Consider the following 56,581-nt stretch of genomic DNA (forward strand, 5'->3'; position numbering starts at 1 on the left):
ATTTAAGAATATTTAGCAGTGTAATATATTACACTATTATAAAAAATAATATGGTAAATATTATAGGAATTATAGGAATAAAAAATAATAATATTTATTAGTGCATATGAAGCTTTAAATAGGTGCATGTTCATATGTATGTGTTTTTTTTATATAATAAAAAAATTATATCATAAATGTACATTGAGCCTTGAGGAGACACAAAGGGATAATTGTAACAAACTGGCATAACTAAGAAACCTATAAGTGCTTGATAAGCAAAGTGAACATGCAAAAAAGTGCTCCCTGTCAGGGGCTTAAATGGGCATAACGTGGGAGTATACCCCCTTATTTATGGAAATTCAAGCTACTACATTTTTTGGTGAGGTACCAATGACATAACCAATATACAGCCCTACTCTTCACCCTTTATTGTGATGCTTTGTTAACAGAATTTCATAATACAGAGGGATTATCAGTTTACTGGGAATCTAATTATATATGTATGGTATGGCCACCTTAAAGGACAAGGAATCCCTGATCTATTAAGGAGTGCTGATTTTACTGTACTGTGCATGTGCAAGTGTAATTGTTTGGAAAAGGCAAATAAAATGGCTGCACTTTTTCCCCCCAGTGTTTCTTTTAAGAAAAAAATGCATCAGGACCTATGGCCAATATTAGATCAGCCTGATATAGCCCAGCATGCGGGGTGACCAAACTGGGCACAGACCTTCTGGTTTGTATGCTGTTATAGATAATTTGTTAAAAAAATGATTTCTTAAAAAATGATTCCCTGTTCATCTGTTTGAATGTGGTATTCTTCCCCTGTAGTCAGATGTATTGCACAGGGGGTTATTTATCAAAGGGTATTGCACAGGGGGTTATTTATCAAAGGTCGAGTTTTAGAGGTGTATGGGTTTTTTTTTTTTTTTTTATATACCTCGAATAAACTCGAATGGTTTCTGATTTATGAAAATACTTGAATCGTGTAGTCGGGGGAGGGGAACTCGAAATGATCGAGTTTTATGGAAAAAAAAACTCAAATCACAATAATCTTTATTGGTGGGAAAAATATCCCACTGGGTTTATTTAATGTCTAAATGATTTTTCACAGACTTAAAGTATGTAGACCTAAATTACGCAAACACCCCTTACCCAGAAAACCCCAGGTCCTGAGCATTGTGGATAACAGGTCCCATACTTGTCGTGGCAATTTTGATTGTACAGGTATGGGGATCTGTTATTTGGAAACCCATTAGACAGAAAGCTCCGAATTATAGAAAGGCTGTCTCCCATAGACTCTATTTTATCAAAATAATCAAAATTTTTTAAAAATGATTTCCTATTACCCTGTAGTAATAAAACAGTACATTGTACTGTACTTGATCCAAACTAAGATATAATTAATTCTTATTGGAAGCAAAACCAACCTATTGGTTTTATTTAATGTTACATGATTTTCTAGTAGACTTATGGTATGAAGATCCAAATTATTGAAAGCTCCGTTGTCCGGAAAACCCCAGGCTCCGAAGATACAGATTTACGTACAGGACAACCAATAACCAATACAATAGTTAAAGATGGTCCTGATGCTCCATTTTCATAAAACAAAGGCTGGTCCTGTGTGCTTTTCATTTATGTCACTGGGAATTTTATGCAGAAAAAGCAGATATATTAAATGCCTCCATTATAAATTCTCCTTGTGCCATAACCATTATACCGATTGCATATTTCTGGTGCTCAAAATCAGCCTCCCATTCAATTGCTGATACTGATGCTCTTTAGCAGAATGCTCCAGTTATGTTTTAGGGATGAAAACCCCCAGTTTCAGAATTGTCAGGCTCTTTCCTTTTAATTGAATGTAAGGCAGAAGTAGTGTTAAGGCTAATGTCACAAGGGGCTGATTCTCGGCTCCTGTGTGGCATTTATTAAGCACAGCAGGACATTGTTGCAAGTGCCTGTAAAGTTGGTAAATGACTGAACAAGAGCCATTGTTCTTTGCACAGCTGTGTCTTTTGGTCTTTATACACCACAAAACCTCAGTGCTAATTAAGTAGCTTTTTAGTCTCCTGTACTGGGAAAAATTTAAGACCAGTGCCACACAAACGGAATTTCTGTGAAATATGTTGAACCCCATATATTAACCCACATATTAGGAATGCATATTCAGGTATGGGACCTGTTATCAAGAATGCTCGGGTTTTCCGGATAACAGATATTTCTGTAATCTGGCTCTTCATACCTTAAATCTACAAGAAAATCATGTAAACATTAAATAAACCCAATAGGCTGGTTTTGCTTTCACTAAGGATTAATTACATCTTATTAAAATTTGGATAAAATGAAATCTATGGGAGAAGACCTTTTCATAATTTGGAGCTTTCTGGATAATGGATCCCATACCTGTACTGAATCTGGTTGCATATAGTATATTAAGCCAGTTTGGTCAAAAAGCTAAATGTAATAAAGAATAATAGGCCTGGCTAAACAGAACATCCACATTTTTCTTAGGCTGTTTTTTCTTCCCGATAACCCCACTGAGAATGAGGAAAGGAGATGTTAAATAGGGTCACAAACAAACAACTTTCATTTGTTCTTTTTATAAATTGCATTCACAGAATCCAAACTGTTATGGAACTGTCACAGGGGTCTTTTCAGCTTAATCTCCTGAATTCTTGGGTTTAATTACAGGTCTGGGGAAATACTGAATTCCATGTTTTCAAAAAAACGATTACCTGTGGTTGCGAGTGCGTCTAAATCCTGATAATTTGTGTTGAATTAAATATGTAGCAATTCCACTCTGTTTGTCACTTACCTATTGAGCTGGAAATGTCTTGGTGACCAAATGCCTAGAGATGCCTTATATACTGTGGTCCTAACGGTGACCATACATGCACAAATAAAATCTGTTCATATATATACTGGTTAGCTATCTTGGCTGATATATGTGTACTATGGATGTTGGTTGGTTTGGAGTTAAGTATGTATGTTTAAAAATGTGCCAAAGGGGGTTGTTAACCTTTAAATGAACTTTTAAGTATGCTGTCGTTAGTAATATTTGGAATCAATTTGCAACTGGTTTAATTTTTTTATTATTTGTGGTATTTGGGTTATTTAGCTTTTTATTCAACAGCTCAGCAGCCTGGTGGCTAGGGTCCAAATTACCCTAGAAAGCATGTATTGATTAGAATAAGATACTGGAATATGAATAGGAAAATAAGCAAGTAAAAGTAGCTATAACAATATATTTGTAGCTTTACAGAACACTTGTTTTTTTAGATGGGGTCAGTGACCCCCATTTGAAAGCTGGACAGAGTTAGAAGAAGAAGGCAAGTAATTAAAAAACTACAAAATGATGTGTAACATAATTTTTATAGAAAGCTGACATTTATTTAAGAGCTCAAACACTGCTCTCCACTGTCTTCTGCTTATAACAAACTGCTGCTTAGCTTTCAGTTGTTTTGAGAAAACACATAAGAAAAATAACGCCCAGAGAAAGTCCGTTTTGGTAGCTTTCTGGCTTGTATGCTCAGCTGTTCTGAAAGTCAGGTGAAAAAGCTAATATTGCTTAATAGACAAATAAAGTCACTGCTTTTAGTATAAGTGAGTAAAGCAAACAATTGCTAGCTGTCACAGGATTCCTAGAAAGAATGAACTGGGAAGGCATGACATGCACTTATTTTTCCATCTTCTGAGTAGTTACAATCTTAGTAAACACTTCTCCAATTTGCAGCAATGTAGACATGCTTGCATTTATTGCAGTCCTCAGTATAAATATGTATATATCTATATACATACAAGTTGATCCAGGGACTGGTTCGATGTTTTTAGACGTAGGTGTTGCAATCGACTGCACTTTTCAGTATTACAAAGCAGTCTGTAGTAATCTATCTATTTAAACGGCAAGTCTACCCCAAAATAAAAATGTGCCTAGTCAAAAAGAAAACGTAATTCTAAGCAGCTTTCCAATATACATTTATTAAAAATGATCAGTGCTTTTAGTTATTTGTAAAAACAATTGCTCTTGTGAGCAGCATTTTCCCAACTCCTGCTGGTTACTTTTTAAATCATTTTGCAAAAGTGTTAGTTCCCCTGTTTCTTTTTTGTTTGACAAAAAAGAAGTAAATAAATAAATATTTTTTTGGGGTTGACATTCCCTTTAACATTGTCATTAGCCTAACAAGGCATGCTGGCACCATAATACTCCTCCTGGGACAATTGAGTACTATTGTGGGGGGGGGGGGCTGCACTGAAAGGCTATTGTCTCAGCTGGCTCATGTAGATTTAGCCACATTGAAAAACTGCTCCCCACCTGCTTGGATTCGCGATTTCTGCTGAATTCTTTGAATTTGAACATAGAATATGTGACCAATAAAATCTGGTACTTGCTGATATTTTGTGCTTAGATTTAAGTGTTTCCATTTTACCTTGCTAATTATTTTAATATTTTGATTAAATCCACAGAAATTGGTATTATTGCAAAATCTTATATTGACCAAGGCCAGCTTGTTCCAGATGATGTCATCACCCGACTTATAATGCAAGGGCTTCTCAAGATCAACGAAACCAGTTGGCTACTTGATGGTAAGTGTATAGGACCTGTGTTATCTGTAACAATGTCATCTGCAAGGCAAAACTGTATTCATTGGCTCTGTTTTTTTTATTTATATAGGGGATAATGTACCACCCATTGTACCTTTAATAATGTTATATGTCAAGGAGGAGTTCCATGACTCTATGGAGGCTGAGTGCTTTGATATAGGTCATGGTACTCTGAGTTGAATTTTATACTGTGGGTACATTATTTGTTATAATACACAAGTTTCAGTGAGATCCTGTTAAACCAGCAAACTTGGGAGGACTGAGCTTTTTGTATTCTCTGTGAGAAAAATACTACATATGTTAGGAGTGGCAGGTGGAGATTTAACAGGAGGCAGATAAGAAGAAAGCAGAATTCAATTCCTACAACAGTCCTACAGTTATGTTTCTTTTGTCCATGACTGACTATCTGCCCTTTGAACTGATCTGCAACTGCACCCTGCCTTCTCTGGCTACTGTTCAATGAAAACAAAAACTACACAAACAGTTAAGACTGGCCTGATTATGGTCTCCTGAACAGATGTATATTTTTTTACTCAAATTGTTCCTTTTCCATTGTGGCTGCCATCTTGGCTAGTGATTGCATCGCTTCCCTCTGCCTAAAGTTCTTTCTGAACTATGTGCTATGTTGGTATTGGAGATGCTGGGCCTTGGAGGGTTTTGTAACAGAATAAAAAGAGGTTTTTGTGAATACACTACTATTACATTTGTTAAGTTGTTACATAAATTGTAGTCACAGATTTATAAAATGCAATATAAAGTTTATAGGGAAGAGCCCCAAAGCTACACATGGCTCATTAATAAAAACTACTATGAAAAAGCGAAATTATATATTATTTTGCCTCTTTTTCCTCCTCCTGTTCCGTACATATTATAAAATGCCCCCCTCCCACGCCTTCTTTTTTGCATTTATGCACCTGTGTGTTCCCGTAAAAAAATCCACCTTTTATCTTACTAAACTTACGGTCACCTGCATGAGCCAATCACAGTTTGTGTCTGCTGTTAGACCATTTAGGGCTCTTACTCACGAGCGGTTGAAGCTGCGCTCCCCTGGGTTCCGATGTTCTGCGTTCAGCCGCAGGGGAGCGCAGGAACAGACGCATTACAATTTTTCTAATGGGGCTGTACTCACACAGGCGCGTGTAGGCGCCAAATGCAGGAAAAATGCAGCATGTTGCGTCTCAACCTGCGTTCGGCGCCTACACACACCTGTGTGAGTACAGCCCCATTGGAAAAAATGTAATGCGTCTATTCCTGCGCAGCTACAACCGCTCGTGAGTAAGAGCCCTTATATCTCTTTACTGCTCACTAAATTCCAAGAAAATAAGGTTACATTTGCTAGAGCTATATATTAATGATCCACAGCTGTTGTACTAGAGCTGCAGAGTGGGAAGACACGACACACAGATTTTGTAACGTATAGACACCATAACACAATGCCTTTAATTGATCTACAATTTACTGATTTTTTCTGTTAGGTTTTCCCCGGACAGTACCACAAGCAATGGCTTTAGATAAAGCTTATCACATAAACTCTGTGATTGACCTGAATGTACCATTTCAAACCATTAAGGACCGCCTTACCGCAAGATGGATCCATCCTGCTAGCGGCAGAGTGTACAACACGGAATTCAACCCTCCCAAAGTCCCGGTAATGATTGATTGACTATGAAATGGTGCCTGTGCTATAACCATGCATTGTATGTACATTATGGTTAGGTTGTATGGATATCAACTCAAAACATATTATAGAAGAAAGGTAAGTAGATCTACATCTTTAAAGGGGAAGGAAACCTAGTCGGCAAGTTTTAGGCGGTGAATTGTCGAAGTCGAATTTTTAAAGAGAAAGTATATGATAAATTTACGAAATTCTAATTTTCAAATTTGAATCGAATTTGGACTATTCCCCAGTCGAAGTACACAAAAATTAGCTTGAAATTCAAATTTTTTAAATTCTAATTTTCACTTCGACCTTTGATAAATCTGCCCTTAAGTGTTTAAATATTTTTTAAAATGTGTTACAGGGTACAATATATTAATTCACAGTTTTCAGCATATTTCTGTTTTTATTTTGGGGTGGTTCATCTTTCAGTTAACTTTTAGTATGTTATAGAATGGCCAATTGTTAGCAACTTTTCAATTGGTCTTCATCATTCATTATTTTTAGTAGTTTTTTGATTATTTGCCTTGTTCTAAAACTTTCCAGCTTTCAAATGGGGAATCACTCACCCCATCTAAAAAAAACAAATGCTCTATAAGGCTACAAATGTATTGTTACTGCTACTTTTTTATTACTTATCTTTCTTTTCAGGCCCTCTCCTATTCATATTCCAATCTCTTATTCAAATCAGTGCACAATGCATAGTAGCTAGTAGTGATGTGCGGGTCGACAAAAAATCAACCCGCACCTGACCCTAACCCAGCAGTTCAGCACCAGTGCCAGTCCCTCTCTGATGTCATGGAATGGGCGGTTCGCGCAGGTGCAAAACATTAAAACGCCATACCTGGCGGGTGGAAGCAGGGCATAGTAAGGTTGCGGTGGGTGGGCGCATGGAGAAGTTCAGCCCGAACCCGCCCACAAAGCTTGTGCGTAAGTTGGTCCAAACTATGGGCCTGCACATATCTAATTGCTATGGTAATTTGTGTAATTAGCTACCAGGTTGCTGAAATTGCAAACTGGAGAGCTGCTGAATAAAAAGTGAAATAACCACAGATGATAAAACATGAAAAACAATTGCAAATTGTCTCAGAATATCACTCTATACATCATACTAAAAATGTATTTAAAGGTGAACAACCCTTTAACCATGTGTGACTGTCTTTCTGATGAAACTAGCCATTATGTATAGCAACAAGTTAATACTGTGTTTATTGCTTTAAGGGAGTTGATGACCTCACAGGAGAACCTCTGATACAGCGGGAAGATGACAAGCCAGAAACAGTTACCAAGAGACTGAATGGATATGAAGCTCTTACAAGGCCTGTGTTGGAGTACTATCAGTGAGTTGGAATTGCCTTCATATAGCCATACTCATCGACAAGTTAATTGTCGGAAGAAATTAATCCTTACAGCATTACCCATTACAGCATTACCCATTGGTGTGTGTTTTGTTTTTTTTTAAAGGAGAAACAAACCCCTTATTAAAAAAAAATCCCTACCCCACATAGACCCCACTCCCTCCCCCCCCCAGCCTAGCTGCTACCCCGGGTAAATGCTTCTAACTTTTTATTTACCCCTTGGTGCATATTAAGGGATCGGAGTTTACGGTAGCCATCTTCCGGGTCTTCGGTAATCTGAGAATGAGACTGGTGCATGCACAGTTGGAGCAATTTCCCGGTTTGCGACAACTGCACATGTGCCGAAATTTACAAAAATTGCTGAAGTGCCAGAAGAAGACACAAAAAACCCGGAAGATGGCTGTCGTGAACTCCGATCCCTGAATCTGCACCAAGGGGTAAGTAAAACGTTGTGGGCATTTGCCCAGGGTAGCAGCTAGGCTGGGGGGAGGAGGGAGCGGGGTCTATGTGGGGTAAGGGCGTAGGTTTTTTTTTAAATAAGGGGTTTGTTTCTCCTTTTAAGGATACTAATCGTGATCACAGTCCTAGAAAACAGCAGTTAGGTCTCCCAAAACTGTAACTTCATGGTGACAGAGCTGTCAACTTTTAAAATATATCGGAGGGGGGGTATGCAAAAAATTTTCCGGGACGGAAGTGATGTCAGCAGAAGTGAAGTCACATAATCTCTCTCTCTCTCTCTCTCTCTCTCTCTCTCTCTCTCTCTCTCTCTCTCTCTCTCTCTCTCTCATATACATACATACAGTGCATAGGTTTTTCAATACAAGTGGGGTGGGATACATTCCTAATATTTGTTGTTCTCTCCTTAGAAACAAGGGAGTGTTGGAAACTTTCTCCGGGACAGAGACAAACAAGATCTGGCCACATGTCTATGAGTTCCTGCAGACTAAACTGTCTGATATAAACCAGAAGTGAGGAGACTTCAAGAACCATTCATAGTGAACACCTTTTTACTGCAAAGCCTATCTTGTGCCATACCATATGAATGTAAACTTTATATCACTTTAAGTGACAAACTGTTTTAATGTTTATGTACAAAATCAATTTGTATGTCTGCTCACTTTAGCGTTTTAATATTCTTACAACTGAATTTTATTTTTTTAATATAGGTTTCTAGGAAAGGAAAACTGATTACTTGAAAAAAAAAAAAAAAAAAAAAAGTCGTGTGATTTTAAGAACATATAATCTATTTAGTTTGGTTTCAGCCAACCAATTTTGGAATATCATGTTCATACTAGGGATGCACCGAATCCAGCATTCGGTTCGGGAATCCGAATCCAACATTTGCATATGCAAATTAGGGGCGGGAGGGAAATTGTGTGACTTTGTCACAAAACAAGGAAGTAAAAAATGTTTTCCCCTTCCCACTCCTAACTTGTATAAGCAAATAAGGATTCGGTTCGGTATTAGGCCGCATCTTTCGCAAATGATTCGGGCCAAATCCAAAATAGTGGATTTGGTGCATCCCTAGATTATATAAAAGATTGTAAGTTAATTTGCCAAACTCTAATCAAATATAACTTGCAACTAAGAAATGAAAACTATATTTGTACTTGGTTTTGTAACCTCATGCAAAAACAGTTATTTATTAAATACGTTGGTTGGCTCATATGAATAATATGTGAGCTAATTTTATGGTAAATAAAAATAAATGCACAGAATAATTATATTTGAACTGTATTTGTCCCCATGTTTCAGAACTACAGATTTAAAATCAAGCAAAAGAAGCTTCCAGGCCCTTCTCCTCTGAGTTAGTCGGTGGGTTTATAATTTGGTTTAGACATCTAGGGTTTTCATTAAAGAGGTGGTTAATTTTAAGTATGTTATAGAATGTCCTATGCCTAGCAACCTTGCAATTGGTCTTCATATTTATTTTTTACAATTTTTGTGTTATTTGCCGTCTTTTTCTACCATTTTCTGGGTTTCAAATGGGGGGGGGGGGTCACTAACCTCTGCAGGAAAAAAAACTATTGTTCTTTCAAGCTTAGATGCTAGGGAAAATAAGACCAGCTGCTAAAAAAAAACTGTAGAGCTGCTAAATAGCTGAAAAACCATAAAAAATAAAATAGGAAGACTAAATGGAAATTGTCTTAGAATATCACTCTGAACATACTAAAAGTTAAAGGACTATTAACATCAAGATATTTTTAAAAAAATTAGTTTGTTTACTACGAAAAAATGACAGTAACACATATTAAAATTTAAAATCACAAAAGTCTTTATTTAAAATAACTTACCGAATCTCAGCTTGTGCTCCTTTTCAGAAAAGGCAACAGGGCGACGATCCATTGTGTGGCGCTCAATTTCTCCTCCTTGGCTATCTCCTATAAGGAAGGCAGGGAGGAGAAATGTTGGCACCCCAACTATAAAATGTTTTTCCTTCTCCTTTAAGAAAAATGCATTAGAAAAAAGGAAGCCTTACGAGTTTTGTGACTAAAGGGGCACTTAATTATAGGCTATGAGCCTATGATTAAGTGCCCCTTAAGCATAAATTTACATTAAAAAAATGATAAAATGTAGGTATTTATGCTGAACTCAGATTTGATTTCAAAGAGTCTTCTTCCATGCATTTTCACATGTGCTGTGGCACAACTATAGTTCAGCACTGCAAGTGAAAACAACCTCCACAATTCCACTGAACTTCTGTAAACATTTATTTATTATATCTCTCTGGGTGCCCTTGAGAATCTTATATCACAAGAACCTGAGTGTGATGTGATTCGCCTAGTTGGTGTAAGTTTTATTCTGCTGCAGTAACCCCCAATGACCAATCAGAATTTGCGATTTCAATCACTGCTGAGTAGGGCTTGTCCAAATTCTTACTGGATGTGTGTTGTTCTTTCTCGAAATCATGTGAATGCCAGAAATATATGTGGTATTTATCTATTAACTAACCGCTGTTGCATTTTATGTTCAGAAAAGGTCCAAGCAGAAAAAATACCTCTGAATAAGGGAAACAAAATAATGCTTCTAATTATGTAAGCATACTGTACATGCATATTTAACTTGTCTTGTAATGACTGGTACTGCATTATTTGTCATTTACAAAATGTCTGTAATTCTTTGTTTTCTTTCAATTTTAAATATGCACTTAAGGAAATTTCTGGTACTTTTTAAAGTAAAACTTCTTAGGATACACCCAGATTACCATTTGTGCTAATAAATACTTTGTTTGTTTATTTTGTAAAGCCTGAGGGTGCATGCTTTTGATTACCAAAGACATACAAACAAATATTAAACAAGGGTATAGGTTTTTCAGGTTCTTCTTTAAAGAGGAAATGCCCCTTTATTCAGATTCTCTGGCAAAAAGGCAACGATGCAGTAAGGTCCTTCTTTGCTGGATGGTATGTAAGGATCCTGTTCACCCTTAAATTGGGTTGAAAAACCCCTCCAAATTACGCCAAGTACACATACATAAACACACTCATACTGACCTATCTATATCTCATATAAACTATATATAAACCAATCTATATTAAATGTAGATTTTCGTATCACAATAGCCTTGGATATTATGCTTGTCCAAGACATTACCCAAGCCCCTCTTAAAGTGGACCCGTCACCCAGACGTAAAAATCTATATAATAAAAGTCCTTTTCAAATTAAACATGAAATACAAATTCTTTTTTTTATTAAAGTATTCATAGCTGTTGAAAATTCTTTTAAAAATCTCTGCGGTCAATCAAATATTGCCTGTCCCTCCTCTATACCTTAGGCATAGAGGCGGGGGAAGGCAATTACTTTCACTTTCCATTCACATACTAGATGTCCCTGCTCTCCCCACATTCCCCCGTTCTCTTTACCATGTAATTATGTAGCCAGGGCATGGGGATGGACATAAGTTCCTCCATTCTGGTGCACAAACAAGATTTTGAGATGATGCAAGGCTTGCCTTAATAACAGTGTCCACAAAATGGCTCCTGCCTGCTTGTTATAATTATGAATTTCCAGATTGAAGGAAACAAGATTCAAATAATTTATACCATGTAATTAAAGCTTATTTTGCTTGACAAACATGATAAAATAGAATTTGAATTTTTTTTTCGGGTGACAGGTCCCCTTTAAAAGTATTAATGTTCTGCCATTACAGCATCACCACGCAGTACATTGCACAACCTTATTTAAATCACCATAGCTCTCCAATGGAGAACCACCAAAGGGAAGGGGGGGCAGAGCCAAAAGGCTATACATCCCTCCCTAGCTCTTTGGGGGCTAAGTTCAAGTGAAAAAAAGAATAAGCAAATAAATAATAATCAAAGTGTTGTGAGATATGGCCCCAGCCCTCTGGTTGGAATTAAAAATGTTTCCTTCCACACAGAAGGCCGGAGTAAAAGAAGATGAATGCTGCTAAAGTGCTATGCAAAGTGCCTTTACTCTATAACATTTACTTTACAGCGCCGTGAAATATGCTGGCGCTATATAAATAAATGTTAATAATAATAATAAATAAGCCACCACCTCAGTGTATTCTTTCAGGTACCCTGCATTGCTACTCTTGAACCTTGGGCTTCCAATTGGCTTGCCCTATGGCCAGTGAGTCAAGTGAGAGGCTCTCTTGATCTTAACCAAAAGTACAAATATATTTATAGCTTCTCCCTGCTTTAGGTTCATAGATCCTATATACATACCATCCAGTATATGTGTGTATGCAAAACAGAAGGAATTCTGAGAACAGTTTTATTCCTAAAATTTAAACATTCATAGAATACTGGGTGTTAAAGGGATTTTGTTACTGGAAAACTCCCCCCCCCCAATGCATCGGTTAATAGTGATGCTTCAGCAGAATTCTGCACTGAAATCCTCTCAAAAGAACAAACAGATTTTTTTAGATTTAATTTTGAAATCTGACACCGGGATAGACATGTTTTTGGTTTCCCAGGTGCCTCCAGTCATGTGACTCATGTGCTCTGATAAACTTTAGTCACTCTCTTTAAAGTGGCACTGCAAGTTGAAGTGATGTCATCCCCACCTTTCCCTCCAGCAGCCCATAAGCAGAAAAATGGGAAAGTAACAAGATAACTGCTCCCTGGTAGATATGAGAATAGCACTGAATAGTAAAAATCCAAGTCCCACTGCAACTGCTCCAGGGTTACATTCCTTTATCTGAAAGAATTTGCATTGTGAAGTGTTGGCTCTGAAAGCACAGGATCAAGCACAATAACCTGAGACTACTAAAAAAAAATACACTTGTTAGTTCAGGAATTAGTGAATTATTTGTAATGTAAACAGTGTAATTTAAATAGAAAAACCACAACAAAATCCCTTTAAAGCACAACCAGCGAGTGTGGAGACCATTTTCACAATTATACAAAATGACAAGAAATCCTGAAAAAAAAATTTCAGCTCCTAATTGGTTGTGAACAAACCAAATGCAACAACAGCACAGTCTAGTGTAGGTTTGCAAGACCAGGGTGTATTCCTTACACCTCATACCTGGCAGTAGGTGCTACTTTCTCGTCAGTCTTTATTCCTTCTACACTGAAGCAGGGCTCTTAAAATTCTGAGATGTTATAAACAAGGTGTTATTTCCCTTTACATACACATGAGAAATCATTCACCTTGCCTGCCAAGAATGTATTCAACTGTATTTTATTGTGACATGATTAACATTTAGTATAAGCTGTAGTAAACATCAGCAATTATTCAGTACTGTGTAAACTTCTAACTAAAGGAAGGAAATGTGAAATGATAGAACTGTGCTGTAATGCTTGATCAGCAAATAAAAGTATTCTGATCTTAAAACTAGTCTCTGCTCTTTTTTATTTCAAGTTAACAGGATAATAACCCTCTCTCTAACTCAGGGGTCCCCAACCTTTTTTTACCCGTGAGCCACATTCAAATGTAAAAAGAGTTGGAGAGCAACACAAGCATAAAATAGTCCCTTGGGGGTGCCAAATAAGGGCTGTGATTGGCTCTTTGGTTGCCCCTATGTGGACTGGCAGCCTACAAGAGGCTCTACTTGGCACTATACTTAGTTTTTATGCAATTAAAACTTGCTTCCAAGCCTGGAATTCAAAAATAAGCTTCTGCTTTGAGGACACAGAGAGCAACATCCAAGGGGTTGGAGAGCAACATGTTGCTCGCGAGCTACTGGTTGGGGATCACTGCTCTAACTGATGGAGTAGCTCAGACTTCACCTTTCATTCTGGAGGGAGAATAAACATTTCTTGAAAAGTGCATGTAACTGAACTGCAGGTTTGCAAGCCACTTTCCCTTACTATTTTTCTAACATTTAAGTTGTTTTTATGAAGATTTCATATGAAGATTTAATTTCCTCCCTTGTGTTTGCCAGTAGCTAGATCATGGTCTTTCTGTGTTGCTATTATGAAATATGTGTGCAAACATTGCTCAGAAGCTGCAGATTTTAGCCTAAAATGAGCATGCAATTTTAGCGCTAAATTAGCATCAATAGCATTTTAGAAGGAGGGAAATTAAACAAAACATGATAAAGAGAAAGCAAGTGGCAGTCTTAAAGGGGAACTCCACACAAACATGACTTAAGGTTTTTGAAAAGTTAACAATTTCAAGCAACTTTGAGATATATATATATCTATATATCAACTAAAAATATGCAGACTTTTCATGATTTTTTATTGGTTTAGAACAGTTCCCTTAGCGCCTATTGGTATATTAGGGGTTTCTGTGTTATGTGCACCTCTATCAAATTTTGGTTTGGAAGCCGGAGTTCCCCTTTAATTATAAGTGTCTTGTGCTGTCTGGGTCACTGACCTCCACAAAAGAATCTTAAATTTCATTGTTATTTTTTATTGTGTATCTTTACCTTTCTCTTCTAATTTTCATCTTCTATTTGATTTCAAAACTGTCCCCTGGTTAATTAACCCATAGCAACCAGATACCATTTTAAATTCTAAGCCTAAGAGCTGTAGTCCAAAAAAAAAAATATTTACAAATAATATTAGGTCTACTTGTAGTAGCCCTTCTGCCTGCTTTATTATATAGACACATTTTAAGGGTTGTTCACCTTTCATACACACTTCAGTTCAGTTGTTTTCAGATTGTTCACCAAAAATAGATTTTTTTTTCAATTGCTTTAAATGCTTTCATTTTTACAGTTTGAAGTTTACTGTTCCTGTCAGCTCAGTAATTCAGGGGCAGATTCCAAACTACTACAATTTTGCAACAATTAGTTGATGCATTTTTGAGCAGCATCTGTGGGAATATTAGCAACTATTGTATCAGTTATAACAGCTGCCTTTAATGAAACTCCGGGATTCAGCTCAGCAGGGCCAAACATAGGAAATGTATATCAGTTTAGAACAGTTTACAGATTTGGAGACCCTCACCCTCCCAGAGTGGCTTCAGAAAGACATAATGTGAATAACTAAACTTCAATATTAGAAAATGGTCACAAATAGAAGGTAATTGAATAGTGTGTTTAAGTCTGGTGAACTGTCTGAAAACAACTAAAAAAATGTGTTGGAAGGTGAACAATCCATTGTTAGGAACCCAATTCATTATAGCTAACCTCATACCAGCTCATTTTTTCCCCAATGTCTTGCCTCTGTCCCTGCCCTGGGCCATGTGCATATGCAATAGAGTAAAAGTTAATATTTTCCCATGTACATTCTAATATTACTAATATTATTACTGCACACAGGCCAAATCAGCTGGGATAAGAGGCAACATGTCTCAACTCTAGCGAGCAGACCTTTAATAGTATCCCAGGCCAGTGCATTTTTTCATCAAAAAGAAGGACCAATCCAGGGCCTGAGCATTTATAATGATTGGGAGGGACAACAAATTTTAAAGGAGGCTATATAGCCAGCGTGCTGATGCAGCTCTCATCCGACAGGTCTACATAGTCTCTTCTGTATGATCCTATTGTTGGCCCATGCACAGGTAGCCAAATCAGGCCAAGATCCACTATTTGGCCTGCTCACTAAACAAGCCCATCTCAACATATATGACCAGCTTAAGAGAAAATTCAGAGTATACATCACTGACAAGTCAAGCCTTTGAACTACCTCTATTACTAGCATTGCTTGAACTGCCTTTAAGCACATCTTTACATAGTTCCCTCCGGTGTGCTAGTGGTCCTCTATGAGGTTATTATTATTATTATATTTAGCATCCTTTTATTGAATAACCATCAACATATTATGCAGCACTTTACAGATATTTATCATTCCCATCAGATCTTACAGTATAAAGCAAAACACACATGCACTGTGCTCCACTTTGTCAGGAGTCCGTTCATCTTTATATGTTTTTGAAGGAAACTGGAGTGTTCAGAGCAAACCTACATGCACAGATGGAGAGCAAACCTGTTGCAGAGTCAAACAAAGGACCCCACTACTACAAGGCAGCAGTGATAACCCTAATGCAACGTGGAAGAGTCGTTCACAACTGTATCATCAGCGGGGTCAGCCAGGACTAAGGACAGGTACTGAAGCTGTGCACATGCATTGGTTGTCCTAACGAAAATAAGCACAACTGGTATTTATATATCTTTCTTATACTTCGTTATCAGCTGTTTTTACAATTTTTTTATCTTGTAGACCAATGTATTAATAAAGCAGTTTAACAAACGTTTATAATTCCTGTGTTGTCAAAACTGAAAAAAAAAATGACATTTCTCCACAACCCTGCTGTTCTCAGGCACAACTAGTAATGCTTTTTTTTAAGGGATAAGAGGTTGAGGTTAAGGCATTACAGTTCTCAAATGGACTAAAAAAAAAAAATCAGTCAGATTGTAATATTGTAGGTAGGATCTTTATTTCTTTCCAGGGATTCATTTCTGCATTTAAGTCATGTAATGATCATCCAGCATCAACAAGACTTGGCATAACATCACTTGTTATTCTCACCAATAACTTTGTATTTACAGACTAGTTTGTGTTTATAAGGGACACTACCTTGGATCTGGTTAAAATACCACTGGTCATTTTACAAAAAAAAACAAAAAACTGACCAGCAGGTTAGGAGTTGTGTTGGCAGGCCTGTGGTATACTCCAAAGCTATACCAAGGGTTAAGTACAGAGCCCAGCAGCTCTGCTTTCTGTCTCACAGTCTTAAAACCTCAGGAAATGAAGCTATCCTTTAAGTAATCATATTTAAAGGGGTTGTTCATCTTTGAGAACTTTTAGTATGATGTAGAGAGTGATATTCTGAGACAATTTGCAATTGTTTTTCATTTTTTATTATTTAAGGTTTTTGAGTTATTTAGCTTTTTATTCAGCAGCTCTTCAATTTGCATATTAAGCAATCTGGTTGCTAGGGTCCAAATTATCCTAGCAAACATGCGCTGATTTCAATTAGAGTCAAATATGAATAGGAGAGGCCTGAATAGAAAGATGAGTAATAAAATGTAACAATAATACATTTGTAGCTTTACAGAGCATTCGTTTTTTAGATGGGGTCATCGAGGCCCATTTGAAAGCTGCAAAGAGTCAGAAGCAAAGGGCAAATAATTTAAGAACTATAAAAAATAATGAAAACCAATTGAACAGTTGCTTAGAATTGGCCATTCTATAACATACTAAAAGTTATCTTAAAGGTGAACCACCCCTTTAAGTTTACAGTTGGATATTGGCAGCTATTATTGCAGCATATAAGCTTTGCAAAAAAAAAAAAAAACTGTTGCAAGTAGAATGCAAAAATACTTGTGCAGCATAAGCATTTTGTTTCAATTCCCTGTATTTCATGGAAAAATAGCAGCAATGCTCACGCAGTAAAACACCACAAACATATCTCTGGGGAATTATATCCCTCCAACAACAAAAAAAGTAAAGTGCAAAATCAGTTTGTAAAAGTCACCTATAAGAACACAGCCACATGAGTCCATGTAACATTTTTAGCTCAAGTGCTTCTTGTGTTATAGTGTGTCCATCATTCTGGAATCCTCATCTTCTGAATGCTCCATAGGGTTCACATGGCATACACCGGCATTAGGGTGACCCTGCAGAACATCCTATCATGATGAAAAGCAAAAACAAAAGTCACTCTTTCAAAATAGTAATAATTGGGTGGGAACATACAGTACAGTTACAGACAGAGGACACTAATCAGAACTTTTATCAGAGTGCAGTAATGGCACTGTTCAGCCTAAAAAACAACTCTCCACCGTTGCTAATTTATTAAAGATACACCTGTTGGGGGGACCTTACCCACCTTAAAAGCAGTGGCGGACGTAGGGAAATTTGAAAAGCTATATATACACAAAAAAAGTAATAAAAAAAAAAACCTTGAAATAAATGGAACAACTCCCTATGTACCCCCCCCTTGAGCCTGCATACATGGTGAACGATGGGACTGTCAAAGCGTATCTTAGTCTTGGAATTGTAACTTGTTTAGCTAGGTTGAAGGGGTGGTTCACCTTTCAGTAGGTTATAGAATGGCTAATTCTAAGCAACTTTTCAATTGGCGTTCATTATTTTATAGTTTTTGAATGATTTGCCTTCTTCTTCTGACTCTTTCCAGTTTTGAAATGGGTTGCTAGGGTAGTTTGGACCCAAGCCACCAGATTGCTGAAATTGCAAACTGGAGAGCTGCTGAATATAAAGCTAAATAACCACAAATAATAAAAAATGTAAACCAAATGCAAATAGTTTCAAAATATCACTCTCTACAACATACTTAAAGTTAATTTAAAGGTGAACAACCCCTTTAATACTTTGTTTTCACCTATATTCCAGTTGCATAACAGTTGTAATGCTTTTTGTGTTTACAAATCAAAACATGCCTGAGTAAAAAAATAAATAAATAAAAAAAAAAAAAAGATGTACCTGTTGATGGCACTGCAGTTTACCCATATGTCCAAGGTCGGGAGGCAAAGCTGGTTTCTTGAGCACAGCAGTTTGATATCTTTGGGATTCAGTATGCTGACGGACTTTTGATTTCAGAATTTCAAGTTCACTTTTAAAGGCTTCAAAATAACCTTCTTTTTCTTCCTGTGTATTGCAGGTAATACAAGGCATGGTTTTAATAAAAGGTACTTAATATCCAGGTAAGACAATTGTGATATTGGGGCAAACTGATTTTTTTTAAAAGGGGGGCTGGAAAAATATCAGCTATGAAAGTTATCCTTTATCTTGCCACAGGACAGATGTTGCCATCCCAGGGATTTGCTATGCCCCAGTCTGGGTAAGAGTGCTACAGTCATCGGTCATCATAAGTTTAATACCTGAAATACCGCATGTTCATGCAGGTGGGATTGTAACTCCCATTATATGTTAAACAACATGCAAATTACATGACTGGCATATTAGCATATGGAAGAATACAAAGACAATAGCACATCTTCGAAGAGTTGGAAAATGTATTATAATAAGTGAGTATATGGAAACACAATTTAAATTTGTGTTACAGTGATGTTAAATAACAGATCAGCAAAACCTAAATATATGTAAACTGAATGCATTTTTAGTCCATACTAGTTAACATGTTGCATATGATTACGAATCTCTTAACACCATTAAAATAGAGATAACTGGTAACTTACTTTGGCTTTTTGGAAAAACAAACGGAAACAACCTCTGGGATCCACATTACAGCTTTTTGCCATTTCTATAATAAACTGCATGACGACAGCTTGATGTGCCACTTGTTCCATAAGTGCTGTCTTCTGTACATGTAAAATAATGACACGTTAGCACAGGCCAGCCATTTCCCTAAAACTCATTACATGTAGGTCACAAAGTATACAACTTCGCTTGCACATTCTATAGAATTCGAACATAAAGCAGAAATCTGGTACAATGTATAGAAACCTTAGAAATGAGAAAAATTAAAAATCCAATGACACCAATTCTGGACTTTTGGCAGAGTATAAACAGAGAATGTGCGTTTTGGACCAATTTTGGTAATCTTATAGTGTGGATTTGCAGAGTAGTTTGGAGCGGTGTTTAAAGGAAACTTTTTTTATTCCTCCAGTTCTAGACAAATTTGATAAAGGCATTATTATAATATTACTAAAGCAACAATAAAGGAATATATATTAATACATATACGTATGTATATACTCATCTATAATAATATAAAATATAGCCTATAAAATACCTATACTTGTAGCTACTTTTTAAGTTTGCCCTTCAAACTACTACTCAGCTGCTAGGATAATTGGGCCCTATCAAACAAGTAGCTGCTACAATTCCAAACTGGAGAGCTGCTGAACAAAAACCTAAACTATAAAAAAAAAAAAAAAGAAATTAAAAAATGGAACCAAATCCAAACTGGCTCAGACTATCGATGTCTACAGCATATTAAATGATGAACAAGCCTGTTGGCATTTACGCCCTTAAAAATATTGATTCAGCAAGGAACTAAACCACAAGTATTTGGATCATTAGATACTGTGTTGGGTGTAGAACACTTCCCCTATGATTTATGAAAGACACTAATAACATTTGCATGTTACATAGTTTGCAAATGAAACAATTACTTTTGGCTACATTTCTTCTGTTGGAAAGACTTCATAAAGACGGGGTTAAATACTTAATGATACATTAATTGAACAATGTAATGGTACCTGTTCACTTTCTAAATGATAACACCACAAGAGGAGATACTTAGCAGTTTCTTCACTGACAACATCTGGATATTCGGACAGAAAACGTTGGCTGTCATTCCATCTACTAAGCATACCTAGGAAACAATGTGTGTAATATGTAGCTTTAAAAATTGTATTCATGTTAATTATGAAAAGACTGTTTATGCTTGCATAAGGAACTATCACCTGCACCACTCTCTGGTTTCCTTTCTGACTAAAAACAGAAACGTTTGAATCTTGGCAGTGATTTTAGAAATACACATATGATAACAGAAAATACATGGTAGGATCAATTACCCGTTATCTGAAATTTTTGATTACATGGTCAGCAAGTAATCCTCTAAAAGTCTATCATCTGATTGTGACATATTCCAAAAAGTATTTAAAATAAACACATTATACATAAAGTATAACCAAGATATACTCACCGAAATGTTGAATTTTTGCCTCATATTTCTGTATAAAAGATATTGACTGATCTTCATCCTCTCTGGTTTTCTTAACCTGATTGATAAAACTCTATTCATTGGAAAGAAATGAGCAATAATTAAATAATGTAAAAAAAAAAAAAAAAAATAGTAAATTACTATAAAAAAAATTACATGCTATAAAAGATAAAACCTCTTAAGATATAGCAGAGGGAGTGTTTTCTTTCAGATGGTGGAGAACATACCCAAACAAGTCCCGCTGCCTCTTATTAGCCCAGTAATGGCACTTTACAGCCTGAAAATGCTATACTGGTACTGTCAGGTATTTCCCATTCAAGTTACTGGGATGAGGCTGGGGTAGTTTGGTTCACTGCACTACTGGGTGAAATATGCAGAGATACAATCTAGTGTGACCAAGGGTCCCGATTTTATAAAATGCTTAGTCTGGATAAGTGAGAAAGGGTCTGAAGAACAAGGTCTTACTTTGAAGGGGTTGTCCGCCCTTTCGCGAAGTCCTACTGAAGTGGTAGGACTTTGCATAATAAACACTTTTCCCAATAAGCCTGCTTTAAAAGTAATAAATACCTATAGTTTGTGCCTACTGATACAGGGGAAATGAGTTGCTCCTCCTTTTAAGCAGACACAGAAATCTGGCAGAGGGAGATAGAAATTACAGGCTCCACGGCTTCTGTGCAGCCAATCTGGTTAATGCTAAGCAAAAAAATGAATGAGTGGGTGGGTGCATACACAGTAGAGCATGCTGGTCTCTGCACTCTGGAGCCCTTTCTCACAAAGTAGCTTACAAAGGGGGCATTTTTTTACAACTGTTGTAATAGGAAAAGTTTTTTTTGTTTTTATTTTACAAATTACTACCACTATGGTAAGACTTTGCAAAAAGTTGGACAACCCTTAAAGGGGGTGTTCACCTTTGAGTTAAATTTAAGTATGATATAGAGAGTGATATAATTTAAGGTTTTTGAGTTATTTAGCTTTGTATTCAGCAGCTCTTCAATTTGCATTATAAACAATCTGGTAGCTGGGTCCAAATTACCCTAGCAACCATGCATTGATTTGAATAAGAGACTGGAATATGAACAGGAGACGACCTTACTAGAAAGATGAGCAATAAAAAGTAGCAGTAATAATAAATGTGTAGCCTTACAGAGCATTTGCTTTTAGATGGGGTCAGTGACGCCCATCTGAAAACTGGAAAGAGTCAGACGAGAAAGGCAAATAATTAGAAAACTATAAAAAATAAATAATGAAAAGTTGCTTATAATTGGCCATTCTATTACATACTAAAAGTTTACTTAAAGGTGAACTACCCCTTCAAAAAAACATCTCCATCCAGAAAAAGAAGGCTTTTTGTACAATGAAATAAAATGCCATTCTAAGCAGCTATTATATATTATGAACTTCAATCATTTTACAGTTAATTGTAAATGTATAGGTCTGTCTGTGTTTTCTTGTGTACTACAGGTAAAGAGAATTTTTAATTGATTAGATTTAGAAAGTTTCTTATTTCAGTATGACAAATCTTATAATAACTTTTCATTTTCGAGCTAGCTACCCTTTAAAAATCCCCCTATGTTGCAGTGGGAATTGGAATAAACTTTAAATATTGTACATACAGCTACAAAAAGGATGTAATGATCACTAGGATATTAGAAGCACAATATTTTAATTAGATACAGCATATTATCAGAGTAACATATCATAAAGGCCTGGCACACGGAGCAAATTAAACCCGGGTCCTACCCCTGGTATGTTTATTGCGTCAAACAACGTTTTCGGAGGGCGTTCATCACCTGACGAAGGGGGAACGCCCTCCGAAACGTTGTTTGACGCAATAAACATACCAGGGGTAGGACCCCGGTTTAATTTCTTCCGTGTGCCAGGCCTTTTTTCTTCACATTGGTCCATTGGGAGTGCCGTCTCCCTTAGGTCTTGAGCACCAGCGTTAATTTACGAAGGGCCTGAGTGTGCGCGTGGTTTCTGTGTAACATATCAAAAAACACATTGCTGGAACTGTAGATTGAAGATTTGTTTATTGGTTGTGTTCAGGAACAGTGCCAACATGGTACTGAACCAACCAGAAATATGAAATGCAGCACCATTCAGGTTTTATGAAGAACAGCTTCCAAAATCCACAGAAAAAGGTGTGATGGTCACAGATATAGATTAGATCGGTGATCCCCAACTAGTAGCTTGCGAGCAACATGTTGCTCACCAACCTCTTGGATGCTGCTCCTAGTGGCCTCAAAGCAGGTGCTATTTTTGAATTCCAGACTTGGAGTCATTTTTTCGTTGCATAAAAACCAGGTGTACTGCTAAATAGAGCCTCCTATAGGCTGCCAGTCCACATAGGGGCCACCAAATTGCCAATCACAGCCCTTATTTGGCACTCCAGGAACTTTTTGCATGCCTGTGTTGCTCCCCAACTGTTTTAATTTTTGAATGTGGCTTATGGGTAAAAAAGTTTGGGGACCCCTGATGAAAGGCAGTGTCCTTGATGCCAAAGCCGTGGTTGACAAAACACCCGTACCTGATGTTGCACAGTACTGGAGTACTAGCTGCAATACTGGTTATTATAGTTGTTTTTCAGTACCTTATTAAATACATCTTGATTAAGACCATCCGAAGTGGACAATCCCCAGTTCTCACCCGGGGATAGCGCTGCTTCTTTTCTTCTCCACTCTTCCTCGCTGCGTTTTAGCTCGGACAACTCAGCCTGGGCCGTCGCTTGTTCTTGATCTATAGACTCTGAGTTGTGAAGTGCCAAACTGTTTAATTTCTGCTGCGCTTCAGCCAAGCTCCACTTGCACGCCGCCGAGCTCCTACCACACTCATTCTGCGGCGAGTACGAAAACGCCATCCCACGTTCTTACTGCTGCAGGAAGCAATGTGCATGTACACAAAGTTTCAGGTGTAGGTTATATACAGAAGTCACTTTATATCTCTCAAACTATGTACACAAAACAAAAATCATAAAACACATTTCAGTGTAACAGAAGTTCCACTTTGGAGAAAAAAAACTTAAATTGCACTAAAATACCTGTTTTAAAACACTGGCACTGTTCTATCTAGTTCCTGTATCCCTAACTCTGCATGAAAGTCTGAAAGTGTCAGTGTTTTGATGCAAACACAGGGCCTTTAGTATAACAAACCTGATATGGACAAAATGACAGTGAACTTGCTCCTTAACTTGGGAAGATAAGGGCCCAGCAAATCCTATACTGTATGTATATGACCGGCCATAAAATCATTTTCTAGCCATAGTCCGTGAAACTAGACCCTAAAGCAAAGCACACACACCTACCTGCAAACGCCACCACATAAAATAATCACACACACACAATCGGAAATGAAACGCCCTCCCCTTCCGGCAGTCTCTCGCATTACTTTCTAACGGGCAAAATACAACACATGCGCAGACGAATCAAATCCTCCTCCCACGGGATTTGCTTCAACTTTGTTTGGATTTATGTTGCCTCGGGGAGAATGACGGTAGCCTGAGAAGCCCATGTAGAAAGGCGCTCAATGATGACGCAGCCGACCAATAGAATTGTTTGCGTCGCTATGGAGACGAGACGCTTCTCTGGCGGCGGCAACTGCAGGAAAAAGCTCTAGCTTTGTTGGTAACCCTTCTATACGTATTAACTTTACGCATTTTAATGAATTCTTATATATGTAAATGTGCATGTGTGCGAGTGAGTGTGTGTGAGTGTGCAATGTGCACTTGCCAGAATGTTTCATACCCATATCCATTCCAACTTTAAGAGATATGTGCATAGTACATGTGCAGTTACATCTCTGCAGTCCTGCATTGTAGTTACAGGGAGATAAATGATGCATAACTGCTGTGTGAACTCATTGAATGACTTCCAGTCCAGTACATGCTACTTCTAAGCTTCATTTTAACGCTACTATATTTATGCTGTGTGGGGCAAATTCACCATGTTTGCAATGCTGTACTTGTGCAGTTACCAATAGCAACCAGTCAGGTAAAAAAAAAAAACAACTGAGGCAGTGTAACATCTAATGTAGCACTTAAACTGAACGCAGAGGTATGCAAGGTCCAGATGCAATGGGATTGCACAGAAAAGACTGTATTTTTAATTTCCTCCATTTAATATTCACTAGCGTGTGAACCATAGGTTTTTATCTCTATGATATAGCCAGTTCATTATATATAGTTCTTATTTTTTTAAAGGTTTTTATTTCAGTTTTCAAGGGAGGGGGGCAAAAGAAAAAAGGGGGAGAAAAAAAAAGCAAGTAATAACACGTAACACATGTTTCATATCCAAAATGCATAGTATACAGAGATTCCTCAATTGTATTTTGTAAGAGTACAACAAATACAGCATTGATCATGGCAGGTTACATCATTCATAGCTTAACCGGGGCAGGGAATAGGTTACACCTAGTTAGCCAATGTCCAGCCAAATTTGAAAAGATATGGAACCCCTGGCTAGACACTAATCTGGTAGAGATCTTTACCAGCCCTAGCCAGGGGTTCCATATCGTTTCATATTTGGCTGGACAGCCCCGGGCAATGTAAGTGAGTTCAAGGGTAGGACTACACGGCCGATTCCGCCGCGCAGCGTAAAATCGCAGGCGTCACGTCGGATGCGAAGGAAATAAGGTAATACATAATTCAAAGTAATTCAAAGTAATTCAATTGTCGCATCGTGTCGCTGCATTGATACGACACGACTGTTGGATTCAGATGCTGCACGCTGCGTCTGCATCTGACAGTCGTGTCGCATCTCATCAACAATGGGACACGATCCGACACTGCCGTTACTTACCTTGTTTCCGTCGCATCCAACGTGACGCCTGCGATTTTGCGCAGCGCCTCGGATCGTGGCAAAATCGCCGCGTAGTCCTGCCCTAAGGGATGGTAAGGTTTTGTTAATTAAATTAATCCAAGCGGCAACTGTTGGGGTGCTGTTTCCCATCCAACCCATCACAACCAATTTCTTAGCGTAATACAATGTTTTTCTCATAAGTATTCTATATAAAGTTATTATAAACAAATAATTACAAATGTTTTCTGGGCTTGCTTATATCTGAGTTGTCATGGGAGATTTGTGAACTGCAGGCTTGAAAAGGTACACGTATTTAGAAAACAAGGAGTGTGTGTTACATAGTTACATAGTTAGTTAAATTGGGTTGAAAAAAGACAAAGTCCATCAAGTTCAACCCCTCCAAATGAAAAACCAGCATCCATACACACACCCCTCCCTACTTTTAATTAAAATTCTATATACCCATACCTATACTAACTATAGAGTTTAGTATCACAATAGCCTTTGATATTATGTCTGTCCAAAAAATCATCCAAGCCATTCTTAAAGGCATTAACTGAATCAGCCATCACAACATCACCCGGCAGTGCATTCCACAACCTCACTGTCTAAAGGGGTGGCCTCTGGTATGGTGATCCTCTTTATGGGTAAAAAGGTCCCCTGCCATTTGTCTATAATGTCCTGTAATGTACTTGTAAAGTGTAATCATGTCCCCTCGCAAGCGCCTTTTTTCCAGAGAAAACAACCCCAGCCTTGACAGTGTGTGACATATCACAGCCCTAAAATTTTGCAAATTTACAACTTCTGGAAAGACAATTCTTTCTGAATGTCTAATATTTAAAATTAGGAATGCTGGTAGCAGTGTGATTATGCTATTATTTCTGAAACCCTAAATGATATGTTTTCTTTTTATAATTCCTTTAATTTATGCTTTTGAAATGCAATGCACGGCTGTGCTCAGTTTTCTGCAGCCCTAGACTGGGCATATTCATTTGAATATTCCTCAAACATATTTGTGTGTGTATGTGTGTGTGTGTGTGTATATATATATATATAGAATCAAGGTCCTAGCGCACACCATTAGTTAAAGGTTCAAAAAACACATACCTGGGTGCTGCCCTAAAAAAGCTGCATTATTCATAGTCCAATGATGAGGGTGCACACCAGGATTTGGTAAATTAAAACTTCATGTTTATTAAATAACTTTAAAACAGGAACCGGGCCGGTTCCTGTTTTAACCCTTTCCCTGCCAGCCGTTTTGTCCTAGATGCGAACATCTACTGCCAAGCAGTTTTTAGATATTTTGCACTCTTTCACTTTAAGGGCCTTTCCTGGGGTGGTCTTTTAGTTAACCCAGGAAAACAATATATTGTTTTTTTCAGGACAACCTGAACTTTCACAATATGCAAGAATTTTGGTGTAATTCTACTTCTCTAAAAAAATATTGGATTCTAAGTGTCAAATAAAATGAAAAAAATCATGTTGCACGAAGAACAATCACATATATCAGAAACTTCATTCATTTTACGTACGAGAACACAGCTGATTTAGAAAGGTCTATGTCTCCTGAACGCGACAATACCAAATATATATAGTTTTATGGAGATTTCTCACTTGTATAGCTCAAAATCTACAAGCAGTACACAACCAAATTTCCAAAGCAACACTCCCCAAACGGCATACTTTTGATTTCAAGGCCAAACATTCCACTAACAGTAGGTTTACCCAAGAAAACTACCCATTACTAGAAAGAACAGATTCTGGTGAATCAAAAATGGGTAGAAATATCTTTGTACTCCAAACCACCAAGTTGCAATTGTTTCCTAAAGTTATAGTGTTTTATAGAAATTGGTGAATTTTTTGAAAAATGACCTCAAAGCTTCCACTCTACAGCAACATATCTCCCACACATCATTAGGTATCAATGTAAAACACCCCAAATATAAAATCCTGGGTCCACTGAACAGTTTGATGCCCAATATGTATAGGTGTACCCAAGCACGTGGCATAGGAGGCCCCAAAAGGAAGACCCCCCGTTTGTTCTGTAATTTCAGATACTGCAAAATCAACACATTTACATCGTTTTGGGGGGCGGCAAAGGTAGAAAACAGTACGTTCACCCCAGAAAACCATATATTTTCGGAAAGTACACATTCCCCTGAATCTAAATTGGGTATGCATGTCTTTGTACTCCAAAGTACCAAGCCGCAAATCATTCCTAAATTTGGTGATTTAGGTGACATTTCCAAAAATCACCTCAAAATATCTACTCTGCAGCATCGTATTACCCACATACTTTTAGGTATCAAGACAAATCACCCCAAATATGAAAGCCTAGGGTCCTCTGAACAGTTTGATGCCCAATATGTATAGGTGTACCCAAGCATGTGGCATATAGGGGCCCTAAAAGGAAGACCCCCATATAGTCTGACATTTCAGGTACTGCAAAATCAACACATTTACATTGTTTTGGGGGGGCAAAAGTAGAAAACAGTAAGTTCACCCCAGAAAACCATATATTTTCGGAAAGTACACATTCCCACGAATTCAAATTGGGTATGCATGTCTTTCTACGCCAAAGTACCAAGCCGCAAATCATTCCTAAATTTGGTGATTTTGGTGACATTTCCAAAAATCACCTCAAAATATCTACCCTGCAGCATCGTATTACCCACATACTTTTAGGTATCAAGAGAAATCACCCCAAATATGAAAGCCTAGGGTCCTCTGAACAGTTTGTTGCCCAATATGTATAGGTGTACCCAAGCACGTGGCATACAGGGGCCCCAAAAGGAAGACCCCCATATAGTCTGTCATTTCAGGTACTGCAAAATCAACACATTTACATCGTTAGGGGGGGGGCAAAAGTAGAAAACAGTAAGTTCACCCCAGAAAACCATATATTTTCGGAAAGTACACATTCCAACGAATCCAAATTGGGTATGCATGTCTTTCTACGCCAAAGTACCAAGCCGCAAACCATTCCTAAATTTGGTGCTTTAGGTGACATTTCCAAAAATCACCTCAAAATATCTACCCTGCAGCATCGTATTACCCACATACTTTTAGGTATCAAGACAAATCACCCCAAATATGAAAGCCTAGGGTCCTCTGAACAGTTTGATGCCCGATATGTATAGGTGTACCCAAGCACGTGGCATACAGGGGCCCCAAAAGGAAGACCCCCATATAGTCTGTCATTTCAGGTACTGCAAAATCAACACATTTACATCGATTTGGGGGGGGCAAAAGTAGAAAACAGTAAGTTCACCCCAGAAAATCATATATTTTCGGAAAGTACACATTCCAACGAATCCAAATTGGGTATGCATGTCTTTCTACGCCAAAGTACCAAGCCGCAAATCATTCCTAAATTTGGTGATTTAGGTGACATTTCCAAAAATCACCTCAAAATATCTACCCTGCAGCATCGTATTACACACATACTTTTAGGTATCAAGACAAATCACCCCAAATATGAAAGCCTAGGGTCCTCTGAACAGTTTGATGCCCAATATGTATAGGTGTACCCAAGCATGTGGCATATAGGGGCCCTAAAATGAAGACCCCCATATAGTCTGTCATTTCAGGTACTGCAAAATCAACACATTTACATCGATTTGGGGGGGGCAAAAGTAGAAAACAGTAAGTTCACCCCAGAAAACCATATATTTTCGGAAAGTACACATTCCAACGAATCCAAATTGGGTATGCATGTCTTTCTACGCCAAAGTACCAAGCCGCAAACCATTCCTAAATTTGGTGCTTTAGGTGACATTTCCAAAATCACCTCAAAATATCTACCCTGCAGCATCGTATTACCCACATACTTTTAGGTATCAAGACAAATTACCCCAAATATGAAAGCCTAGGGTCCTCTGAACAGTTTGATGCCCGATATGTATAGGTGTACCCAAGCACGTGGCATACAGGGGCCCCAAAAGGAAGACCCCCATATAGTCTGTCATTTCAGGTACTGCAAAATCAACACATTTACATCGATTTGGGGGGGGCAAAAGTAGAAAACAGTAAGTTCACCCCAGAAAACCATATATTTTCGGAAAGTACACATTCCAACGAATCCAAATTGGGTATGCATGTCTTTCTACGCCAAAGTACCAAGCCGCAAATCATTCCTAAATTTGGTGATTTAGGTGACATTTCCAAAAATCACCTCAAAATATCTACCCTGCAGCATCGTATTACACACATACTTTTAGGTATCAAGACAAATCACCCCAAATATGAAAGCCTAGGGTCCTCTGAACAGTTTGATGCCCAATATGTATAGGTGTACCCAAGCATGTGGCATATAGGGGCCCTAAAATGAAGACCCCCATATAGTCTGTCATTTCAGGTACTGCAAAATCAACACATTTACATCGATTTGGGGGGGGCAAAAGTAGAAAACAGTAAGTTCACCCCAGAAAACCATATATTTTCGGAAAGTACACATTCCAACGAATCCAAATTGGGTATGCATGTCTTTCTACGCCAAAGTACCAAGCCGCAAATCATTCCTAAATTTGGTGATTTAGGTGACATTTCCAAAAATCACCTCAAAATATCTACTCTGCAGCATCGTATTACCCACATACTTTTAGGTATCAAGAGAAATCATCCCAAATATGAAAGCCTAGGGTCCTCTGAACAGTTTGATGCCCAATATGTATAGGTGTACCCAAGCACGTGGCATATAGGGGCCCTAAAAGGAAGACCCCCCCTTGTATGTTCTGTCATTTCAGGTACTGCAAAATCAACACATTTACATCGTTTTGGGGGGGGCAAAGGTAGCAAAAAGTAAGTTCACCCCAGAAAACCATATATTTTCGGAAAGTACACATTCCCACGAATCTAAATTGGGTATGCATGTCTTTCTACTACAAAGTACCAAGCCGCAAACCATTCCTAAATTTGGTGATTTTGGGGACATTTCCAAAAATGACTTCAAAATTTCGACCCTGCAGCATCGTATTACCCACATACTTTTAGGTATCAAGACAAATCACCCCAAATATGAAAGCCTGGGGTCCTCTGAACAGTTTGATGCCCAATATGTATAGGTGTACCCAAGCACGTGGCGTATAGGGGCCCCAAAACGAAGACCCCCATATGGTCTGTCATTTCAGGTACTGCAAAATCAACACATTTACATTGTTTTGAGGGGGGCAAATGTAGAAAAAAGTAAGTTCACCCCAGAAAACCATATATTTTCGGAAAGTACACATTCCTACGGATCTAAATTGGGTATGCATGTCTTTGTACTCCAAAGTACCAAGCCGCAAATCATTCCTAAATTTGGTGATTTTGGGGACATTTCCAAAAATGACTTCAAAATTTCGACCCTGCAGCATCGTATTACCCACATACTTTTAGGTATCAAGACAAATCACCCCAAATATGAAAGCCTGGGGTCCTCTGAACAGTTTGATGCCCAATATGTATAGGTGTACCCAAGCACGTGGCGTATAGGGGCCCCAAAACGAAGACCCCCATATGGTCTGTCATTTCAGGTACTGCAAAATCAACACATTTACATTGTTTTGAGGGGGGCAAATGTAGAAAAAAGTAAGTTCACCCCAGAAAACCATATATTTTCGGAAAGTACACATTCCCACGGATCTAAATTGGGTATGCATGTCTTTGTACTCCAAAGTACCAAGCCGCAAACCATTCCTAAATTTGGTGATTTTGGGGACATTTCCAAAAATGACTTCAAAATTTCGACCCTGCAGCATTGTATTACCCACATACTTTTAGGTATCAAGACAAATCACCCCAAATATGAAAGCCTGGGGTCCTCTGAACAGTTTGATGCCCAATATGTATAGGTGTACCCAAGCACGTGGCGTATAGGGGCCCCAAAACAAAGACCCCCATATGGTCTGTCATTTCAGGTACTGCAAAATCAACACATTTACATTGTTTTGGGGGGGGCAAAGGTAGAAAAAAGTGCGTTCACCCCATAAAACCATATATTTTTGGAAAGTACACATTCCTGCGAATCCAAATTGGGTATGCATGTCTTTGTACTCCAAAGTACCAAGTCGCAAGCCTTTCCTAAATTTGGCGATAAAAGCAACTGTTTTTACATTTCTGAAAATCGCCTAAAAATATTGCAATTGGCCGCATTTATCTCACCCAATTTCTTACATACAATTGTAAAACACCATAAATATTGATGCCAAGGGTCTACTGAACAGTTTGATGCCCAATATGCATAGATATACCAAGGCAGCTGGCATGTGCGGACCCCAAATAAAAATAGTGAATATGAGTTTTCTCCGCTGCCGATTTGCCTTCTGTGAACATAGACCCTTGACTTCATATTATTTGCCTCAAGACCCTCCTAACAGCAATGACCCCCCAAAACCATACATTTTTGGAAAGTACACATTCTGCCGATTCCAACAAAGATAACGACGTCTTTCTACACGAAACTACCAAACTGCAAAGCTTTTCTAAACATATAGGTTTTTACAACATTTCTGAAAATCGCCTAAAAATGTTGCAGTTTGCCGCATTTATCGGACACAATGTTTTACGTACAAAGAAAAATCTCTCTAAATATGGACGTCAGAGTCTAATAAATAGTTTGATGCCCAATATGTATAGATTTACCAAAGTATGTGTTGTGTATGGACCCCAAATGAAAAACGTAACTATGAATTTTCACGCTAGCCAACTAAGCTGCAGAAAAGAGAACCCTAACTGTACGTTATGTGCCGTAAGACCCCCAAACTGTAAAAAGACCCCCAGAAACCCATATATTTTTGGAAAGCACATATTTTGGCGGATCAAACTAAGTAAAATCTATCTTTCTATACCAAAGCACCAAACAGCAAAACGATACTAAAGATACATAGGGAACAATAATGCAGGGATAAAATTGCAATAAAACCACAAAAATAGCGTAAATCAATGAAATAACAAAATAATTGTTCTGACAGCGTAATTAGTGGCCGAAATCGATTATCCAATAGTCACGCTGCCAAAATAACACGTTTTTAGGCAAAAAAAACAAAAGATAACAGTATAATGAATTCGTAAAAAAAAAAAAAACACCTGTTTGTGTATACATATTTGTGCACTAATAAAAGTTATCTGAGTGTGCAAATACATGTAAATAAGTGTAAATAAGTGTAAATAACTGTACAAAAGGGACCAAGTGTGCTAAAATTAAAAAAAAAAAATTTAAAAAAATTCCAATCTTTACTAAAATGCATAAATGTACTGTAAGTATGTGTAGGTGCAGGTAAGTGTGTAAAAAAACGTGCACTTACCGTTTTTGGAGCAGGAGAATCGCTGTCTTCTTTGGAGGAGTCCTGGCAGCGTGTCTGCAGAGTTGCTGCGCAGCAGGAAGTGCGTGGGCGGCTCTGCAGGCAGGAAGAAGGTGAGTGTAGTAGCAGACGCTCCATGCGATGCGTCTGCTACTTTGAAGTCGGATCTGCGACAATCGAGTCGCAGATCCGACTTGACAGCCCCCCAGCCTCGTTGCCTAGGGGGCTGTCTTCTCTCCCCACTCTCTGCGGAGGCGGCAAAAGCCGCCGAAGCAGAGAGAGCGCTCAGCTGCCAAAGAACGTACAATGTACGTTCTTGGCAGCCTGAGCATTTGCCTGCCAGCACGTACGCCGTACGTGCTTGGCAGGCAAAGGGTTAAAGTTATTTAATAAACATGAAGTTTTAATTTACCAAATCCTGGTGTGCACCCTCATCATTGGACTATATATATATATATATATATATATATATATATATATATATATATATATATATATATATTATATATATATATATATTATTGTATATGAGTATGATAAAAGAATGGATAGATACCTGCAAGAAGATCCAATCACAGTGTGCTATGTTTGGAAATAAAACAACAATACTTCTAGGAGATGGTGAAATCATACACTTTTGTGGAATAAAGGTCAGTGACGCAGATCGTCATCTGCATATGTTCTTTGTTTTAATAACACACAGAGACGTGTGTTATTGACTTTTATTCCACACAAACGTATGTTATCACCTGATTGGCTTCAACGGACGGAAGCAGTGGACAAGGTCAGCAATTTGTCAAATTACAGTTTTGAATCCTGTGTTAAAGTGTATGAACAACTTAGGTGATGGGGTCCTGATCTTTTTGCAGGTATATATATGTATATAATAGGGATGCACCAATTCGGTTCAGTGTTTGGCCAGGATTCGGCCCTTTTCAGCCGTATCCTTTTGGACTTAGCCAAACTGAATCCAAATCCTTAAAATCACGTGATTTTGTGCACGCAGCTCTCTTTTTCCCTTCCCCAGCTGACTTGCATATGAAAATTAGGGTTCAGGTTCGGTATTCGGTCCAATCTTTTACGAAGGATTCAGGGGTTCGGCCGAATCCAAAAAAGTGGATTTGGTGCATCCCTAGTATATACCCTTATTTTAGGTGAACAAAGAATACAGTATTGCTAATACTAATAAGCATGCATACCTTCCTTGTTTAGATAAAAATTGGGTCGACAATATAAATCCTGAAGAAGATCTACATAACAATATAAAGTTACTTGATGCTGCACGTTTCCTGATCATTATATCCATCCCTGAAACGTCTCAGGAACTTCTTGGTGATTTCTTCTGTTCGGCTTTCTGACAAACAGACCACATGCCGTTAAAAATTGTGATCGAGCTTCAGATTCATGCGGTAGGGATACTGAGAATGTAGTACTTGATAGTCCTGCAGGAGGTTGGGTGGGTTGGGGTAGTTTAATGTAGAGGCAGGATGGGGTTTTGGCTAGTAAGTTAGGTCATGGGTTGCAAAACAGGCTTCTCTGCCTACTTTTCCACATTTTTCATCCACTTTCAGGTCACGGTTTGAGTTGTTAACAAGTTGACTTGTTAAACCAATTAGACCTGCACAGATTTTTATAAATTGTATTTAGCAATTTTGTATGAATGAAGACATTTTTAAGACACTTTCAAATTGAAACAACTTTTGTAACAAACGGTTTTCTCTGAACAAAAAGTGTTCACTGAATGGTGGTAAACCTTAACAAGAGACATTTACTTTTGGGCATGTACACATAGGGGCAGATTTATCAAAGGTCGAGGTGAATTTTCGAATGAAAAAAAATTTGAATTTCGAGCTATTTTTTTGTGTACTTTGACTAGAGAATAGTCCAAATTCGATTCAAATCTGAAAAAATTAAAAAAATTAGAATATTGAAATTTGTACTGTCTCTTTAAAAATTCGACTTCGAACACTCGCCATTGAAAACCTGCCGAATTGCTGTTTTAGCTTAAGTCCACCAATTGAACCTATTTGGAGTCAATTGGTGGACTTTGAAAAATCAAAGTTTTTTTTTGGGAAAAACTTTGAATCGAATTCAACTTAATTTTGATTGGTCTTTTTGAATTTGAATTTCAAAGTTTTTCAAATTAGAAATTGGACCCTTGATAAATATGCCCCATGGTGTTTTGCTATGCATACAGGCTTCTGTTAATCTGAACACAGTAACAATCTGATACAGGTAAGTTTATTCTTTCTGCTGAAACCCTGCATTAACTGTATTGTGTTATGGGCCATTTGCTTTGAATGCAGTAGAACTCCCATCTGTACATTCAGCTCAGTCTGACTGCCACTAGACGTATCAATGCCAATTCTTGTGATATTAAAGCTGGTTACTGTGGATTATGATAAGGGTTATATTCGCTTTTAGGTTTGTAAATCAGCTCTACAGAGTATATTTCAATAGTTCATTAATAATTGTGTACTGGAATTTAGAATCAGTCAGTAACTTTCACATTATTTCCATTCAGGTCACTTGCCCAGGTGTATTCTTGCCGGAGAAAGATGATATTTTCCTTAATGTTTCAATACTGGGTCAGCACAAGGAAACGGGGTGTCTTCCTGCAGTATTTCCTCTGTTGTTTCATGAGAAAATGAGATTTGAGAAGGTGAGAACATTTTCCTGTATAACTTTGTTTCCATGTTTAAAATCATTAGATTCTGGAACTAAAGGTTCTATAAAAAATTGCAGCATTATCTCTCATGTATAAGACAAAGAGCTGCATATGTTTCAAAGGCCACCCCTCTGCCTTTTATAATTGATGGTTATGTGCTGTATTTGTTGTAAATCATTGGGTAGCCATTATTTTTTGAAAAATGTAAAACATTAAAACAATGGATTTATATTGTAAAGTTGATATCCTTTGGGTTTTCTGACTGCCGCATTACTTGCAAAGTACTGTACGTGTCCTTAAGGAAAATATATATAATTAATAAATATAATAAACATGGAAATTCAGCATTAATTAAATTGATAGTGTAGCTATAGGGTGTTTTGGTTGGTTTGTTTTGGACAAGCCAGTTTATCTTTCATAACAGTCTACTAGTTTATTAGTGTACACTAAAACCGTGGTAATTTCATTAATAATTTTTAATATCCTCAGTAATTATCATACTGACACGTTTATGCAGAACTTCACAAAAATTGTCCAATATTCACACCAATTTCAGGCAGTTAACCTGTATGTACAGCTTATATTAAAATCTGGTTGCTTAAAATTGACTACACCACACAGCTCTGTTTCTAATGTATAGGCATTAAAGAGTGAAGACAATGTGGTGGGGGTATATCGGAAATTGGTTAAAGGGGGCAAGGTGTGAACACAATACAAAATGAAATGAGGCGCAAAGTGAAAAGCAAGGACAGCAGAAACAGAAAACAAAGCTGTGTACAAGTTTATGTTCAGCACTGAAAAAAGGGGAACTAAAATAAGACGGAAAGAGAATTTAAAAAAAAGGCCATTAGTAAGAAAAGGGGAAAATAATGCTGAGTTGTACTGTGGGTCACTGTACCATGTAAGGCTGTAGGTCACTGCCATTTTCTACGAACTTCACCTTTAAATACAATTTTAGTGTGATTAAGATATTGATATTCCTGAACAGTTTGCCTTTGTCATTTTTGTGTTTTTTTAAATTGCAGTAGGCCCCACATTCTAGTTTTTTTTAGGGGGCAGAGAAGCAGAAGAAGATGAAGTCAATTCATTCTAAAACTGTAATAAAAAGCCCAGTGGAAACAGTGCGTAGAATAGTCTATTTTATAACATACTAAAAGTTCAGTATATAAAGATTTTAATACACTTATACTAAAGGTAAACTTTTGAACTACTCCTTGTATGTGATTTATGGCCCTTTGCATTCCTGTTCTGGTGAACCTGTGCTGCCTCAGTTTGACACAGAGTAATTAGCTAGTATGTGTGTGCTACAGATGTTTTACTGATATCAACTGAAATAGAAAATGATTGTAGCTACTTTTAATGGCGCATGTCATTCTTTGTATATTTTAGGTTTTTCACAAAGCTGTGGATCCTGCTACTCTGGCACAGAGTCTGGAAAGTATGTGTAGAATGAATTCCCTTTGAGTTTGCAACCTCTTTTGTAATGCTCTTTGCATTGGAGCTGTTTCTTCCTAAAATACACACTAGCCTTTAATTTTTAGTGCATAGAATAATACTCACAAGGCTTATTTAGTGATGTAGTTGTTTAATTGCACCAGTGCAGTTCCACATTGCAACCATACAGTTGTTTACAATAAGTGTGTTTTTGTCTGTAACCATGCATCTGAAATTTTTAGTTCTGCTTGCTGTGATAAATCTATTTGCCACCATTTCCCTGTTAATAGTCCCATTGGCTGGATTGCCTCCATGACAGTTTTTTTTTTTGCTTTCGCTGATTCTTTATTAACAGATCCTTTGACTAGAATATAATGCTTATGCCAGATTTCAACTTTGTCAGGCATATGCCATAAGCATGTGCAGACTAATGTTTTTTGTTTTTTATTATTATTTATTGTTTTATTATTTTTCAATAATGTTTACAGAAAGAGAGAAAATTAAATTTGCAATAAATCTAAAACAACTGGACTTGCTGAGTAATCATTAAAGACGTTTCACTACTCTTCCGAGCAGCTTCTTCAGTTCAACTGACTGGTATGGGAAGATATCAGTAGGGCAGGCTAATGTTTGGCCCCATATGCTGATCCAATAAGCTGCCCACACAGTTTGAAGTGCCTCTAATCAACCATCCATGAAGATCTGAACCTGCAATGATTTCTTGTTAGTTCTGTATCCCTTTGAGCCTTTCTCTATCAACTACTGATTAGCATTAGTCCATTGTGATTGTATTAGTGGAAGACTTTATATGCCAAGAACTTCCCATACCAGTCAGTTGAACTGAAGAAGCTGCTCGGATGAGTAGTAAAACGTCTTCATTGATTACTCAGCAAGTCTAGTTGTTTTAGATTTACCTATACTAGATATACCATGACCTGGATGAATGATAATCTTCATAGTCAAAATTTGCAATAAAGTTCAACATATAAACACCGGCTTATGTTTCATTGGTATATAACTCTATGCATTTTTTCGATTATATCTTCAAGTAGTCTCTACCCAAGGTTTCCTGAGTTATCTTGTATCTGCTCTGTTTGCGGATTAAAACTTTCATTGTTCAAATCATGCATAAGCTATTGATCTAAATGCTGTTTTTATTGTTTATATTATATTTCCCTGATTCAATGATTTTTCTGCAATTATTTTATGCTCTAGGGCTGTGCATTACTAACTGCTTTGTATCAGTTACTACAGTTTATTTATATTTCATTTCTGGTTTAGATCACACAACACGATTTGAATTAATACAGCTCACCCATTCAGGTAAGAAGATTCCAGTTGTCAGCACATGCTTATTTTACCCATATATGGTTAAACAGTGAAGCATCTTTGATATAAACATGCAAACAACTGTAAGAATTTTTTTTGTAAAACATTATTCAGCATCCGCTGCTGTTTAGTGGGTTCTATAAAAGCAGTGGTTCCCTTTAAATTACACATATAAGAGAATGGGAAGAAAGTGGCCTTACAGTGGCGCTACTCTTATTTATTTAAAGACAGGTCAGGAGAGTTCTGCATCAATGGCATGAGGCAGTTCTTTCCTATTGGAATTTTCAGATCCATATATTAAATATCTGGCAAATCTTCGGCCAAATATCAGTAGGGCAGGCTAATGTTTTGGCCCCATATGCTGGTCCAATAAGCTGCCCACACAGTCTGAAGTGCCTCTAATTAACCATCCATGAAGATCTGAACCTGCAATGATTTATTGGTAGTTCTGTATCCCTTTGAACCTTTCTCTGTCAACTTCTGATTAGCATTAGTCCATGCCAAAGAAACATATCAAGCAGCGCTTGGTTACTCATCTTTTTTACCCATTGTTAAATAGCTTTTCCAATAAGACAGATCTGTTCAATATTTGAAGTTCCTTAAAAACACCCCCCAGCTAAACATTGGATATGTAGAAAGCATACATACAAAGGCAAGAACTTTACTGTAAGATCTAGTACCTGTACTATTTTTTTACATTATACACATGAATTTCATTTTCCAAATACTCCTGTAGGTGTTTTCAACAAATTACTTTTCAAAGTTGCAAGTGCATTTTTGAAGTTGACAAATGATGGTCTTTACCATCAAAGAGAACACATTTAGGAAAGGAAACCATTTTGCCTAATCTGCCAACTCAACGTCTGCTCCAAGCCTGGCTAAATACACATCAAAGTTCCTTGAAATGTGAATTCCTGTAATCCTTGCCATGTGTATGACAACCTGAGACACTTATTAGGAATGTAATGTGTATTCACTGGACATCTGGGAATCATTGGCACATGCACCTATTTGTAAGACACAAGAATTTTGAAGATATGTTTGTTCTGATTAAATTGAGCAAGCGCATTTCAAATAGCTAACAAAAGGATAACACTGATATATATTGTTTTTTTTTACTATGAATTGTTTTTGTATTCACGGAACAACTCTTATTTGGTTCACATTATGGGGCAAATTCGCTGTGCACCGAAAATGCGCTAGCGACGGCTTTGCCAGGTGTAGTTTCACCAGGGCTGCGCAAATTCACAAAGATACGAAGTTGCGCACAGGTTACCGAACGGTTGCGATAGCGATAATACGATAAGTAGTCCGAAGTTACGCTAGCGATGCCTAATTAGCATACAGCGTGCAGTTAAAGTACAATGGATGTGTATGCTGCAGCAACTACATTACACTACACAAGGTCAGGGAAACTTAATAGAGGTCTTATATTGCCCTACACATGTGCCCACTGTATAGTTTAGGTGACAAATGTAAGGGGGAAGGAGGGTACCCCAAAAAAAATTAATCTATTTCAGCCTATCACCCAGTAAAGCCAGTGTTTTTTGGGACTTAGAAAAATGTTCAACTTTTTTTAGACAAACTCCTATCTACTCTATTGCACTTTGCCTGGTCTGAGCTGGCAAAGTAAAGTCTGGCGCAAGAGGTAACGTTTAGTAAAATATGCAAGTTAGTGAATTAACGTCCCTTCGCCAGAGCACAACTTCGCCTGGCTTAAGGGTGCGAAGTAGCGCTACAGTATGTCTACTTCGCTAGCAAATTTACTCCAGCACCCGTTATTAAATCGGCGAAGTGGCAAAATGACGTCACGCTGGCCAATTTTCGCTAGCGTTAGCCACTTCGCCCTTTAGTAAATTTGCCTCATTATCTTATTTAGAAACCCATTATTTAGCAAGCTCAGAATTATGGGATGGGCATGTCCCATAGAGTCCATTTATTAGTAGATAATTTCTTTAAAATATATTCTTTTTTTCTGTGATAATAAAACCCAGCCTGCCACCTGTCCCCCCACCCCAGCATGTGAACGAGCATGCATGCATATGCATATGTATTCGTGACAGCGAGGCGGTGGGGGATAAGTACCCTTAATAAATCTGTCCCGTACTGCTGCCATAAGGGGAGTTGAGAAACTCGCTTCAGGTGGCAGCAGCACTCAAGTTAACAAGGGGCAGGGGATCTGTGTAAATACTGTACATGGCTATCAAGATTATTTAAAATTTCAAAAACAGTATGGAAAACAATAATTGATTAGCTTATTATTTCAATAATATTCTTGCTGCTTCACATGCTGTTTTGTAACAGAAGGTGGCAGTGTACTCCTGCGTAACAACCCCTTCTGCTGCTAAAACCATAGCACGTTGGAATTCATTACATAAGTAGACAAAGATTTGCTAAGGCATAAAGAAACGATCCACTCATTTTAAGAAACAAATGGGCAAAGGCACAATCAACTGATTTCAATGAAAGTCTAGGAATAAATGTTATATATAAAATACACAAAATATCACATTTGTATACCGGAGTCTGCAGATGTATGATTATGGTGTTCTGTCTAGCTATGCAAATGTCATTCCAAAAGACATAGGAACCCCTTTACTTAACCCTTTGCTATACTGAATAAACACAAATGTATAGTAAGAAAATGTGAAGGGTTTTCATGACCGCATTTTAGACTGTTGACAGCTGGCAACAAGGCAAACAGGGAAATTGTAGCTGCTCCATGTTTGGCCCTTGCAATGTAGATAATTAGACTACCAGTGCACAGATATTACTCCTGTATAAAACTCATGCTAACAAAGTAGTCAAAGCAAATAGAAAAGTCAATGACATTGTGTTTTAACTAGAAATAAAATAACTATTCAGTGTTAATGTGGCAATGTCTATTGTTTCTGTGTTTATGTAGCAGACATTCTGGCTGTTTTTGAAGAGAACACTCGGCAGTTCTTGTTTCCTGAGCCCAAACTGACTCCGGCATACCCTGGAGTAGATCGGGAGGTGCTGATGAAAACAGTCCAAGGATTCCCTGTGAGTCATTGTAAAAATAAATATCCTTTACGTAGTAAAACTGAAAAAATTTATGATAATTTATGATAACCTATTAACGTGACCTATTTTATATATTGTACCTAAGATCATTTATATTATCATTTGTCATTGGGTTAGTGCTGGGTTTGGCAGTTTACAAAGCATGTCCCTCACCCCTGTTTTAAGATGCAGAGTCAGAACAAAGCCTAGGTCAGCTATTCTGCAAGGCAATCATTTTGCCCCAACTTATTTCTCAGTCCATTAGACATTATGGGAATCATTCACTATCTCCTAGCCCAAAATCTTAAATTTTTTATTCAATGCCCTTTGTGTGTGCTTCAGTAGCGCAACTAGAGGGGGGCGGGCCCTGGCGCGCGACGTGTAGCCAGGCCCCCGCCCCCCTCCATATAGCCGCAATTAGTAAAAAACTCAGTGGCGCGCGATCTACCGGGGGGCCCTGAGGGGGTGCGGGCCCTGGCCCAATCGCACCCCCGGTAGTTACGCCACTGGTGTGCTTCAAAAATTATCAACTAGCAGTTAAGTAGGATTTGCTAGGACAGTAAATACAGAGGAAGCAGATCCTGCAACTGTTGGGAGGCCCAGGAGCTATAGTGGCCAAGTGGAATTAATACGTAGCTTCAATACATATTTATGGACAATGACTTGTTCCCAAAGTGTATGGGCCCAGTGATCTTGCTGTGGGGCCCAACAACTAGTCATTCCTTGTTTCTTGCGGGACATTGGTATTTACCTTAAAGTGATACTGACACTAAAAACTACTTTTTAAATATGAATGTACATTAATATGCACAACAATCACCCTTCTCCCCCTAATGGCGGCCCTGGTGTAACTAGATGTTACTGGTTCCCAGATTAATTCCCAGATTAATTAATTTTAATGCCCCCAAAATGCCCAGATGTTGTCCTGTTTTACCAATATATATTAAAATTGCTTGTTAATTAGGGCCTCATACGCCCTCCTATACCTTCTGGGTTCTCCTGAAGCTGCAGGGTATGCTTTCTTCTTAGTTACACCCCTGATTATGAGTGTTATTGGGGTAGTTTGGCTTGATTTGATCCAGCCTGATTGGAATTATGAGCAAAACTGTAGTGTACATTCGGTCTTAAGAACTAGTTGTCCCTTCCCCCACACAGCAGTGTCTGACCTGGGGGGTGTCAACTGTATTGAAATGTCTAGGCATATGTGAAAATGGGATAGGGTGTCTGAAATTAACCATCACCATCTGCCCATGTATTGAAAAAAGTGATATACCTTACATGTATATAAAGCTTTGTTCACTGAAATAAAGGTGCCAAAAAAATCAGTGGCTTCTTCCTTCAGCTTATATAGTTATCTGCAGACAATTGGAAAATAAGATAAAAATTAAGCTTAAAGTCAGCCTAAACCATTTTCAGCTGACTCAGTTTCCTGAATATTTCTTTTATAGCTTCTTGCCACTGCATACCTTCATTTATGCTCACTGACCACCGTGCCCTTGGGTTATACTCAGTGCCCTTGGGCGCACTATTATTTACAGATTTTATGGCATCTGTGGTGCTTACAACTTATTTCAAATCTGCCTGCTTTTGTAAGCATTCATAAACTTAAATCATAACACAGGAACATATTCTGGCTTGTTGCTTAAGAATATGAGAAGCTAAATCATTGTGCCTGGCATAGCAGAAATCAAATAGATAGGTTTAGGGCCTACTGGTCCTTTGTGTGACATTGTGTTTCCAAGCTGTGGCTGTTTTCCAGACGGTTGTGGAAAATTTGCTTTAGTGCTTTATCAATAAATGAAACCCTCCCAGCCACATTTTACGTTTCCCTACAGCCAATTTTATGGTGATCATAAATACTAAACACTTGCACAATTGATTGGCTGCTACCAAGGGATTTGTAAGTAATAGCCTATCAAAATATATAATTTATGAATCTTAAACAGTGAATACAGCTCATAAGAGGTTGTTCAGAGTTAGTAATTACAATTGATGCAAGATTTGTAATTATTTTTATTGTATTAACTTGCTGTTATAATCTTATTTAAAATATCATTTTATTGTACCCCCACATATAATTCAAATGTAGGAATCTAACTCAATTTTACTCAATTTTATACAAATCAGTTCATTTTTTATCCATCTTGCTATTCATGAAAAGATCTGAATGCAAAGAGCTCATATTTTTAGCCATACTTGAGTGTTGCATGTTCAATCTGGGTATAATAAACCAGTATAAATTAGAATCAAAATATTTGCAAATTGTGGGCCACAGGTGTATTCAGATGCTAAACGTGAGCTATGTGTAGGTACTTATGCCTATGCTCATTGCCTGGTATCTTTATTGTGCTAAACCATCAAGAAAAAACTATTATTTTACTGAACTATGCTGGTATTTAACTTATATATATGCTGGGAAAGTAATCATTATAATTTGTATCTTCCCAGTGGTTTATTTTTATTTTTTCTTGAGTCTACTTTTTTTTAAGGGAATTGCACCAAAGATTGAGTTTTCTACTAGGACCACCATTAAAGAAAAGCCACAGGATTTTAAGAAGACATGTTCTGTAAGTTTAACACTCTCAGTGAAACAGTCATGGTTTTCCATCTTTTTTTTTAATTATGTGTGTAGGTTGTACCTACCTACCTAGATAGTAAAATCTATGGAAGGGTCCATTAATTGATTCGTTTTACTGACTGATGGACTGAAATAAATGATAGTGTTTATGCTTTATTGTCTGTATAGAAATATAATGTAGCTACACATTTTTCTGAAGCATGTTGTGAGATGGCAGCTTAGAAAATGTTAAGGGATGATATAGATATTGCGTATATTTATATGGGTCCTGGGAAGAGTGATGTGAAATAGGAAGTGTATTTAAAGTAATGGGTAAGAGTTTTGCTCCATTACCATATAGTGCAGGTATAACACACTATGTTTTCCATACACAGCTGGGCTCTGAATGGTAAAGGAACTGTCAGGGGTTTATGCAGTAAGACTATTATACTGGTCTGTTAACACCAACCAATAAGCACTTGGCTTTTAATAGTATTGTGCAGTTAGAATAAGGAAACTCTTATCTGGTCGGGTGCTATTAGAGCACTTAAACCCATATAACTACATGACCCCTTACAATTGTATTTCCATCTTACTGTAACTCATAAATGAAACCCGTCTGTAAGATATACAAATATGTTTCTTGTAGCATTTCACTTTAAAAACATTTTTTATTTTCATGGTTTCGAATTTAAATTTACAGTAGGCACTCATCATTCATCTACCTTCCCTGCAGCAGCAGCAGCTGTGTTGGCCTTGCTTGTGCTGCTGACTTTAAATTACATTCGGAAAAACCTTTTATGTCTTGTCAACCAGGAAGGTGACAATACCATTGGAGTTAATTTTTGTATAACTACTCTTTCCAGCAGGTACTGTGTAGCTAGCAGCCAATCAATATTTTTTTTTAAAATGCATTTAGAAAAAATGTGAATGCACATTGAGTGCATATGTAACCAACCATAAATGTTCTTTAGTGACTTGTCATCTCATGTTTTAAATGCATCGGTATTACAGGAAATCAAACCATGTATAAGGAGACCTTTAACAGTACCATCCAGCAAATCAAGATCTACTCCATCAAACCCAGTAAGGGGCAGAAGCCCAGCTAAGAACTACTGCAGTCCAACTAAATTATCAGCATCTCGATCACCATCTCCTATTAGCCAAAGACATGTTAATGGACTAAACAAGAATGTACAGCAGCAGCTTGCAAATTTAAGCCTGAACAACTCTGATAATGACACAAGGCCTCCTTTCATTGTTAGACATGTAAGTGTTATCCTCTTGAATGCAACAATTACTCTCCTGATATTCATTGGAAAATTCCATTAGCACCATCTTATAAATTAATCTGTGATACATGAATAGTATGTCTCATTATTTCTGATCTTGTTTTCATAGCGACACGAAACCCTTCATTATTCAAATTGCCATTATTATTATTACGCATAGCAATGTAATAATGTAATAATCTTTCTCTAAAGCTTGTTAAATGCAATTAACTGAGAAAGCTCACTTAACATGCAATGTGGTCATTGTTTTCAAGCAAGCTGTGTGATTGCTGTTTTCAAACCAGACAGTTTGTGGTTATTAATACTTTGTTCACTGGAAAGATAGTTACTGCCAGGGTTATTTCACTTACCAGAGAGTACAGTTAGGGTGCCCACACCAAAAACAAGTTACTAGGGGTCATTTACAAAGACCAGTAAGAGCAGTAAGAGGTGCATTCAACACTTGCACTCTGGCTGGCTCCAGCATGAGGTGTAGAGGGTGGCATAAGGAGGTGCAAAGCAGTCCTGTCCTTATTGCTTGCCTTGTTTTAGTAAAAAAAAATATCATACAGTGTTGCCCTGCACTGGTAAAACTGCTGTGTTTGCTTCAGAAACACTACTGTAGTTTATATAAATAAGCTGCTGTGTAGCAATGGAGGCAGCCTTTCAAAAGAGAAAAGGCTCAGGTTATATAGCAGATAAGCTCTGTAGAACATAATGATTATTTCACACGCAGTAAAACAAAACTTGTCATACATAATTTTTGGTATGTGTTTGGTGGCCTGACAATCCAGACTGAAATCCATAAACTATGGATTTCGGTTGGTTCCTTGTTCAGAAAACTTTGAAAATGTAATTTTATAATACATGGTATGCACCAGTGAGAGAGCTGTTCCAATCATTTGGGCTGTTAATTTAAACAAAGTGACCATTAGAAAGCCATACCATGAGAAGGATACTAGTCAAGTTCATTTAAATTTCTTTTCTAAATGAACAGAAAACAGGTAAGAGCACCCCCTTTAAAATGACTTTTTAATATCACCATACTCCATGAATAGGTATGAAGAATAATCCATCTACCCCACTGGAAATCAACAAGCGTAGGTCCATATGATTCCTCAAAGATATCCATTCTGCATAGGGTGGGAATAATGGGTCTCTTGGTAAACCTAGCAATTTCTGCAATACCTTAATAGCAAGTAGAATCTTTATTTTAGCCCTTTCAGTATAGTGAAAACATAATATAACAGTATCCTTTCTTGTCTTTAGGTCGATAGTTCCAAGTCTTTTGGAGATAATGTGCTACAAAAGCCAAAAGCCAAACACCAGTCAATGTTAAACAATAAAAATCAACAATCTCAGCTAAAGAGAGGTTTGTACTTTTATTTTTTTACTATGAATTTATTGTTCGTTTCAGATACATCAAATGAATTCGGATTTACCTGCCTACTTCCCATATGATGTTGCATAAAACAGCAAACATTGTATAGGTCATATTCAGCTAAAATGAAATGTTGTTTTGCTACTTATTTATGTCCATGTTGTTTTTCCTTTCTTTTTGTTGTTGTCGCCTATATTATATATATATCTATATATCTATCTATCTATATATCTATCTATATATATACACTTTGAGAAAGGCCTCGGAGAGGCCGAAACGTTAGTCCGTTAGCTAATAAACCATTTTTGATTTTTTAAGACCTGAGAGTGCGGACCTCTTTGTTGGATAGAAATTCTAAAAAAAATTTTGGACACTGCACCCAGGCACGTTTGCACCTGGTTACGTGAGTGCTGACTCCTCCACAGATCTCTATCTATATATATATATATATATATATATATATATCTTATTATTAGGAAGTTTGACAAACTTCTTTGCAACCTACATAGTGTAATATATCATCACAACTAAGCCAAAATGTGTATACTGCAAAAAATAGTGAGTTTATGTCATTTTATTTTTAATATATGTTTTTTTCCCTTTTTCAGTTTTATCCTATGACAGTTTTCATGCTTCAAGATTATCAGAAAAGGTATGTCTTATTTAGCATGTACCAGAAAGAAGCAGAGGCTATTTATAACATTCCTAAACATAGTGCTGATATAAGTGATAATGATATTTAATACCGTATAGACAGTTACCAGGGACAATTGTGCTCTCTGCGCTAGTGTGAGGAACTCCCCTCACCCCTGAAAAGGTGAGCACGAGGAGGGGGCGGCAGCAGGAATGCATAGAGAGTAATTCTTATAGGGTCACAGAGACCTGGCACAGATGAGGCTACATAGTTGGAACCAAAGTTCGACTTCAATGACTTAATTACTGAGTAAATAATTTTGCTAACAACAAATGAAGTAAGAATGCCTCATTGTCAACTACCAGAATGAAAAGGAGAGCTTTCATTTTCAGCCACATTGTGATTGCAATACATTGCATGAAGAATGGACATTGTGTATAAATGGATTGTATGTATTCTTCGGTCGACGAAGCTCCTCCAAACTCCTACTTTATTCCAGCGATAAAGTAAACCGCTGGTGGTAAAACATGTGTAATTTTTCAAAAGTTTCCTCTTAAAGGAGAAGGAAAGCCTTAAAAATAAACCCCCTCTCAGATATTCATCTTAACCCCCTCTCCTGAAACGCTGCCTTATTAACTTTCAAATCGTTACCATTCTCACACAGTATTAGTTGAAAAATCCCCACTATTTAAAAGTTTGCCGCCGCCATATTCCTCTGTGCACGTCACTTCCCTTCCTCCACTGTAATGCTACTGTGCTCTTGCCAGAATTTGACCCCACTACGTCAGTTTGTAAATTGAATGCTGTGTTCGTACAGACGACAGTCTGACAGACCTGAATGCAGCTGATGTATCTCTGTGTACTGCTCCTGAGGAGCGCAGTGGCTTCCAAACTTATCTTAACTTCGGGGCGTCTCCATGGCAACGGGACAGCAGTAATCCTACTGGCGCTTGAGCTAGAACAGGCAGGGGCAGCGAGGTCAGCAATTCCTTTCAGGTCACGTGACATCTATATGCTGGGGAAAGCTTTCGACGTTGTGCGCATGTACAGGGCACCTCAGAAACTAACTGCGCCTGCGTGTGCCCTGAATAGAAGAATTTCAGGACTGCAGCAGAGATATACTTTGCAGAACAGCTTAAAGCTTTTTTTTAAAATTGATTCCACCTTCAGAATAACTGACTAATTGTAGGAAAAAAATACTGATGGTATGTATATGTACATTTTACGGCCAATGATAAGAGCTTTATTTATTTTTAGCCTTTCCTTCTCCTTTAAAGCAACTTTGGGTAACAGATGATTCTAGATGTTGCCTAACTATACAAAACCCATGGGTGAACACTAAGGTTAAATGGGATCTAGTAATATGGTGGGCCATTATGCTAACACTGGTTCATAACATATTCAAAGTATATGTAGTTTCTCTGAACCATTTTACATATTATAAAACCCCAAAGCCTTGTATACTGTTTTGTATTTTACCCAGGACTTTTTGGATTCAGGAGGAGTAAAAAATGGGGCCTCTTCAGCAGACAATGGCAAATCTGAAAGTCCATTAAGATCTAGTATGTATTCTTTGGAAGACAAGAACATAAGTCCAGTTCTTAGACAGCCTTTTCTGCGAAAAAGGTTAGTAATTATACGATTTAAAAATTCATAAGCACTGTAGGGATCAATTACAAATGCAAATGGCATTTTACCAGCTTTAGATTCATGGTTTATCAAACGATTCATTCATAAAAAGCTGCAGCAGCATATACTTTGGCTTGGTGCCTCACCATGGTTTAATAAAATATATGTACCTCTGAGATGGACATTATGAAATTAAAATGCACATTATGCTCTGCTCTCCTTCCAGATTCTCTGTGATGAATGGTAAGCTTGTCCTTGATCCAAAAGTCATCAGATGTAGCGGTTTCCCTGTATAGTAATGCTTAATATTGTATAAATTTGCATGAGATTAAATATGGCAGTTGATAAAAAAAAGCTTTTTTTACAGCCCTAATAAATAGACATGGCCTAATTATTTTGACCTACTGAGAAACAGGGTCTGAGCACACCTACTGCAAAACCTGACGATGGTATACATCTGCCCACTGAACAAAATGAAAAAGGCCACTATTACAATATAATGATTCTATGCAGTTATATGCATGAAACATTCATTAAAGAGACCGTTGTCACCTTAAATGACATTCCATCATCATCAACAGTATTGTAGACCTCTGTTAACAGTTAAATAATTTGTGCAGAATATAATATAATATCATATTCCAGAAGCAAATTCCGAACGTCTGCTATCACAAAAAGTCACTTAGGGATACCGGGGGACTAAGCTCACTTAGTCACACAAGGCTTTAAGAACCAAGATAATTTCCTGACAAGCTCTTGAGTCTGTGCTTGTCAGACAACAGTAGTCTGGAAATATGTGAATTTGTTTTTCCAAGCTAGTGCAACTACCCTAAGTGCAAAGAAAGTAAAATCTGCAGAACTAAAATATTTCAAAAACGTGATATTATTGTGCTGTTGATACATAGCCCTAGCATGAGGCCTGTTATGCTATAGAAATCAATGTACACCCTTAAAGGAATTATGTCAAGATTTTTATGATGTAGTTTTTATTTCTAAATTACACTGTTTACGCTGCAAATAATTCACCCTACCATATAAAATTTAACTCCTGAACCAGCAAGTGAATTTTTTTTAGTTGTAATATTGGTGTGTAGGCAGCCATCTTAGGTCATTTTGTCTGGCCATGTGCTTTTCGAAAGAGCCAGCACTTTAGGATGGAACTGTTTTCTGGCAGGCTGTTATGTCTCCTACTCAATGTAACTGAATTTGTTGTAGTGGGACCTGGATTTTTACTATTGAGTGCTGTTCTTAGATCTACCAGGGAGCTGTTATCTTGTGTTAGGGAGATGCTGTCTGTTTACCTTCCTATTGTTCTGTTGTTAGGCTGCTGGGGAGGAAAGAGAGGGGGATGATATCACTCCAACTTGAAGTACAGCAGTAAAGAGTGACTGAAGTTTATTAGAGCATAAGTCACATGACTGGGGGCAGCTGGGAAACTGACAATATGTCTAGTCCCATGTCAGATTTCAAAATTAAATATAAAAAAATCTGTTTGCTCTTTTGAGAAACCGATTTCAGTGCAGAATTCTGCTGGAGCAGCACTGATGCATTTTGAAAAAAAATAATAGTATCCCTTTAAAGCATAGTTCTCTCTATAGTGGCTCAAACAAAGGCTGCAGACAGGCCAAGTGCTTTATTGCAGGCCATGAAACTTTAATGTTACTGCTAATGTCCTCGTGTTTTACATGTCAGTATATTATTCTCTATAGCACATTGGTTGTAATCGTCATAACTACACACTGATTGGCATCAATAAAACACTGTTTATAAGGATATATTTTACAGGCTAGTGTATAATGTGGAAAATAAACGCTGTAAATACATATGAGCCATATAGGCATACATGGCTATGGGCTTTTACACATTGATACATGTACATCACAATGTATTTTCTCTTTAAATGTAATAAATATTTGAGGACAATTACAAAGGAAAAATAAATAATTGGGAACCATTGTGCTTTTTTTTCATGTTTTTCTTTATCAATTGCACCTTGCAGATTTCAAAGTGAGCAAAACACATGGGAGTCAATACACAAGCGAGTGCTTAATCTATTAACCACTCACAGCGCCAAGCGACATCTGTCATTTGTGAGTATTTTATTATCATATTGCTTTGAATGAGATGTGTGCAAACACCATTGTTAGAATAGATTATATGTTTATGTTTTGGACACACTGTGAGGCATTTATATGAAAAATAAGGCAGTTCACAAGAACTGGAATACAGGCCCACTTTACCAATTTATATATTTTTTATGTATATTATAAATATTAGCATGTAGTACATGATTCAGGGTTGGGGTTTTGGACAAACCACATTTTTGCAGGCTCCTTAAAGGAACAGTAACACCAAAAAATGAAAGTGTTTTAAAGGAATGGCAATTTAATATACTGTTGCATTGTACTGGTAAAACTGGTGTGTTTGCTTCAGAAACACAACTGTAGTTTATATAATCAAGTTGCTGTGTAGCCATGCGGGCAGGCATTCAAGCACAGGATATACAGTAGATAAAAGCTAAGTTCTGAAGAATCCCATTGTATAATACGTAGCTTATCTGCTATCTGCTGTGTATCCTGTGTCTTTTCTCCTTTTTCAGCTTTGAATGGCTGCCCCCATGGCTACATAGCAGATGGTTTATATAAACAATAGAAGTGTTTCTGAACCATACGCAGCAGTTTTACCAGTGCAGCACAGCAGTACATTCTATTTTCAATAGTTTAACACACTTTCATTTTTTGTTGTTACTGTTCCTTTAATGCTTAGCAGAATCAAATGCAAATTATAGTATTGGCCAACTAAAAGGGATACATTTTTCGGCAGATGATTTTCACAGGTTGCAGAAAACTGTACCGGTCCTTCTCAGCGAGCACCACCACTAAGCAATCTTCTTTCTCCACTTCTTCTTTCTTCAATGCCCAGGGCAGTTACATGGCAGTAGAGTGAAAGGTCTGACTTTTTTTTTTTGTTAAAGTTCAGCTTTTCACTCTACTCTAAAAGTGCACCAGTGTGAAGAAAGAAAAAGCAGGAAGAGAATCACTCAGTGGTGCTTGCTGAGAAGTATCGCTGCAGTTTTCTGCAACCACTGTGGAGTTCCTAACATTTAGAACACCCCTGTGATTTATACTTTCCTTTTTCCTTTAATGCATCACCAACTGAATATCAGCCCTTCGTTTTGCTCACTAACCTGAACTGTAGGTGCATTTGTCTTAATATGTTTTATAAAGTATGGGTCTACTATCTTGAAAAAGAACCCAGAACCCAGATTTAAACCTGCAACACCCTTATGTGGGTTGTAAGATCCATCTGGGTTTATCTGTCATTGGCACAATTTATATATGGGGATTTTCATTTAAAATCAAAGAAAATACATGCTTGCCACAGAATGAGATACAGTACTGTATGCATGTTCTGTCTTCATACATTAGTTTCTGAATGACTGTACAATCACACCTCCTGGTGTCTATTCTTGAGTAGTGTGAGAGATCTCAGTGAGACTAGTTGAGGGACACCAGGGAATAAATTCAGACATATCTAACAAATCTTAAAATAAATAATTTCACAATGTAACCTTCGTAAGTTACATTTTGTTTGATGTTACCTTGTTTACAGATTCTTAAGAGATTTTTAATAAATAATTGTATGCCTGAAATTATGAAAGATAATACAGTTTTTGATACATTTGTTAGGAAGCTCCAGAGAAAGAAGTAGACCGTATCCTTGAAAGATCTCTTTCAAAGTCTCACGTTAGAAGCTTGTTAGACCATAGTTTTTGAAGAGGTAAGTGGATTTCTGTCCCATATTTTATGTTTTAAGATGAGATCTGAGTACTCGGAGCGTGACTCCCTTTCAACTTAATGCTGATCTGTTAGTGACACGGATCATTTGGCCTGGTTGTCTTCTCTACGTTTTTATAACATAATTTTATATTTAATATTAAATACACTTAGGATAGAAAAACTTCTAAAGGCAAGCCAAGTGCTGGTTGGAGCACTAGTAAATTGCTTTACACATATAAGAATCTGTTAACCCAGCAGTTGGCAAGGTCAGCAAATGAGTAGAACTTTCCCTGCCATGCCCACCTTAAGGTGGATGATATCAGGCTGATCTGATTGTTGTGTCCTAGGGCCCCACGATCTGATCACAACAATTGGAATAATGATGGTCAGAGCATGGTCTGTATCAACAAGCCAATGCAGTCCTCGCTTTGATGGGAGTTTTAAACTTGTCCAATAGACAGGGTTGTAGTATTCATTCACAGCCAATCAGAGACCGGCACAGACAGCTGATATTACTGATATTCATGACACTTTATGAGTGTTTCTTGTCCTTCGTGCTGATATTACATTTGCAAAAGCACCTGGGTTATTTTGGGTTTTTTTTTTGAGTGTGGTGCCTTTCAGACTCTGGTTTTGAAAATGCTGGTTGTAACACAAGTAAATTGCTTTACAGTTATAGGAATCTGTTGACCGAGCAGCTTTAAATGGCTTTTTGGTTGAAGCTGCTTTAGGGAGCTCAACACACAGGTCACTTTGTGGGGCCAGTTGATGTCAGACTGAGTGGTGCTTTATTCTCTAGGAGCTAGGTATGCACCAAATCCATGGAATCCTTGTGCTTGGCCAAACCAAATCCTAATTTGCATATGTAAATTAGTATCCGGAACAAAAATTGCATGACTTTTTGTTACAAAACAAGAAAGTTAAACATATTTTCTGACTTTTTCCTTTCTTCAGATTTGGTTTGATATTTAGCCGAATCTTTCACAAAGGATTCTGTAATTTGGCTGAATCCCAAATATTGGATCTGGTGCATCCCTACTAGGAGCAGCATTGCTCTCTCACACATTCCATTACAGGCAACTAAATTGAACCCCACTGTAGTGAGCTTAAATGGATGAGTCTCCGTTTCTGAAAATTGTATTCACACTGAGCTCTGACACGTGTCTGTCTGTACATATAGCAGCATGGGTTCTTTTCTGGACCTCTCCTCAGTTGTAAGGGAGGCTTCCATTTTTAGCAGGTGTGCAATGTATAGGGACACTTGATAAGCAGCTTATTTCCCCCTAGCTGAATTATATAACTAGATCTATAAAAACATTAAATTTTCAGATGGTCTGTAGAGGCTGAAAATAGTAAATACTTTTGAATTCCCTTTAGGCTATGGACACACATGCGTTTAACCACGGAGCGTTTTTTAAAAAAGCCGACCTCTTGGTAGCAGTTTCAAGTTAAGGCTATGGCACTTCCGCTTAAAAAACTGAGCAGCGAACTGCCGCGGTTAAATGTATGTGTGTCCATAGCCTTTGGGTGAGATGTGAGGTCATTTCATGTATGCTGTCATGGATATTCCTGGAATGATGAGTTTGACTATTACAACCCTGTTCCCTCCTCCACTTGAGCCTAGGCCTTTGCTAAATGACCCCTATACTAAAGGGCTGCTGCCTTATACAGTAAGTCCATTACATAGGGTATAGCATTTCTAGCCTTATTCTTTATAATGTAATATATCAAGCAATAGATTTTCTTCATAAAGTAACAGATTATTTTTGTCTCCATCAGCAACAACAAAACAACTCTCCAGGGATCTGTTCAAGAGCTTCAATATTAATGTGTGCGGTTTTCAGGGCTTACAATAATCTGTGGTAAATATTAATGATGTGGCTGCAAATGAAACATATTTATTGCGCTGTGTGGCAGATGTATGTTTTTTTAAGTTTTATATATCTAAAATTCTTTTCATAAAAATAAAGTGATATAGAATAAAATTACTCCTTGTTTTGCTTTATAACATACACTTTAGTGCTTCCCCTACTGCTGGTCATACACTCATACACTTGAAGATCCACTCAAATGGCAAGGTCAGCAAATTAGAGGATCTTTTTCCTGAGGTGGATGATATGATGCTGATCTGATTATTGGGTCCTAGGGCCCCAGGATCAGATCAGTACAATGGGAATACTGGCAGTCACATCAAGGACTGCATCAACAAGCAAATGCGGTCCTCTCTCCGATGGCATTTTGAAACATGTCCGATAGACAGGGTTGTGGTATTCCTTCACAGCCAATCAGAGAGTGCACAGACTGCTAAGCACAGACAGCTGATATCACTGATATTTATACCACTTAACTTAATCAATCTCTCTCTCTACAGGTGTATATATATATGGAAAAGTTGTGCTCACCAATCATTTTTAAAAACATTAAGGGCGGTGTAATGAGGCTGTGACCAAAAAATTCATACAGACAAATACAAGAGTCCTCTGCACTCAATATATTTAAGACAGAGACATTTTGTGCATACTGCTACTAAAAAATGCCTTACCCTTTAAACAAAACAGGGATTGTTTGTCCATATATTGCAATATATTTAAGCTGGCCAACTACGTCAAAGTCATCCCATAACTTTCATCTGATCCATTAAGAGATCAATTGCTTCATTATACATTTTACACAGGGACTGCATTTTACCTGCAACTTTCAAAGTAAAACTCCCATACTTGGCCGCCCTTTTATTGGCCACCAGTGGGATCACCTGACTATAGCTGGGAAGGATGGGAGCTACAACATGGAGCTGGCCCCAGCAAGCCAATGCTGTCCTCGCTCCGATGGGATTTTGATTTTGAAACGTGTCTGATAGACAGTGTTATGGTATTCATTCACAGCCAATCAGAGACCGGCACAGATTGCTGATATTTATGACACTTTATGAGTGTTTCTTGTCCTTCATGCTGATATTACATTTTGCAACAGTACCTGGGCTTTTTTGTGTTTTTTTTTTGGGGTGAGCGTGGTGCCTTTCAGACTATGTTTTTGAAAATACAAGTCAATTACTTTACAGTTATAAGAATCTGTTTTTTTGCACATAAATTAAGTCACATGAGTACTTTGTGTCCTTCATGCTGATATTATATTTTGCGACAGAACCTGGGCTTTTTTGCTTTTTTGTGTGATGCCTTTCAGACTATGGGGTATATTTATCAAAAAGTGAAGTTAAAGATCGCCACAGTCCTCTAGAGTGAAATTCCGCCACTCTCTATTCTATTTCTATGGGATTTTTTAAAAGAGAATTTATCAATGGGTGAAAGTGAAATTCATCCTTTGATAAATAGGCCTTTCAAAATCCCTTAGAAAGAGGGTGGCGGAATTTCATTTTAGAGGACTGTGGTGATCTTTAACTTCACTCTTTGATAAATATACCCCAATGTGTCTGAAAATGGTTTATTTACATATAAAGAGACCTGCAATGTTTACAGCTGTATTTTCCCATTGTGTTATAACACAACGGCAATTATGTTGACAATATTTCTTATAGTGTAGTTATTATCTATGTTTTGTGTAGATCAGTACATTGGTTCAACTTTAATTTAACTTTTAGTATATTATGGAATGACTAATTCTAAGCAACTTTTCATTTGCCTTTATTTTTTTCCATTGTTGAATTATTTGCCCTTTTCTTCAGACCCTTTCCAGCTTTCAAATGGGGGTCACTGACCCCATCTAAAAAAAACAACAAATGCTCTGTATGGCTACAAATTGTTACTGTTACTTTTTTAATGACTCATCTTTCTATTCAGGCCTCTCCTATTCACAATTCCAGTCTCTTGTTCAAATCAATGCATGGTTGTTAGGGTGGACCAAACTGGAGAGCTACAGAATAAAAACTTAAATACTCAAAAACCAAAAATCATACTAAAATACTGATTTAAAGGTGAACAATCCCTTTAATACTGCACCCCACTAAAAGTAAACTGAAATTGGGGGTATTATTGACCACTCTAGCTCTGCAGTATGTCGTTTTTCATAAGAGCATGGGCGCCTCTAGTATATTAGTTGTGACCAAAAATAATAGACATTTTAAATCCTTGTTCTGGATTATAAATGGTTCTTCATTTCCCACAATGCATGGTTACTTACCACTCCTATTAATACTTATAGTTAGACTTTGTTGTTGTGTTCTGGAGCCTATAATTAA

The 56,581-nt window shown here is 37.5% G+C and overlaps 3 protein-coding genes across 10 annotated transcripts in view; 2 read left to right on the forward strand and 1 right to left on the reverse strand.

The window, feature by feature from the left end:
• The window catches only part of ak3.L (adenylate kinase 3 L homeolog), a 12,945-nt gene extending 4,139 nt beyond the window's left edge, over nt 1-8,806 (forward strand). Inside the window, 4 exon segments of the mRNA NM_001095977.1 lie at nt 4,444-4,563; nt 6,057-6,229; nt 7,460-7,578; nt 8,463-8,806. Coding sequence (NP_001089446.1) covers nt 4,444-4,563; nt 6,057-6,229; nt 7,460-7,578; nt 8,463-8,568 — 518 coding nt within the window. The 3' untranslated portion in view covers nt 8,569-8,806.
• Nucleotides 8,807-17,297: 8,491 nt separating this feature from the next.
• cdc37l1.L (cell division cycle 37-like 1 L homeolog) lies at nt 17,298-24,054 on the reverse strand. 4 transcript variants are annotated; one of them, XM_018258340.2, is made up of 7 exons: nt 23,909-24,054; nt 23,198-23,479; nt 20,590-20,680; nt 20,141-20,256; nt 19,115-19,237; nt 18,399-18,563; nt 17,298-17,584 (listed from the first exon to the last, which is right to left on the reverse strand). In XM_018258340.2, the coding sequence occupies exons 2-7, from the start codon at nt 23,462-23,464 to the stop codon at nt 17,489-17,491; spliced, it is 858 nt and encodes a 285-aa protein (XP_018113829.1). In that variant the 5' UTR covers nt 23,465-23,479; nt 23,909-24,054; the 3' UTR covers nt 17,298-17,488. The 4 variants fall into 4 exon arrangements, with proteins under 4 accessions (XP_018113829.1, XP_018113837.1, XP_041420013.1 ...); XM_018258348.2 differs by having other exon boundaries at nt 23,198-23,554; nt 23,909-24,032; XM_041564079.1 differs by having other exon boundaries at nt 23,905-23,967.
• A 26-nt stretch (nt 24,055-24,080) lies between these two features.
• Nucleotides 24,081-54,374, forward strand: spata6l.L (spermatogenesis associated 6-like L homeolog). Of its 5 annotated transcripts, none has more exons than XM_018250512.2 (14): nt 24,081-24,227; nt 33,893-34,089; nt 35,205-35,342; nt 36,738-36,786; nt 38,064-38,105; nt 41,020-41,138; nt 43,628-43,705; nt 44,710-44,964; nt 46,236-46,338; nt 46,956-46,999; nt 48,465-48,607; nt 50,610-50,700; nt 52,300-52,390; nt 54,169-54,374. In XM_018250512.2, exons 2-13 carry the CDS (start codon nt 34,051-34,053, stop codon nt 52,384-52,386), a joined length of 1,188 nt encoding a protein of 395 aa, XP_018106001.1. In that variant the 5' UTR covers nt 24,081-24,227; nt 33,893-34,050; the 3' UTR covers nt 52,387-52,390; nt 54,169-54,374.
• The last annotated feature ends 2,207 nt before the right edge of the window (nt 54,375-56,581 follow it).

The sequence above is a fragment of the Xenopus laevis genome, chromosome 1L (genome assembly GCF_017654675.1).
Source record: "Xenopus laevis strain J_2021 chromosome 1L, Xenopus_laevis_v10.1, whole genome shotgun sequence".
NCBI lineage: Eukaryota > Metazoa > Chordata > Amphibia > Anura > Pipidae > Xenopus > Xenopus laevis.

Excerpts from the sequence above, each read along its gene's own strand:
- cdc37l1.L (XM_018258340.2), bottom strand. The coding sequence starts at position 23,464 with ATGGCGTTTTCGTACTCGCCGCAGAATGAGTGTGGTAGGAGCTCGGCG. Across the intron at positions 20,257-20,589 it reads GGCAAAAATTCAACATTTCG|GTATGCTTAGTAGATGGAAT; the intron begins GTGAGTATATCT and ends ATTGTTTCCTAG. Across the intron at positions 17,585-18,398 it reads AACTGCAGTGCCATCAACAG|GATGTTCTGCAGGGTCACCC; the intron begins GTACATCTTTTT and ends TCATCATGATAG.
- spata6l.L (XM_018250511.2), top strand. The coding sequence starts at position 34,051 with ATGCCGTTAAAAATTGTGATCGAGCTTCAGATTCATGCG. Across the intron at positions 41,139-43,627 it reads AAACAGTCCAAGGATTCCCT|GGAATTGCACCAAAGATTGA; the intron begins GTGAGTCATTGT and ends CTTTTTTTTAAG. Across the intron at positions 43,706-44,709 it reads ATTTTAAGAAGACATGTTCT|GAAATCAAACCATGTATAAG; the intron begins GTAAGTTTAACA and ends TCGGTATTACAG.